The sequence below is a fragment of the Bicyclus anynana genome, chromosome 14, assembly GCF_947172395.1.
Source record: "Bicyclus anynana chromosome 14, ilBicAnyn1.1, whole genome shotgun sequence".
NCBI lineage: Eukaryota > Metazoa > Arthropoda > Insecta > Lepidoptera > Nymphalidae > Bicyclus > Bicyclus anynana.
The window spans coordinates 8,333,867-8,405,955 of NC_069096.1; the positions used below are offsets into that span (position 1 = coordinate 8,333,867).

A 72,089-nucleotide genomic window follows, 5' to 3' on the forward strand; every position below is an offset into this window, starting at 1 on the left:
CGGCGAACAAACAAAAATTTAATAGATTTATTAACCACTACCAGGTTACATACAAGTACCTATCACTACAAAGTCTTGGTCAGATAACTTTTTTTATAAAAATAATGTTATATTAAAAAAAAGCATATACTTTAGAGTTCATGCACCGACTCGCACTTGGCCGATATTAGGAAGTAGGTCTACAATCTTTTTGAAGGCTGGATCTGCGCTTGGATTAATTTTTATTACCTTACCTTATCAGTCGATAGACGCCCACTGCTGGACATAGGCCTCTTGCATGGACCTCCAAGCACAACTGTCTCAAGCCGCCAGCTTCCAGCGGCGATTATTTTTTATTAGTTTGTAGAAATTCAAAAGAAATTAGTTAGCTTTAGAATTTTTTAGTGAACTTAGAAAAGAAATTCTTACAAAGTTCTCGAGTAATTAACAAAATTCTCGACATTACTTTTCAGTTATATTCGTAATTCGTTATGTTAATTTACGAAAGTAATAACTTAGTCTCTTTTCTAATAAAAATTCTAGTAATTAGGGAAACAAGGTAGCCGTGCCTTTGGATTAATAACATTAATTAACGGTTTAGGTAAAGAAGGGATCATTAAAAATGTCGTCAGCAGTTTCAACGATCTGTACTTACGAGAGAGAATTTTCACTCTTTCTTATGTAAAATATGCAAAAGTGAATTTTGTTTCTTACGCTTTCGTGCCTAAACTGAACCACTAAACCAATACAATTTTTTTTAAATCAATGGAAAGCTACATTATCAGCGAGTAACAAAGACTATGTTTTATTCGTGTATTTTCGCGGAAACGAGAACTACGCGGGTAAAAGCGCGAGTTTTGACAAACCCAAAACTAGGCATAAATATCATTATTATTATTCCTTATGTTATCTACTAGACCCTTTTAGCCGTGATAGCCCAGCGGATATGACCTCTGCCTTCGATTCGGAGGGCGTAGGTTCGAATCCGGTCTGAGGCATGCACCTTCAACTTTTCAGTTATGTGCGTTTTAAGAAATTAAATACGATTTGCCTCCAACGGTAAATGAGAATTTTCTTAATTCTACCTGTGTGAAGTCTGCCAATCCACATTGGGCCAACGTGGTGGACTAAGGCCTAACCCCTCTCATTCTGAGAGGAGACTCGCGCTCAGTACTGAGCCGAACATGAGTTGATATTGATGAATTACTAGAACCTTCCCTATGAAGATTCTAATAATGATTACACACTTCCCGTGGATCAATCAGAATCATTTTTTTGCAAGAAACATTAAATTTAGTTATACAAAGATGTTCTTATGTATTAGGTAACAATGTTTCACCATTAATAGGTATAAAAATGTTTAATTAAATTAAATTAAAATTATATAAGATAAAATTAAGTTTAAAAGAAATATAATTACTAACAAACTATTTTTTTGAAGTATCAGCGAAGTACTCTTCTATGTAGTAATAACATTTTTGTATTAAAAACTTTTTAAGTTTTTCTTTAAGTGTAGGTGTGCCGATGCTTCTGTCTGCCAGATGTTGTGACAAGTTGTTATAAATTATAGGAGCCATGTGTACAGTGGCGTGCACTTCATACATGCATTAAAGTACTGCATACCCTAAGAGTAAGCTTCTTGGTGCTTATTAAATACAAATTTTTCCACTTTGCTTAATTATATTAATAGTACTAGTGCATACTCGATCGACAATCTTATGCACGCCACTGCATGAGTAAGATAATTTTGATAAATTGCGCTGATTAATGTTTTATTTAATAGTAATGAATTTTATTTTGTCTTCTTGACAACAAACGTCAAATTGACTATGACAAAACACAAAAAAGCTGTTATAATAACACGACGCAATAACAGGAAATAATTACGTCAACGCAATTATTTAGCGAGGGATCGATGTCGTAAAAATAAATGGACGCTTTTATGGCATCGGCGAGCCAATTTTATGATGTGGGAATTTCAGTAGCGCTATAGATGCATAACATTATCCTTATCTACGTCACTTAGAAGACGATGGACTTGTTTATTATTGTCATGTAAATCATGAGTTATTTCAATAGCTGTATCAATTCATTTCAGTGGTGTCGTCGTCGTCGTCGTCGTTATCAACCCATATACGGCTCACTGCTGAGCTCGAGTCTCCTCTCAGAGGGGCACACACGCAGAGAATTAAGAAATTCTCTGGTGTGCAGATTTCCTCACGATGTTTTCCTTCACCGATTGAGACACGTGATATTTAATTTCTTAAAATGCGCACAACTGAAAAGTTGGAGGTGCATGCCCCGGACCGTATTCGAACCTACACCCTCCGAAATCGGAGGCAGAGGTTATATCCACTGGGCTATCACGGCCAGTGGTGTAGCGTGCCCTAAAGGGTCCCCGTATCAAAATTAGTTGGTGGCCCAAATGAAGGGTAAAGATTTCTAATAAATAAAAGCAAAATTGCTCGCTTAAAATTAATATGACAGGCTTATTTGTTTTTTTTTTGTTGCCCGGGAAGCACCAGATTAAGTGAGATTGTAGGATACATTTTATTTATTTTTGCTTTCACACGTAAGGGGCCCTTGTAGTCTGCAGGCCCCGTATCATTGACTAATATTATAAAGGTGAAGAGTTTGTTTGTTTGATTGAACGCGCTAATTTCAGGAACTACTTGGATTTGAAAAATTCTTTCAGTGTTAGATAGCCCATTTATCGAAAAACGCTATAGGCTACATTTTATCCCCATATTCCTACGGGCACAGGAACCACGCGGGTGAAACCACGCGGCGTCTATTAGTCATTGATACGGCTGATACGACGGTTACTACGTTTTACTTTTGATTTAATTCTTTTGAAAGTTAGAGAATTGGTAACTCACTTTTAAGGACTAACTAGCTGGGTGACTAATAGTCCACCACGCTGGCACAATGCGGATTGATAGACACACAAGTAGAAATTTAAGAAAATTCTCAGGTGACCGTTCCCTCACGATGTTTCTCCTTCACCGTTTGAGACACGTGATATTTAATTTGATTGGATGTACATAATTTAAAAGTTAGAAGCTGGAGGAAACACCCATGATAGCCCAGCGTACATGGCCTCTGCCATCGGAGGGCGTAGGTTCGAATTCGGTCCGGGCTATGCACCTCCAAGGAGCAATTTATAATACCATAATAAACAACACTTGTAAAATGTAGCAATTCTCGCAATCAGTTATTCTACCGCAAAAAGTTGTGAGATCCATGTAATATCAAGTCGATTATTCTGTCCGTAATTAAGGAATCTTCTGTTTCAAGTTATTACGTAATTAGCTAAGCTAACAACATCTTACATTGACCATATCAATATTAAAAAACTTTTATATTTTAAATAAATAGATTGACTTGGCCATCGCATGAATACACAATGTACTCGTATGTTACAATTAATATATATTATAATCAATAACATTGCTTAGAGCGCTTGCCAAGTCGATGCCGTGCCCCCAGATTAAAATAATTTCAAGAGAAGTGAATAGTTATTTATTGAAATATAAGCGCGCTCCAGCCTCCAACCTAGACTAGGCTGAAAATATTCCACGAGCTTTACGATAAAATGGTTTCAAAAACCGGATACCACAATTCAAACTTTCATTTGGATAATCCGAAATCAGTACGGTAGAGGTGCCGAACTTTTAATTATTAATGCACAAATTAACAACACCGAAAATTTTCAGACTCAACAAATTTTAGGATTCAAAGGTGAACTCGAATAACACGAAAATGCAATTCAATAATTATAAAAGGATCCGTTGAACCGGTACGTTAGCAAAATGTTGGGGAAATAAAATACCTAGATGACTGGAATTAATTTACTGAATTATAAAATATTTAATTGGCTGAATATTATTATTTTAAATTTCGCCACCGATTAATCAATAATAGACAGATAGAGCGTATGGAACGTCGGTGTCATAGCCGCTCTAAATACGAAATCCAAAAACGAATACACTCTCGAGTCAGTAAGACACGAAGCATCACATCAGTAATTTTCAATATTATTCAAGAAAAATGACGTCTTATGTTTTTAAATATTTTAAAATCTGTTTACAAAAACTAAAGAAATAAAAAATCATGGAGTATTTTTTTAATTGTTAATAATTGATTATTATATAAATTTACGTAATTGTTGTTAGTGTTACATTTTGAAATACAAATTACGAAAAAAGTTTCTCTAAGCGAATGTCAAGGAGACGCGTGTCGTTTGTTTTTTTATAAGTTTCATCGGCTTCACCATGCTGCTTGTAAAGACTCCTTCTGTATGGTCTTTATTCTGTGAATTTCACATGTATATTTGGAACTCAATTTAGTCGTGAATGATTTTAAATTATTTTGACCCACCAACACCACCGTCCTCCAAACAAGGTGCTGGAATGGTGACCCCGCACCGGAAAGCGCAGTGTTGGTCGACCCCTCACTAGGTGGAGCGAGGACATCAAGCAGGTTGCAGAGAGCCGCTTGATGCTGGCGGCTCGTGACCGTTTTGTTTGGAAGTCCATGCAAGAGGCCTATGTCCAGAAGTGGACGTCTATCGGCTGTTAATGATGATGTTGATGACGACACCACCACCATTTGCACCATTGCAGCGTGGTGGGTATAAGTTCCATAACCCTCTTCTATAGTAAGGGAGGCCTGGGCGCAGGCCGTTAAAATGATAATTGTCGATAATGATAACAACTACATCGATTAAATAATTACGAATTTTGATTAAGTAATTGGCTAAGAAAGACAAAATCCAAAATCCATACTGCAAAGCTCCTCGGAATCAGTACTAACAAACAAGTGCTCATTATGAATTCAGAGTTCTTGCTACAGTTGCCAGCATCAGTTCTGCAAAACTCTAGGGACAGGCCGAAATTGGACGCGTGCCGAAAGCCGAACTCGACAAAATCCCTTTGATGGCTGAATCATACAAAGTAACTGTTCAAATATTTGCTAAAAATATCCACCAACGCTTCAAATTGTTTGGTTTACTACTAGACTGAGGGCATGCGATAGCCAGACCTCATTTTGGAAAGTTGACAGCTTGTCCCATACTACCATGCATACCTACCATAGATAAATACGGTAGCCAATAATGGACTTTTTAGGTTTCAAAGCTCAAGATCCTCAATTGTCTAAGTATATTACATATTTTTTTGATATTTTTCTACAGGGCACTCATAAGAAATCACGTCTCCAGTTGTTAGACCTTTTAAGTTCTCTTTAAAAATTCTTGAACGGTGTTTTTCGAAGGATTGCCGCGAAGCTATATGACTGATGACGGAGGATAACATTTCTCTTATTATGCCGAGAAAAGAAAAATATATAAAAATACGGTTTTAACCTACTTGGACGTTTGAATGTCTAAACTCTAGAAACCTGATGTTTTCCAAAGACATTTTAGACGGTCTCCGTGGCGAAGTGGATTTATAAGACATAGGTTCTGGTCCAGGTCTGGCTGGCTTCAGCTGTGGCTAGTTATTACCCTACCGGCAAAGACGTACCGCCAAGCAAGCGGTCCGGTACGATGTCATGTGAACCGAAATGTTTGTGGATTTTCATCCTACGCTCAACAAGTTGGCCCGCTTCCATTTTAGATTTCATGATGCATCATCACTTACCATCCTTCGTAAATAATAAAAAAAAAACATTAGCGTTCCTAAAACAAAGTATATCTGGCAGTTACACGTTTTGGTCCATACGATGAAAATTGCGAATGCAGAATTTCGACGGTGGAAATAAGTTTGACTGTCATTGTGCTGGTCGATTTTACAGCAAACAATGGAGCTGGCCAACTTTGCACGGTTAAATGCTATAAATAAACTTGACGATCAACTAATTTAACTCCATATTTATTTTATTTAATCCCTTGCGCCGGTCCACTTATCGCTGGCAAACATTTCACTGGAAAACTAAATGCTTTGATGGTTAAAGTTTAATAAGTACTTATTGAGACATAAATAAACTCTTGAAATTGAATATTGTAATAGAATTCTTTCGTTAGCAACGGCACAGAAAAAAACAACGACCTTTAAATATTTAAATTTCGTTTGAAGGGGCAAAAATATTGATATCATTTTTGGCCACAATCTACTTTCACAACCTGTTTAATTTTATTTCAAAAGTACTTAATCAGTTAATAAGTACATCAATTAATAGATACCGAATATAATCCGTGATAGCTTAGTGGACACGACCTCTGCCTCCGATTCCGGTCAGGGGCATGATTCTCCAACTTTTCAGTTGTGTGCATTTTAAGAAATGAAATATCACTGTCTCAAACGGTGAAGGAAAAACACCGTGAGGAAACCTGCATACCTGAGTTTTCTTAATTCTCTACGTGTGTGAAGTCTGCCAATCTCCATTGGGCCAGCATGACGGACTATTGGCCTAACCCCTTTTATTCTGAGAGGAGACTCGTGCTCAGCAGTATGCCGAATTTGGGTTGATAATGAATATAATCCCAAGAATACTTACTTAGCTTACGTACGTATCTGTATTTCTATTACTATTACGTACGTAACTGTATTTCTATTAGTTACCTACCCTCCAGGTAGCTGCAGGTGTAGAACGTAACGAACAGTTTTTAATGAGGGCCTGTTTGATACTGTGACGATCGCGTTAACGTAAACGCGAATTTCTAAAGAATTGAAATAGCGCCATCTAATGGCACTACTGCACAACTGTTTGTTTTCATCAACAACAATTCCATGTGAATTCGCGTTTACGTTAACGCGATAGTAACAGTATGAAAACATTGGAAACTCCCACTAGGCACACAGATAAGAAATACTGGTGAAATTCATATAGACATACATAAATAAAGTTAAAAATGTGTGAACTAAACTTTTAATCACGTGTAAAAGTTCGTATTTCCTATCCACCTGAACGGAATTTTCGGACCCAACTAATTGTTGGAATGATTGCAAACTCAATGCCCACTAGAAAAGTTCAAGTTATTTGGCAAATAGCAATCATTTATTCTTTATTCGTTTTTTTTTAATAACTGGTCAGAGTAATTTGAAAAACATTCGTTTATTCGTATACGTATTTTATTTACGGCCAGTTTCTTTATCGTAAGTAACAGTCAAAGTAACGTCATAAAGCAAAAGTGACGGTCTTAATAACGGAAAAATAAAGTCTTCTTTACTACTTACTACTTTTACTGTTACTTTAAGCTTTACATGAAGAAACTGGCTGTAAGATATGTAATTTCACCGTAGGCCGTAATGGTTATCGTAGAGGTCTACATACGCCACGAGTATATCATAATCTGCTACGGAGTTGTATGCACATAGTTTTTAAACAGAGTAGATGCTATACGTACATATTTTTACAAATAAAAAATTACAACCCACTTCAAAATTAAGTAAGTGATGTGTTAATCACAAGAAAGACCGCAGCGGTCAAATTGACGATTCCGTGAACAAAAATGTGTATATTTATAAAGTTATACTTTGTTTAGACCTGAGATTTTTAATGTTTTTTTAGTTTTATGAACCCCGTTAAAATATAAAGTCGATATCTTAATTAGTTATTGAAATATAACGGGTCATTCTTACTAAGACCAAAGCAGTCAAAACGACGCAATACAATAAACTCAGTTATCGAGTACTCGAGGGTGCTTAGCTCATTCAATCATCTTAGACCTCATTATTGCTTAGTTGCTTACCATAGAGAGCCGTGATAGCCCAGTGGATATGACCTCTGCCTCCGATTCCGGAAGGTGTGGGTTCGAATCCGGTCCGGGACATGCACCACCAACTTTTCAATTGTGTGCATTTTAAGAAATTAAATATCACGGGTCTCAATCGGTGAAGGAAAACATCGCGAGGAAACCTGCGTACCAGAGAATTATCTTAATTCTCTGCGTATGTGAAGTCTGTCAATCACGCATTGGGTCAGCGTGGTGGACTATTAGCCTTTACCTCTGAGAGGAGACTCGAGCTCAGCAGTGAGCCGAATATGGGTTGATGATGATGATGACGACGACGATTACTTACCATAAGGCCGAAATTCGGCAAGCTGCGGGAGTTCGCGTATCGGTGGCACCCCAGGCGGAGCGTTCTGGACAGTTGACCACCGGTCGAAGGTGATGCAGAATCGTGATGAACCGTGACCGTGATGTCGTGTGTCATCCAGCCCCAGAAGGAGGAGAGTGAGTATCAAGGGACAAGGAGCGAAAAGAGAAAATAACTTGAAGGGCGTCAAGAAGGCGTCCTGGGAACACGCAAAGATCAAGTACCGGGTTCGCCCTTCCTTGATTCGGCCCAAATTACGGAGAGGTTGAAAGGGCCATGGGGTGGTGGGTTACCATCAGGCATGATTGTAGTCAAGCGCAAGATTATACAAAATAAAAAAGGGTAACGAGCCAAAGTCAATGTCACCAGACCAGACCAGAGCCAATTTAGAAATTATCAAATCTAAAACTTAATCGAGCAGGGAATCAATCCAAAACCTCTTTGTTTAGATACTGAACAATAGCAAGTGCCGTGGGCTCCTTAATGGGCCCCCAGTGACGTCATCGGGGGGTAGATAATGCAAAGCATTACTCTGTTTTTACGGGAACGGAAACTACTAGGATGAAACCACGCGGTGTTGCAAGCTTGCAATATGATCATGAGAGATGAGCTTTTGTGATATTTTATGTTAGGTTCCCTATAAGTAGCGTGAAAGTAAAGCATGTCTATTTGTCTATTCATAATTCGGACTGCGTACGCAAAAACATTATAATGACAAGTTGTTTACTGCGTGCTATCATTTTTCATTCAGAACCGTCCTTATAATATCATGTTGCTTTGGCGTGCCTGGCTTGCATAAATCTTTTTTTTTATGGCGGTGATGGTTAGTATTTTGAATGTGGAATATGTGTCAGTTTATGTCATAGATTTTCCCAAACGTTGGACTAGTTTGGAGGCGATTGTAGTACTATGTAGTAGTATTTTGCCGCGGGACTTCTTTCGTGGCGCGGAGTCAAGAAGATATCTATTCACCTTTCACTTGATGATACCCATATTACAAAACAAAAACAAAAGTGGTAAAAAAAGCTGGCAGGGCATTCCATATCTTTGTATAGGGATAAGGAAAGACGAGCAAAACCGCTTAGTACGTGTTCAAGGGACATCTACGTACGTTACCACGTGGATTTGTACAATGATATCTGTACCTGGTATTTAAAAACTACTTCTCAAGTCCTTAGAAGCTGCATACGTCCAGCAGCGGGCGTTCTGCTGATGAATGATGATGCAGACGGTTCTTACATTATATACATACATAATACGTAGTCGTGCTTTGTAAACACAATATTGATTGGTATTGAGTACCTAAGCAGTACTCACTCAACGCTGATAAGATATATGATAAGACTATGAAAGCGCTTTAGCGACTTATGGCACTTATATTATAAACGCATTTCACGTGTGTTAGTGTGTATGTTTGTCCCTCCTTTGCACTGCGGCTACTAAAGCGATTTGGCTGAAATTTGTAATGAAAATAGATTTTATTCTGGATTAACATAGGCTACTTTTCAATCAGTGTATCATGTGTCTCAATCAGTGAAGGAAAACATCGTGAGGGAACCTGCATACCAGAGAATTATCTTAATTCTCTGCGTGTGTGAAGTCTGTCAATCCGCATTGGGCCAGCGTGGTGGACTATTCCATCAGGAAAACATCGTGAGGAAACCTGCATACCAGAGAATTATCTTAATTCTCTGCGTGTGTGAAGTCTGCCAATCCGCATTGGGCCAGCGTGGCTTTACTCTCATTCTGAGAGGAGACTCGAGCTCAGCAGTGAGCCGAATATGGGTTGATGACGACGACTTTTCAATCCGGAAAAGTCTATGGTTCCCGCGGGTATGGTGAAAAACTGGATTCCACGCAAACGAAGTCGCGGGCGTCCGCTAGAATAATATATTTACTTATTATATCTATGGCAGATAATCTATAGATACCAGCGCTATTCAGAATACATTTTTCGTTTCTACATTGGCGATCGAATGGAGTCTTTGTGAGCACATTTTATGTGGGCTTTTCATTTTATGAGTGGACACTGGACAGACTAAATGAAAGAAGAAATACGTATGGACCCTTTTGTCATTTTTACTGCGGGTAGTCAAAAGCTTTTACGATTCGATTTATACAGAAAACATCATCTACTGTTGAAGTTTACGTGTATGTGTATAAAATGACCGACTTCCGTTTTTCCGATCTAGATTTTACGGTCATTCACAAAGAGAGATAAAAGCAGAGAAAAAAATACTCTTTAATAAAGATGTGTTATCGCCGCGTTGGCCGCTTTTAAATTTACATGTTTTTAATAAATAGTGTAGGAAATAGTAGTCTGTGACGGATATGACGTCGCTCGATCTCGTGTTGGCTTCAGTGTGCTCGTGGCGTTCGAGCCGTCCACATCTCTTGTTGTGTAATTCTTTATGGGTAACTTGGGATAGGTGGGGAGAGTGATTTGAGTGGAAAAGGGGAGTGTTTGATATCAGTCAAAGGATCCTTTAACCCTACACACATCGTTCACAAGTGCGTGACTCTACAAAAGGTCATTCTCTGCCATTCTAAGGTCTTATTTTAGTTACAGTTTGATTTGTTAATTAAGTTGTCCTGACAAGTGTTTGTGAATACCTTTGTTCGACATTAGTTTTCTTATATTTGTAATCACTTTCGAGTTCTATAATAGATGATATACCTACTTTTTGAAATCATCATAACTTGATTAAACGTAAATTAGACTAGCTAGATAGCTAGTCTAATTTACGTTTGTTCAAGTTCAAACACTACAAATCAAGCTTATACAGTAGTGCATTAAAACCTTATGCTTGGATAAGGTTTTAATGCACTAGTGTAAAAACACGGGTGTATCTGTTACCGTTGAAGAGTATAATACGTTAGTTTATAATCTACCGTCATATTGTGAACTACTAATTACAATTTAACGTGTTATTTTTCGGTATATTATAATCTATCGGAAGTGAAACCGTTAAATGGCCAGTGCGTTTCCTAATTTTTTTATACACTTAATTTTAAAGACTGTTCATCCATTAGTAAAATGTTGTTTAACACGTTAAATTGTAATCAGTATTTTCAGTTCACAATATGACGGTAAATTATGATATCACGAGTGAGATTATATACTAACGTATTTTACAATCTAACGCTGTCGTTTCTACTTTCTATTCCATCACTGTAAACTCACACATATCAAAAATATTTAAGACCAATAAATTTATTCCTCTGTCAAATAGTTTTGACAGATAGGTCTGAATGTAATAAATTTGGATAGTTGGTATTATCAAGTGGTCGTTAATGAACTATATCACTCTAAGCCCGCCAACCCGTATTGGAACAGCGTGGTGGGTCGAAGCTGCAAATCCCGTCTCCTATAACGGGCCGTGAACCATTGAAATATATATGACTGATAATGATGATAAAAAAAACCCTGATAACTTATTATACACGGGACTTTTCTAACCGTAGCTAAAATAGGCAGGTGATTTATGGAACAGCTAAATTAGCTTACAGTAAACATTATCTATTAATTATAAACCTTTTAATATTCATAATAATTAATAAGCCACGACACTGTGACAGAGGTTGTAAAGATAATGGAATTATTTTTTCATCATTCATCCGACAACCAACAGGGGTCGTTATTTAATTATACGAGAAAATTCTAGACGATGTTTATTTACACAGTCAGGACTTTGCATTGAAATTTTAAGAATAATTATTTTGTAATTTCGACTGAGTGAAATATAATTTAGGTTAAGTTTTAAAATAATCATCCTTTTCATATAGCTATACTAAGTGCGTTGTAGCATGGTGCGGGTATATGCCGTTTATAACATTTAATATTATAGTGAATCGCGACAAACTTTCAAGAGTGAAGCGAACTGTCACCCGCACCATGTTGCGCACGAAGTGAAGTGGGTGATATTTTGTCGGATAGGTTTGGATTTATATTTTAAGACCATTGTTAAATATTTATTTAATATATCAGCCGATGGTCGTCCACTGCTGGACATGGGCCTTTTGTAGGGACTTCCAAACATCACGATCCTGAGCCGCCTGCATCCAGCGAATCCCTGCGACTCACATGATGTCGTCAGTCCACCTGGTGGACTGAAAAAAAAATTATAGCTTTATAAAAACAAGACTTTAATAATGGTCAGATTACTTCAGGAAATTAAAATAAGGCGGGAGCTATTCATAAGTTTTATTAAAAACTAGCGAACATCCCCGATTTCGTCCGCAAATAAGACATCTTTCTGGCCTTTGGCAAAATCCATCTTTCCGTCCTTTCCTCTGTCCAAAAAGCGGAAGTCTTTCTGTACAAACTACTTTTCTACCGAATTTAAACTTTGCACGTCAAATATTTTTTCGAAATTTCGGGAAGCTTTCGCTTTTTTATTACACTAGCTGACGCCGCGCGGTTTTCTGCGTGGTTCCCGTTTCTGTATAAATACGGGGATATTTAGCCTATAGCTTTCATCTACAAATTGGCTATGTAACACTGAAAGAATTTTCAAAATCGGACCAGTTCCTAGATTAGCGCGTTCAAACAAAAAACTCTTCAGCCTCATAATCTCAATGTAGAAAAAAAAATGTTCAAAGTCAGGGGTGGGTAAGTAAGTTGTTTGTAATTTTTTAATAAATTTAAAACGGTATAAACAGACGGTCGCAGAGTACACTAATAGTTATGAAGAGATTTCCGGGATATCCAATTTGCTTAAAAGTAAATGTTTGTACGAATTTGCTACGTCCAGGGATTTTGGTAACAATGTTTGTCATTTATTCCTCAGTATACCCGCTGTAATCTAATTTAGAAGCGTGTGATTGGGCTGGATAATGATTTAAGACCAATGAGTGTGATTTGTTATCTATCTATCTATATCTATACTTATAATAAAACTGGTCGAATTCTATACATTTATTGGCAATTTGAGATTTTACCACCAAACGTTACCGTGGACTATTACGGACGCCAGCGCCATCTAGAATCTATACTTATAATACGAATTCTGTGCATTTTATACATTATGTACATGTGACAAAGTCACCCACGTCCGACAAAATACTCTCTACGTACGTTTCACTCCGAATCCGGAGCATCCTCAGGAGATGTTGACTCTACAATGTGCAATTGCACGAATCGCAGAATCTCCTGAGTAATTGGGTGACGTTGTCGCATGGGTTCGTCGGCTTTTATTCATGATGAACTTCCGCAAACTAACGCCTGCTTCTACCCAATACTTTTTCAATTTTATCTGATTATACAGCAGACTTCCCGCAGTTTAACTTACCCGTGAGAATCCGCCCATAAAACATAGCATTTACTGCTCACTGATAACGTAGATCTATAGTGGAGAAAGATTTTTATAATCGAATGAGTAGTTTTTGAGTTACATTGTGACATTCAATCAAAATATCAAATCTTATCTCTTTGTAATTTTACGAGTAGGTAACTTAACAACAAAAAAAATTACATATTGTTATTTTTTTGTTTTTGTGTTTTTAGAACATTTACAAAAAAAATGAGAGATTGAATATTGTATAAGGTAACTTGTTATGCTACATACAGATGGTGATAGTTGTTTCATACAAAATCATATTTTATGTTAGGTGTGGACGCTCCCTAAAATCGCACGTGTGTACAAGCCTAATATAAAGTCATTACAGATCCTGAGTTTGTATCTCATTAACACATATCCACATATCGTTAATGACGACCGCATTATTATTATGACTGTAACATTCAACGGTTTCAACAGTCGAGCCGATGTAATTATGTAGATATAAAATATATGAACAACATCGATTAAAATCAGTTTCCTATGGAAATTATTGATACATATAATTAAAAGTTTGACGGCATCAGTGGCGCAGTGGTATTCGCGGTGGATTTACATGACGGAGGTCCTGGGTTCGATCCCCGGTTGGGCAGATTGAGATTTTCTTAATTAGTCCAGATCTGGCTGGTGGGAGGCTTCGGCTGTGGTTAGTTACCACCCTACCTACAAAGACGAAGACAAAGGCGATTTAGCGTTCCGGTACGATGTCGTGTAGAAACCGTAAAGGGGTATGGATTTTCATCCTCCTCCTAACAAGTTAGTCCGCTTCCAACTTAGATAGCATCATCACTTACCATCTGGTGAGATTGTTGTCAAGGGCTAATTTGTATAGAATAAAAAAAAATGGGGATTATCGTAACAATTAAAAACTTGTTTTAAAAACATTTATTATTGCACAAAGTAAAGGGGATTGCCCATCCCCGGTCCTGACGTACCCTAACCACCGGTCAATTTACTTAGATCTAAAAAAAGTTTGATAATACTACTTTAATAATGAAATCATTAAGTACTTTACCAAAACAGTTTAATACAACGTTTTACTACATTTTTCATTCATCTTTAATTTGGCACAGATCGCTACCCATACAGCCTGAAGTTTTTTGTTTGTTAAGCTTGTTGGTAATAGAAAAAATAATTCAAATTCAAATTTGATTTATTTCAATTATGCTTAGTTTACAAGCACTTTTGAAAGGTCAAGATTATGTCATAATTTAATTTAATCTAATGATGGTAATAATAGTCGAAAACTTAAAATTAAAGTTACGAGGGTCCCAAAGCGCCTTGGTCCGAGAAGAACAACATAGCTTCAAATGTTACTTCGCTTTGGTACACCGGCGAAATTTTTAAGCAAAAAAAATGTCTTTTAAAAAAAAAAACACACTTTTATTAAGTCAATTATTTATCCTTATTAATACATAATATTATCATCTCCAAATACTATTCTACGGTGTATACATGGGTTCCATTGGATGGGTAACATTGGAGCCGAACATAGGCTACTTTATATCCCGGAAAAAATTACGTTTCCCGCGGAAATCGTAAAAAACTGAACATCACGCGAACGGAGTCGCGGACGTCCGCTAGTAAATATTAAATACAAAATAAAAATATTTTTTCGAGAGTCAACGCAATTGTCGAGGGTTGTTATTCAATTACAAGAAGTGATATTGCGAGGCGACGATGTGGTGTCGCCGGGGGCGCTTTCAACCCCTTTATAAAGAGTTTATTAAAACATTCTCAGATGAGGATAAATGAAAAATGCCTTATCCCTATAAAATTATAAATGCAAAAGTATGTCCTTGTTTTGTTGCAGAAATGCTACAATATTTTTTGAGCTGATTTTAATCAGTCAGTTATCTTTTTTCTACTACTACTAGTGGACGCCCCGCGGTTTTTCCCGCGTAGTTCCCATTCCCGTTTGAATATGTTGAATCAAACTAATTCGTACACTATAATTTCTTTATTTCTTTACATTATACAATATACTCTAAATTATTTTGATTATTTAATTGATATTTTAATAATATTGCAATACATACCCACAATAACTTGATAGGTGTTCTCGCGAAGACAGTTGAACAAAGAATGAAGACCACCATGACAGCCAGCAACATCTTAAATAGCCAGACGAGCCAGAGATTTTGCCGCCATATTGGCGGAAGTCATCGTTCAACTGTGTTCATTACATTCAGTAGCCATCTTGGCGGAAGTCATTGGTCCACCATGCTCATTATATTCATTTAATAAAAATAGGTAAACATGAATGATATTGATATTGAATCTATTATTAACAATTGCTAGCCAATAGCTAACAGATATAAGTATACAATATAAACCATTTTACTCTTTGATAATGTAGCTTTCCATTGGTGGAAGAGTTTTTCAAATCGATGTAGTAGTTTCAGAGCCCATTCAATGCAAACAAACAGTCAAATATTTCCTCTTTATAACATTAGTAGGAAGGATAGTAATAATTCTATACAAAAATAAGTCTTTTACTCGTAAATAGTTTTAATCTAAAATAAAAAATAACGGTCTCCGTGGTGCAGAGGTATGTGCGGTGGAATTGGGTTCGATACCTACCCAGCTGAGCCGATTGAGGTTTTCTTAATTGGCTTAGGTCTGGTTGGTGGGAGGCTTCGTCCGTGGCTAGTTACCACCCTACCGACAAAGACGTACCGCCAAGCGATTTAGCGTTCCGGTAAGATGTCGTGTAGAAACCGAAAGGGGTGTGGATTTTCATCCTCCTCCGAACAAGTTAGCCCACTTCTATCTTAGATTGCATCATCACTTACCATTAGATGAGATTATAGTCGAGGGCTAACTTGTAAAGAATAAAAATAAAAAGAAACATTAAAAAGATAATAATTAACATTGCATACCTAACTAGCGAACGCGACTTTGTCCGTCCTTAAACCTCTTTAATCCGGCCCTATCGCAAAATCCGTTCTTAGTACCTATTAACTATAAACTAAGTACCTCCCTGCCAAATTTCAGCTTTGTACATCAAGCGCTTTTCGAGCTTCCGTGATGAATGACCTTTCGCATTTATATATTAAGGTTCCGTAAACAGTATAGAAATCCGATTAGAGGACAGTTTCCATCCAGTGGCTTAAATCCATAAGCAAATAGGGCACATCAAATTATCCTTTTCAGTCTTCAGTATAAAGCTTTGAGTGTTATATCATTATAGAGATAACTCGATTCTACGTATTTGATCCAGTGGCTGTCAAGGTTCTGGGAGTTAGTCCAGTTATTAAAATAATTGGGATATACTTTCTTTCAGGCACTGGGTTCGATTCCAGCACTTTATATTTTCTCAAAAAAAGTTTGGTGGTAGTCATCGGCCGGTGCCACGAGCAGACTCCGCACCACGAAAGAAATCCCGCGGCTAAAACCTGAACTAAAATTGACAGCGCCTTTCACAAATGACAATAACAGTGGAATTCATAGACGTTGCAGGGGCACCTCCAAGGGGGATCATTCAGCCGCTGAGTGTCGAATTTAACCTCTATTTTTTTGAGAATTTGACACTCAGCGGGTGAATGATCCCCTGGAGGTGCCCCTACAACGTCTATGAATACCACTGTAAGACATTAGCGCTGCATCTACGGGACTTGTTTCGTGGCGGAGTATAGTTACTATCCTACCAACAAACACCGATCGTAGATAACAGTAAAATGATTTTTTAACTCCACGTCCACTCACAGCATGCGCTTGTTGCGTACTAAGATAAGATGTGCGCCTGCACCTCTTTGTGCAAAACCAGATTACGTGGACGAGATCGCGAGCATCCGCTAGTACCTACTATAATAATATAATGTATAAATAATCTATATATAAGGTATAATCTATTCAGTCCTTAAGCCGTGATTGGGTAACAAAAATCCATTCACCCGAAATTTCGCATTTATAATGATTGTACTTCGTTCAGAATCTGCAGTAGATGCTGCATTTGTATCTCCCAGCGAGATTCGTAATTTTAATCGTGGAATACCTATTTTACCTGCCCCAGTTTGTGCATAGAACAACAGCTGCTTTAACATCTCGATTTTAGTCGCACTGTGAATCCTGTGGTGCAATGTAAAAAGTTGCAACAATGCTTTTGTTTTTCACATTTTTTTTTATTTTCAAAAATGGAACACCATGTGAACACCAATTAAATAGAATCCCTAATGAGTTGTTTCCACCGGTTCGGTTTCATTATCAAAGGAGTATTCATAAAAGCTTTTAATGCTTGTTTGCTGAATAACTTTTCCAGTACTCGTTGAGTTTGCGTTTCATCTAGCTGGACGTGAAAATTATTTTTTTTTGTTAGCTTGTAATTAAAAATGTAGGTTACTTCGCACTGTTTTTTATAATCTAGTGAACAAACTTAATTGAAACTGTCACGTTGTCATTATACTCGATATATTGTTTGGTTATTCTCTACCTCGGTGTTTATGTAGGTACAAACCAAGTATATTTAACGTTAGTGCGTTATACATTGCATTGATATTAAGTTATTTGTGGCACATTAAAGAGTTTATACGTATGGTGGATTTACAAGACGGAGATTCTGGATTCGATCCCCGGCTGGGCAGATTGAGGTTTTCTTAATTGGTCCAGGTTTGGCTGGTAGGAGGCTTCGGCTGAAACTAGTTTTGAACTTTAGTATGAAATACTTTTTTTATTAAATTAATAATTTTATACACAGCATTGTGTTTAGAAGATCATAATATATCCAGAGTACGTTTCGGGATGTTATACCATTTACCTAACACGTTGTATAATTAGTAGGAAAAATAGTGAATTAATTCTATACAAAAATAAGTCTTTTACTCGTAAGATCTAAAATAAAAATAACGGCCTCCGTGGCGCAGAGGTGCTGAATTCGATACCCAGTTGGGCCGATTGAGGTTTTCTTAATTGGTCCAGATCTGGTTGGTGGGAGGCTTCGGCTGAAGCTAGTTATTACCCCACCGACAAAGAACTACCGCCAAGCGATTTAGCGTTCCGGTACGATGTCGTGTAGAAAACGAAAGGGGTGTGGATTTTCATCCTCCTCCTAACAAGTCAGCAAATCAGGTGAATTGTAGTCAAGGGCTAACTTGTAAGGAAATAAAAAAACTCTTTGTAACTTTACCTTTGTAACCTTGTAACCTTTTTGTAACCTGTTTGTAACCTTTGTAACCTAACTTATCTTTGTAACCTCAGCTTCTATAACGACTTGGCAGGCTTTATTTCCGAAAGCGAACTTATAGTTAGCGAAAACATGGACAGGGTGACCGAGCATCTTTATATAGGATAAACCTGGCTGAGTTTGTTGTGGGCTCTTCTCGGACCAAGGCGCGTTTTCATCATCATCATCATCATCATATCAGCCGATGGACGTCCACTGCAGGACATAGGCCTTTTGTAGGGACTTCCAAATATCACGATACTGAGCCATCTGCATCCAGCGAATCCCTGCGACTCGCTTGATGTCGTCAGTCCACCTGGTGGGGGGTCGGCCAACACTGCGCTTACTAGTGCGGGGTCGCCATTCCAGCACTTTGGGACCCCAACGTCCATCGGCTCTTCGAACTATGTGCCCCGCCCATTGCCACTTCAGCTTCGCAACTCGTTGAGCTATGTCTGTGACTTTGGTTCTTCTGCGGATCTCCTCATTTCTGATTCGATCACGCAGAGATACTCCTAACATAGGTCGTTCCATCGCCCGCTGTGTGACTCTGAGCCTTCTTATCAGGCCCATAGTTAGCGACCAAGTCTCGGAACCATAGGTCATCACTGGCAACACGCACTGTTCGAAGACTTTTGTCTTCAGGCACTGAGGAATTTTGGACGAAAAGATGTCGCGAAGTTTCCCGAATGCAGCCCAGCCGAGTTGGATTCGACGGTTCACCTCTTTCTCGAAATTGGACCTACCTAACTGGATCATATGTCCTAGGTATATGTATTCGTCTACAATTTCGAGTGCAGCGTTCTCAACTATAACTGGGTGGAGCGATACATGAGCATTACACATTATTTTTGTTTTGCCCATGTTCATTTTCAGGCCCACCTGTTGAGAAACGCTGCTTTGTTGAGAAAGGCGCGTTTTGAACCCTCGTAACTTTAATTTTAAGTTTTCGAATAATTATTATTACCATTATCTTAAGTTTAATATTATTACTTGACGTTTTGAAAGAGCTTGTAAACTAAGCCTATTTTAAATAAATGAATTTTGACTATTGACTATTGACTATTGACTATAAAATCTTAATAAGTTGCACTACTTATCTATACAATTTATATATCTCCACATCTATCTATTCGCACTTGGACATTTTACAAATCTCCACGAAGAACAGATAAAATAGACAAAGTTCTTTCTCTGTAAGCGCGAATATTTTATAGTCACAATATTTGAATCCATAAAATTTAAACGCAAGGTTGTGGCTTCGAGCACTACAATGACAACGCAACTTATTTCGAGCGACAAATTTCTGCATTTACAATTTTCACAGCAGCAAGGCAAACAATTTGGAGCTTCGCTTGGATATTTTTAGCAAACATTTGCACTGTTACGTAGTATGATTCGTGCATCACATGAGAATTGTGTTGGACCCGCTTTTCAGCACATGCCCAATTTCAGTCTCCCTAGAGTTTTGGTAACTGATTAGCGAACATCGGCTTTTTTGGGTTAATTTTATTTACAGACTTACTCAGTACTGCAGTTTCACTCGGCAGATTCAGTTTCGGTTTCAATTTATATATTTGACTAGCTGACGCCGTGCGGTTTCACCCGCGTTCCCGTTCCCGTTCCCGTTGGAATATAGGGATAATATTAACCTATAGCCTTCTTCGATAAATCGGCTACCTAACACTGGAAGGATTTTTCAAATCGGACCAGTAGTTCCTGAGATTAGCGCGTTCAATCAAACAAACAAACTCTTCCGCTTTATAAGATGATGAATAGAGCCTGTGATAGTTAGATATACCTCATTTTAGGAAGATTTAATGTTTGATCACTAATAGGTAAATAAGTACAGTAGCAAAATAAAAAAGTCGCACACCACCACACTATTACAAAAAATTTGTAGTTCTTTTAAGGTCAATTGCATAAATTTTTAAATTGTCACATGAAACCACGGGCATGTCTCTCAATAAGTTCAAAGTTTTTATTAAAAGCTAATAGAAAAGTCGTATTATAGTGTTAATATAGAGTTTAGACCGTGGTAGCTTTATAAGAAAAGGTTTGAATTTTCAGAACCGCAATATCCAATAGGAATAAGTAATTAAATAAGTTACCATGTTTCCGCAGATGACAGATCAATACCTTCGTGGCAACCCCTCGCAGACTCTCATCATAATCAACCCATATTCGGCTCACTGCTGAGCTCGAGCCAGAGTTAATGTTAATGATGACTCTCCCAAAACTGACTCGTTGGACCAGTGGTTAGCTTATGAGACTCCGCATCGCGAAGTCGTTGGTTCGAGTCCTAAGTCGGATCGAGACAGAAACATTCTTTCTTCTAAGAAATTTTCTATAACATTTCTGAGCTTGGAGTTGTAAGGCAACATATAAATTGTACCAGTGTGTGAGATACCCTGGGTCATGCTCGCCGAGTAGGTATACCATATAAGGACTACAAATTAATCACAGAACTATTTGTTTGTTTAGAAAATAACAACAAGACAACAAAAAAAGCACGTTACAACCTGCCATTATTAAAAGGGCTCGTATATAACGGGTATGCATTACAATGCGTACGAACTTCAAGCGCAAACCCAATGAAATGACTGAACCAATTAGGCAGATTCATGGAGGCTTTTGCAATTTTCGTTCGAAATTTTCGAATTTTCCATTGAAAGCTGCTGTTTATTACTTTTTTTAAAGTCACTTTTCTATTTCAGGGGATGCATGTCTATATTTCTTCTTTTAATACTCAGGTTAAGCATTAGCCCCTTTATACCTGACTGCATGAAGGGTTTTGTTTTTCGCGCGTATCTTGTATGTACGTAAGTATGTACTACTTTGACGGCCGCGTGGCGCAGTGGGTAGTGACCCTGCTTTCTGCATCCACGGTCGTGGGTTCGATTCCCACCACTGGAAAATATTTGTGTGATGAGCATGGGTGTTTTCCAGTGTCTGTGTGTATTTATACATTATATAAGTATTTATATGTAGTATATAAGTATATATGAATATTATAGTATGCTTACTTTGGGGCTAAGTGATGTGTATTATTTAAGTATATTTATTTATTTATTTACTATGTATGTAGTATTCTTTATCACCTCATATCTTCCAAACCGCTGAACGGATTCACGTAATTAAGATATCGTTAGATTTTTCTTTATAACCCATGTGTTCTTAAATAGGTGAATTAAAACAAAACAAAGCGACGCCTGTGAGCCGCTATAGACTAAAGGTAAAAATATTGCGATATGGGTATCAAATTTAAGGGCTCATTAGGAACATTTCAAAATTGTATATCGAAGCCATATTAAAAATAAACTTACAATTAAAAAAACGTTATTTATTAATCGCTTTACAAAATATAGGTGCGAGCAGGTTAGGCAGTCGGGTTTTTAATTTTTTTAATTATTAACTTGTTTCCATTATTTATTGAATCTCTTAATCTACTTCACTGAGATATTATCTGACGTCTGCATTCTAAGATGCTGTTCTTTAACAGTATCATGGTATTAATGCATGGGTAAAGCCTACAAAAATACTACATCAAAGACAATTAATTAGAAAACGTAAATTCTGAAATTGATAGGACAGAGACTTAAATTTGCGACCTCAGTTGAAAAGCAAGGAATAAACAAAGGTCTTTATGCCAACGTCGAACATGGTTGTGTTTACCTACTGTGAAACGTCCATTTCAAGGTTTCCTCTATTTTTTTAGTATAAAGGTGACCTCGGCAAAGTATTACGGATAAAAATATTTTTTTCATGAAAATACTGTCTATGTTTGATGTTCGATAAAGAAAATACGGAATTTATCTTTTCACAATAGCTTATTTTGTAAATAACACATTCTGGTAAAACTACATATTCTTTTTAATATGTAAGTACCTCTTTTAATAAAAACTATGGGTTTTTTTCTACTTTAAAGCATATGTTTAACACGTTTACATAAAGATACCCAATTTAATTAAGGTATATTACTCTGGGGCTATAATTATTATTATTAGAAGATCGATTTGTGACAAACTTACTTAATAAAAAATACACTAACAACTTACCTATACATCGATGGCACTAAGCATTGATTCTCACAGTACTGTCCTTCACCTTTTTAACGTCCTTAACACCAGTGGCTATACGCTGTTAATAGAACCGCTCATACGAGACGTTAAAACTGCATAATTCATTATCATCAGCCAATGGACGTTCACTGCTGGAAATATGCCTCTTGCATGGACACAACGGTCGCCAGCCAGCATCCAGCGGCTCCTAATCATACTAATATTAACAACGCGAAAGTTTGTATGGATGTTCGTTTGGATGTTTGGTACTCTTTAACCCCGCTACTACTGAAGCGATTTGGCTGAAATTTAGGATGGAAATCGATTTTACTCTGGATTATACATGGGCTACTTTTTATCTCGGAAAATTCTTCCGTGTGAACGGGGCCTTACATACCTATATTCATTGGTCGTGATTGCCAGTATATACGATATCTGTAACCGCTCTTGTCATCTATTCGCAATTTTTCGAGATGAAAAGTAGCCCATGTATTTTTCACCTCGGAAAATTCCATGATTCCCGCAGTTTTTGTGAAAAACTGAATTCCACACGGACGAAGTCGCGGGCGTTGCGCTGCGCTTTCCGGTGCGGGGTCGCCATTCCACCACCTTGGGACCCTAACGTCCATCGGCTCTTCGAACTATGTGGCCTGCCCACTGCCACTTCAGCTTCGCGACTCGTTGAGCTATGTCAGTGACTTTAGTTCGTCTGCGGATTTCCTCATTTCTGATTCGATCACGCAGAGAAACCCCAAGCATAGCACGCTTCATCGCCCGTTGAGTGACTTTGAGCCTTCTTATAAGGCCCATAGTTAGCGACCAAGTCTCGGATCCGTAAGTCATCACTGGCAACACGCACTGTTCGAAGACTCCATATACCTACGTTAAAAAAACGACGCCGTGTGAACGGGGGCTTACATACCTATATTCATTGGTCGTGATTGCCAGTATATACGATATCTGTAACCGCTCTTGTCATCTTTTCGCAATAATCTAATATGGAGGCTGCGCGTGATCTCATTGACACTAAGCTGGGCCGCGGGAGGCGATCCATTATTCATGGTGTCCGACGAGGATAATGCTTGATTTGCTTTTGAAATTTCGAAATATAAAGAGGAATTTCAGACAATCGTATAAGCTCGGTTCGAATAGCGGTGCGTATAATTTTTTACCACAATTTCATTTTTCTTGATAGAGAACATTTTGTGTTTACTAGTTCAAGTATTAGATATTTATGTCATGTGTATATTGTGAATTATTTTTATATTTTATGATTATAAAGCTGAAGGTTTTGTTTGTTTGTTTGTTTGATTGAACGCGCTAATCTCTGGAACTACTGGTCCGATTTGAAAAATTCTTTCAGTGTTAGATAGCCCATTAATTGAGGGTATTTTATCCCCGTATTCCTACGGGAATGGGAACCACGTGGGTAAAACCGCGCGGCGTCAGCTAGTATTTTACAATTTGGTAAATGTTGTGAAACAACAAATAAATTTCAGAGGATAAAATACTCGACAACAATAACCTTATTAATAACATTTTATCCTCTGAGTAAAGGTACAATGACGTAAAACGTCATTTCATAACATGTCAAAATAAATAGACAAGAAAACAAGGTGACAGACGTCAATTCATATAAAACGTCACACACACATTAGGAACAGACCTCATCAACGACGGACTCATAAACCTACATATCAAATTCTGCAACATCATCCATATATTCAAGAATAGAATCAAGAAGAAGCAAGAAAACCGAAGAAAGAAACCTGCACCTATAAAATATTATAGTCAGTATTCAACAAGTGGTCCTTCGAGTAAAGAAAAATCTTCGATTTTCAAGCAAATTCAAGATTCGAAAATTGGAAAACCAACGGTCTTCTATGCCGGCCTTTCTTCAGAACAGTGAGTCCGTTCCGATTTTATCTTATCCTGTCCTACTATCCTCCTAATCTTCTATTTAAGATTGCCTTATTTGCGATAGATAGGTCGCTTATTTCGGCGTAATACAAAATACTCGAACAAAATTTAAAAAAAAAAAACGGTCATATTTTTGAATATTCATCACTTCGTTCATTTATTTATAGTCGTACTTCAATACACGTAGTAAACTTATTTTCAATAATAATTAAGTTTCTTAGGTCGTAAATTGACCTTAAGGGACAACAGTGTGTTTTTGCCCTTAGTCGCCCGCGGTCACGGTCAAGGTCATCGCCACCGGTGTCGCGTCTTTATTTACTAAGATTTATACATTTAAAATCAGTGAATTGACTACTATTAGTGCATATTTAACGTTTTAAATCCATATAAATAAAAATGTGTGATGCAAAAATCAAAGATTTAGTCAAAAAGCGTGGTTCGATTAAGTCAAGACTTACACAATTTTCAACATTTTTATCATTATTAAATAGTGGTGAACACCTAAGTGATATACAAATAAAGGAGTTAGAGTGTCGTTTTCGTAAGATCGAACAGTTATATGGTGATTTCGAAAGCCTGCAGTCAGAAATCGAAGCACTAACAGACCCTCCAGAGACGGCCTACCAAGATCGTGAAGCCTTCGATGGAATATACTTCAGGCTTGTATCCGAAGCTCAAGTGATGCTTAATTCACACCTGAGCACTCAGCGTCGCCGCTCTTCTTATGGTAGCGATCTGAGTGTTCAAAAGAGCGACAGATGCGAGCATGATTTTGTGAGGCTGCCCAAAATAGACCTGCCTCACTTTGATGGGGATTATCAGCACTGGCTCGAGTTCCGGGACACGTATTTATCGTTAATACATAACAATAAATCAATCAGTGATATAAATAAATTTCATTACCTACGTGCAGCTCTAAAAGGTACAGCTGCCTTAACAATCCAAGCGTTAGACTTTTCAGCAGGCAACTACCAGCTGGGATGGCAGTTGCTCACTGAAAGGTATGACAATGAACGACTCTTAGTGAACAATCACATACAAAATCTATTTAATATTGAACCTATACAAAAGGAATCAAGCAATATGCTACGGAACATGGTTGATATTACAAACAAAAACCTACGAGCCCTTGCAACATTAGGGCAACCTACTGATCACTGGGATACTTTGATTATATTCATTATGACTAAGAAGTTAGATTCTATTACTAATAGAGAGTGGGAAGAATATCGCAATGGACTTGGGGGCAGCCCAGTCTTACAACAATTTATAAAATTCATTACTAGTAGGGCTGATTTACTTGAAACATTACAAGACAAATACAAGCATAAAGGTATCATTTCAACATTTTCTGACACAAACAAAAATAAGGCACAAGTTTCTTACACAGATAACAACCAAAAAGCTTACAAGTGTCCTATGTGTTCTCAACCTCATTTCATTTTTAGTTGTGAAAATTTCAAAAAACTAGATGTAGCTTCTCGAATAAGAAAGGTATCTGAACTTAATTTGTGCCGAAATTGTTTGAAGCCCGGCCATGGGTTTCAGTTCTGTAAGCTTACCCACTGCAAATACTGTCGAATGAAACACAATACATTATTACATGACAGTACTAAAGAACCTACTGGAACCACAATAGCGTTGTCCACAGGTGTAACCCCAACATCACATATTCAAACATTTACATTATTATGTACAGCTGTGGTGCGAGTCCGAGATGTCAATAATAAACTACATACAGCACGGCTTCTACTTGATAATGGGAGCACAGCAAACTTTGTGACACATAGTCTTAGCAGAAAACTTAATCTATTAGTAAAGCCTGTTAGCTCCACAGTCAACGGTATCAATAGTCAGTCTTCATTAATATCAGAGTCTTGTGAGTTAGTGATTGAATCTTATTATGGTGGATACAAAGAAACTATTAGTTGTTACATGGTTGCAGAAATAACAAAATATTTACCTTCTTCTTACATTGATGTGTCGCACATCCCTATTCCTAAAAATATTCAATTAGCTGATCCGTCTTTCAATGTACCATCAGAAATTGATATTTTAGTTGGAGCCGAGGTCTTCTGGAATGTTCTTGGTCTAAGCGTCATAGACTTAGGCAAACACCAGCCAAAGCTCCGTGATTCAAAATTAGGATGGCTATTATCAGGCTGTCTTAGCAATAACAATGTACATCATAAAGAGGTATCAAACAATTTTTGTCACTTTGTTGGACAAAATGATGAAGCCTCTCTTACTCGCTTTTGGCAATTAGATTCAGTGTCATCTCAACATAGCATGTCTCTAGAAGAAAGGGCTTGTGAAAAAATTTTCAAAGACACCACTCGACGTGACAAAGATGGTAGATTCATAGTTACAATACCCTTAAAAGAAACACCAGAAGTGCTTGGAGATTCTTATAATCTTGCTAAGGTTCGTTTTCTTTCTTTGGAGAGACGATTAGACAGGGACTTGAATCTAAAAAACTTATACATGCAATTCATCAAAGAATACATTGATTTAGGTCACATGACTCTTACAAAAAACATAAAACATACTTCTAACACACCAAACATATACTTTCCTCATCATGGGGTACTTCGAGATTCTACTACTACAAAGCTCAGAGTAGTATTTGATGCTTCAGCGGCCACTTCTAACAAAAAATCATTCAATTCAATTCAAATGGTTGGGCCGACTATACAAGATGACATTTTTTCAATTTTAATTAGATTCAGGTCACATAAACTAGTTGTATCTGCAGATATTGAAAAAATGTACCGTACTATATACATAGAACCAAATCAAAGGTCACTTCAGCAAATAATCTATAGATTTCATTCACATGAACCGTTACAAACCTACACACTCAATACAGTAACATATGGCACGGCATCAGCCCCTTATTTAGCTACAAAATGTTTAGTTTCTCTTGCGGATGAGTGTAAAAATGTGAAAATTCAGCATGCAATCAAACATGATTTTTATGTTGATGATTTTTTGACTGGAAGTGACTCCATAGAATCTCTCATTACTGTATGCAAGGGTGTAAAAGACACTTTATCCTCTGCAAAAATGAATTTGCGGAAATGGCAATCTAATAGTCTTGATGTCTTACATGCAATCACTGACATAGAGAGTGATTCAGAGAAATGCCTTGATTTGAATATGAGTGACAACTCACCTTCAAAAACATTAGGTCTATATTGGGATTCAACATCAGACAACTTAAACTTCCTAATTGAAATCAATACAAACAAAAAATTAACAAAACGCAATATTATTTCTATTATCAGCCAAATTTTTGATCCCCTAGGACTTGTAGGTCCTTGTGTAGTAATGGCCAAACTTATTATACAAGCATTATGGATTAGCAAGTGTGATTGGGATAGTGAAGCTCCTGATGTCATTAAGAAAGACTTTTTAGATATTGCAAATTCCTTACATTTCTTAAATTCAATTAAAATTCCAAGATTTGTGTCATGTAGTAGCCCAACTCTTGTTGAGTTACACACATTTTCAGATGCATCAGAACGAGCCTATGGTGGATGCATCTATGTTAGAACCATAGATCATGAAGGATTAGTGAATGTTAGGCTCTTAACTTCAAAAAATAAGGTTGCTCCAATTAAACCTAAATGTACAATACCACGTTTAGAATTATCTGCCGCTTTACTTGCTACCAGACTCTGGAAAAAGGTAGTCAATGCTCTTACAATTAATATTCATCAGCACTGGTTTTGGTCAGATTCGACAATAGTATTAGGATGGTTATCTAGTTCCTCTTCACAAACAGTTCAGTTTGTCAGAAACAGGGTTGGTGAAATTCAAGAGACTACTAACGGTCACAAGTGGAATTATGTACCTTCAAAGTCTAATCCAGCAGATCTTGTCTCTCGTGGGGTGAAGGCTGATTCCATCAGCACAGCCGCTCTATGGTGGACGGGGCCAGAGTATTTACATGAGGCTATCATTAGAATTCCGGAAATACATAAAGCCCTGGACATTTCTACTTCTGACACATCACTGCATACATTCATACCAAAAAAGGCAGAAGACCATACTAATAATAGGATTCTTCATATTATACATAAACATAGCAGTTTCAATAAAATAATTAGAATCTTAGCTTATGTAAAAAGATTCATACATAATTGTAGAACTAAAACTCAACACAATCATCTTACACTCAATGAAATCAATTCATCTCGCAAAATCGTATTACATCATGCTCAAAGGGAAATGTTCCTTGAAGAGTACAATTTATTAAAAAACAATAAACAATTGCCGAAACGTAGTAAACTAAATTCATTGTCACCTTTCTTAGATTCTGACGATCTCATTAGAGTAGGTGGGCGCTTAAGGAACTCATATTATTCATATGACGTCAAACATCCAATTGTGCTTTGCGCTAAACATCACATCACAAAAACTTTATTTCTATTACATCACAAAGTTCTTATGCATGCAGGACCTCAGCTTCTTTTAAGTAATATTAGACAAAATTACTGGACTATTGACGGTAGGAATCTAGCAAGAAAAACTGTACACGCTTGTGTTCGTTGCTTTCGCTTCAAGGCCACTTCAGTCCAACCAATCATGGGTGACTTACCCAATGAGCGTACACATTTAGTATCGCCCTTTCTAACCACAGGTGTCGACTATGCCGGGCCAGTGCTGATACTAAACAGAAAGGGCAAAGGAAGCAGGCTCACAAAATCATATATCTGCGTATTTATTTGCTTCGCAGTAAAGGCAGTACACCTCGAGCTGGTAACCGATCTTACAAAAGAGGCCTATCTAGCTTGTCTGAATCGATTTATATCGAGGCGTGGAAAGCCGGAAACCATTTACTCTGACAACGCGTCCACGTTCATAGGTGCCTCAAATGAGCTCGCGCAGTTCCTCAAAGGCAGCGTAGACTACGTGCAAGCACAACTAGCTGAACAAGGTATTAACTTTAAATATATTCCAGCGTATAGTCCTCATTTTGGCGGTATCTGGGAAGCCGCTGTTAAATCAGTTAAACACCATTTGCGCAGAGTGCTTTCTTTGACTCACTTTGATTATGAAGAAATGGCGACCTGCTTGGCGCAGATAGAGGCAGTTTTAAATTCGCGTCCCCTCACACCTCTATCCACAGACCCCTCCGACCTTTCCTATTTATCTCCATCTCACTTCCTCATCGGACGACCACTGTTAGCAACAGCACAGGCAAACCTCTTAGACAAAGAAGTCAATCGTCTCCAGCGATATCAACGAGTGGAGAAACTTCGTCAACACTTTTGGCAGAGATATTCGTTGGAATACGTTTCGTTGCTTCAAACTAAAGGCAAATGGAGGCAGTCAATGGACAAACTGAAGATCGGAGCCCTCGTCTTAGTAAAGGATCGCACACAGCCACCTCTTCTTTGGCTCATGGGTCGAGTCACAAACATCATTTACGGCGGCGACTCCATCGGCAGGGTGGCTCAACTGAACACTAAGAAAGGCATTATCACGCGAGCCTTCAACAACATATGCCCGCTTCCCTTGGACGACATCAGCCCGGGGGGGAGCATGTTGTGAAACAACAAATAAATTTCAGAGGATAAAATACTCGACAACAATAACCTTATTAATAACATTTTATCCTCTGAGTAAAGGTACAATGACGTAAAACGTCATTTCATAACATGTCAAAATAAATAGACAAGAAAACAAGGTGACAGACGTCAATTCATATAAAACGTCACACACACATTAGGAACAGACCTCATCAACGACGGACTCATAAACCTACATATCAAATTCTGCAACATCATCCATATATTCAAGAATAGAATCAAGAAGAAGCAAGAAAACCGAAGAAAGAAACCTGCACCTATAAAATATTATAGTCAGTATTCAACAGTAAATTCTGCTCTCTTTTTACGGGTAATGTCAACAAGGGTTGACTGTAGGAAATAGCCGGCAGCAATAAGACTGCCTTTGTATAGGTACCAATTTTTGTTATGTTTATAAGAAACTAGCAGATGCCACGCGGTTTCATCCGCGTAGTACCCGTTCCCGTGGAAATAAGGGGATTGTACTCCATTAGGAATACTGTAGAATTGTAATGGAGAAATAATTTTTCATAACGGTCTAGTAGTTTCGGAGCCTATGAAAGCAAAAACAAAGAAACAATAAAATCTTGCATCTTTATAATATTAGTTTAATTAAAAAAAAATACCGACCGAATTGAGAACCTCCTCCTTTTTGAAGTCGGTTAAAAACAAAAAAAATTATACAAAGGCATTTTCATGTCATGATAAATTCTGTAATAGTGTTTCTTCTACTTTCTACCGACTTGTAGTTCCATCATCATTATCATTATTGGCAGATGGACGTCCACTTCTGGACATCGGCTTCTTCTAGGGCGCTGGAATGGCAACGTCGACGATACCTATAATAAAACTGCTTGCATGGATGCAGGCGGCTAAAGGGTGTTTGAAAGACCTTACGTAAAAGAACTGGTAACGAGAACATGATATCCGGAGACCTTCGTTAAAAATACATAATTAAAAAAAAAAACACCCAGATGCGAAACAAAGCTCCGCTCCTCAGATATGATTAGAATAGTCAAGCGTAAACACAAGACTGTTGTCGATACAACAAACAACAAAAGAAAATTAGTAATAAAATTGTTGTGTATACCGACGTCGGCGAATAAAAGTAAACGTAGATTTATTTTATTTGTTTTTGTAATCTCGATGTCGACGCAGTACAAGTATCCAGAGGCAACTCATTTCAGATAAGGAAAAAGTCTACATGCCGCATGAATTTCACTCGCAAATTGTGATGTCTTTACAAATACGCAGCGTCTTTGTAAAACATATTTGAATGTGCTTAATTTAAAAAAATACAAGAAATGTGCTTAAAAATATCATCATCATCATCATCATCATCATCATGTCCTTTTGTAGGGACTTCCAAACATCACGATACTGAGCCACCTGCATCCAGCGAATACCTGCGACTCGCTTGATGTCGTCAGTCCACCTGGTGGGGAGTCGACCAACACTGCGCTTTCTAGTGCCGGGTCGTCTTTCCAGCACCTTTGGATCCCAACGGCAATCGGCTCTTCGAACTATGTGCCCCGCCCATTGCCACTTCAGCTTCGCGACACGTTGAGCTATGTCGGTGACTTTAGTTCTTCTGCGGTGCGGAATACTTGGTCGCTAACTATGGGCCTCATAAGAAAACTCAAACAGCGGGCGATGGAACGAGCTATGCTAGGAGTATCTCTGCGTGATCGGATCAGAAATGAGGAGATCCGCAGAAGAACTAAAAATATATTATTTGTATAAAATCTTCTTTGCGCCTCATAATATTTATGCTCATAACGTCGCGTCGGTCGCAATTTTAAAAAATATTATAGGTACTAAAATCGCGACAACAGCGATACTCTCACCGAACCAGGTAAGTTTATGGTATTAAACTATATTTACCGCCATCCATGTTGATACCACACCACACCGTAAGAGTCCGCCTAATGGGCGAAAACTACCTCGCGAGCTTCTCCTAGTGGCCGAACCTGCGACGAAGATGGCGACGCGATGATCGATGCACTTACAGATTTGACACCGCCCTAGCAGGACAGCGATGATGTCGCAGTCCACGCGGGGCACAACACTGGATATGACACCGCCCCAGCGCAGGATAGCAAGCAATCGCAGTCCGCGTGGGGCACCCAAGACGACCCGTAGGCCACAAGGCGTCAGCCTCGAGCTGGAAGACAACTACCGAGGGAACAAGATCCCTCACTTCTTACCCGGGCAAGGAGGCTGTCCACCTGTAAGGATTTACCTATCATCTGGGAGGAGATGACCTGTAACATGAAATATATTATGCTTTTTAACGCTTCTGTCTGATCTATTTCCTTAAGGGTTTTAGGAGGAATCACGTTCTCAGTTGCCAGACTTATAGCTTTTTTTTATTCAATGATTAGTCCTTAACTGCGATGTTAAGTGTCTCACCCGAAGTCAAGTGACAATCTAATATGAAAGCGGGCTTAACTTGAATGAGGTACAAGTTAATTATATCCGTATCTCTGACGGTTTCTACGCTGCATCGTACCGGAACGCTTATTGGCTTGCCGGTACGTCGAACAGCTTAAAGCAACCCTTCCGTTAATAATACCTATCGTACCGGAACGCCAATTGGCTTGACGATTCGTCTTATAGCTTAAAGTTACCTTTCTGTTTATAATAACCATCGTCAATACCTGAAATATTTAGTAATAAGTAATAAAGTTATAACATTCGGAAAATTCACCTAAATTTTCTAAATTACGTACCGCCGATATTTTTGTATTGCGTGCCGCATAATCCACAAAACATCGGATAACACTACCTTTACCGAACAGTTTTACGATTATGTCGTCCAAGGGACCCTTATTTATATGTGTTAATCCAAGTTAAAACTATAATTTATGGTGAAGCCCATTGCGTGTTGCCCTGCATTGTAATTAATCACTACCCAAGATTACCTTTGGTCATTTTCTAATGTGTAGTTTGCTAAACTGCTGTTTTTCCTTTTATAATTATGAAACCAGTCATTAGAATTTTGGCATAGTAAATAATTAGGGCTTCGCTCATTTTATGTTATCGAGTTTATGTCACACCGTTAAGTATGGAATTATAAGAAATGTAAAAGAAAATATGCAGTTGTAGTCTAAAAGTATACCTACAAGAATTATTATGATGGAAAAACAACACTTGTAAAATATAGCAAATCTCGCAACTCTGTTGTTCTACCGTAAAAAGTTGTGAGATCCATGTAATACCAAGTCTGTTACTTTTTTCAGTCCGTAATTAAGGGAATTACTTAATGACTTGAGACAGAAAGTCTCAAGTTATTACCAAACAACTTCAGTAACCATATAAATATAAAAAACAAAATATATTTTTGTACCCATTACCTAGCAGTGAAAAATAGTAACACCTAATGTTTATTTAACTAGTTTTGGAAACCTCTCCAACGAAACTTCACCCTCAGTTGTTCTACCGTAAAAAGTTGTGAGATCCATGTAATACCAAGTCGGTTACTTTATTCAGTCCGTAATTAAGGGAATTACTTAATGACTTGAGATAGAAGGTATCAAGTCATTACGTAATTAGCTAACCAAACAACTTCAGTAACCACAAAAATATAAAAAAAAACAAAATATATTTTGTACCCATTACCTAGCAGTAAAAAAATAGCAATACCTAATGTTTATTTAACTAGTTTTGGAAACTTCTCCAACGAAACTTCACCCTCATTACCTACGTGTACCTACTCTTATAATTGTTAAGTAAGTTAAACTTTAAATCGAGATATACTTTTAGTTTCTGGATTTTTCAAACTTTTTTGACACGTTGTAAATCTTTTGACAGCATGCTCAAAGAGCATATTGCATCCCAGAGCATGTACTCAAATATAAAAGATTTGAATTTTACATGACACAGCCGAGGAACGAGGTCAAGATTCGATAAAAAACACGTGACTTTTTTGGCACTTTCGTATGTAAGGTAGTCTTGTTATGAATACTTGAACTGTCACGAATGTATACGCTATAATTTTTGTAAAATTTATTAAATATTATAATGGAAAGGAAATTTAGATTTTGCTGTGAGTTTTTCTATGACCAAGGAGAGTTTTGAACCCCCTAAGTAATAAAGTTTGCGACTTTACTTACTACCTTAAAAACGAAGTTAATAGTATTGGTGATACAATTTAACGCAGAACTCTTTGTATTGATTAAGTAAACGTTAAATCCATATTATTTGGAGTTGTAAGAAGAGTTCAAAATTCAGATAATGGGCTTAGAATGTAGGTAGGTAGGTAACTGCAGGCAAATTTTTGGTTTTGTGGTATCTGTTCTGTAAAAACTAATAATACAATATTTACATCAAAAGGTACTGATAACCTTTTGTTGTAAAAATCGTTTAGGTTATTAGTTAGTACAGAACACATTCCACAAAACGAACGTAATAGTTCGTCTACACGGCCCCTTAACCTCTTAGGCCGGGTCCCTACTACGCCGGACCGGCAGTTTTGCCGTAACACAAACACCAGACATATGTTCACACTTGCTGACGCCGCGCGGTTTCACTCGCGTGGTTCCCGTTCCCGTGGGAATACGGGGATAATATATAGCCTATAATATATATAGCCGTCCTCGATAAATGGGTTATACACTGAAAGAATTTCAGAATCAAATCGGACCAATAGTTCCTGAGATTAGCGCGTTCAATCAAACAAACAAACAAACTCTTCAGCTTTACAATATTAGTATAGATTACACCGATCCTACACGAGAATCGTATAGTCAAGTTCCAAGTTACCTTCATATAAAGTGTATAGCCTCTAATGGCTTATACACTTTATAGACCTTTAGGCAGTTTTACCGGTCCGGTGTGGTGCGAACCCGGCCTTAGATCTCTTATGTTGAAGCAGAAATTCTAAAATGTCGACTTTAAATTCCTCTATAGGCATCCTTTCAAAGCAACCAAAATGCTGATTGTGATGTCAAAGACATAGGAATGACGTTTTCCATTATCCACACGAACATTTTCAGAAACATTGAGTTATTTGAAAATGCAATGAGCACAAATTCCTTGTGGTCCAACTTTGATGTAATTTTTCCTTTACGAGATTCCAACATTTTTAATTTACGCCAATTAGTGAAAACACGTGGCTTATTATCGTAAGATTAACATTAATTAAGATCCTAGCGGAGGCTCGGGAACCTCAAAGCGAGTGCTCGCCTTTTAAAACATTGCTAAAGCTGTTAAGCGCTAAAATATTTATAAAATGTTGAAATTCATGTCTGCCGTTTCCTGGTTTACAAAGTCCCTTAATCTTTCTTTGCTAGACTTTAAACATACCTTTGCTACGTGCAGTTAATTTGCATAATATGTCTGCTACGTGGCTGCAGTTTTGTGACATAAACTACGCGTTTGGTGCTTGCACTTTCATGAATATATCAGGCTCACCACGAATATTTTCTCTAATTTAAATGCAGCAAAATGTTTGTGATTGTTTTCAGTAATATCTTCGTGAACAACACAGCTTTATTGCAAAAAAAAATTAATAAAAAAAATATAACTGACTTCAAAACCTAAAAACGTACCCACTAAACTAAAAAGCGAAAAATAACATCATAATATCATTATAATATGTTCTACCACCTGATCAGTATGAAGGCGGTGATAAGCCGGTGATGTATTAATTGAAGCCATGTGAGAATATCTTATAGATTTAGATTTTACAGACAGTGTTGTTTTATGTGGTCCCGTCTGAAATGGCTTAAATTAAGACAACACCGGCTAAGCACCGTAAACCGTTAAGGGGTTCCCTTAACTGACCTTGGTCTTCATCACCAGACCCCTAATAACAGACACAACTCATCTAGGTAGAAAATTCTCAGCAATACGAATTAATCAAGGCTAAACACAAGGTAGTTACTGTAAACTGTTAAGGAGTTCCCTCAATTGTCCTTGGTCTTCATCACCAAACCCCTAAGTCACAGTCACAACCTACCTATGTGGAAAGTTCTCATTAATACAAATTAATCAAGCCCAAACACAAGGTAACTGCTGTAAATCGCCAAGGAGTTCCCTCGTCTGTTTTATAGCTCCATCATCAAATCGATTTTAAACCTTCATGGAATTGTAGTGCTTAAAAGTACTAAATGGAAAAGAACACACTAGACACCCATATAATTTTCAAAAGTTCTCCTCAATTCCTCCAGGATTGCATCATCAGATCTTGACATGATGGTAATGGGACGAAATAGGGACTATACCGTTTCAAACAAAAAAAGAACGAAAGACGCTTTATATGATATTAGTGTGTCTATTACATACATAAAACAAAAGGCTTATGGTGTGGGTTCGAACCCGGTCAGGGGCATGCACCTCCAACTTATCAGTTGTGTGTATTTTAAGAAATTAAATATCACGTGTGATCAATCGAACTGTGAAGGAAAACATCGTGAGGAAACCTGCATACCAGAGAACGACCGGATTCGAACCCACACCCTCCGGTATCGGAGGCAGAGGTCGTATCCACTGGGCTAGTAAGTACTTCCATAAAATACATTTTATACTAAAGTAGATAATATAAAAAATGTGTAAAAATCTAGTTCAACGGGGCTTAGCTTAATTCGAAAAGTATTAAGGCCAACGCTAGTAGTTAGCTTTGTAGCTCACCGCATCAGCCGCGCAGTCAGTCAGTCACTCGGAATAAGCTGCTTATAGATGTAATTTTCAGTCACTGACAATTTATCAGCTGTCGCCTCAGACCAATTATTGTATAGGACCTGCCTCGCTAGACATTACTTTTCTGTCAAAGTACCTATATGATCAACGATCTAATGCGATTATAAAAACTGTCTCTATAGAATCGATCTTTAATAGTTGTAATCGTGTTCGTCGGTTAAAGAGCTCCGTAAAAATACCTTTTTGTGCAATTGAGTTGTGTAAAAAACGGGCAAAAATCGTACTTTAGTATAAAATATATGCCAAATCTAAGCTCATTTTCTTCAGAAAATGACAGACAATTTTGTTCGTGACTATGAGTGCGATACAGGTCCTTCTATAATTGGTCTGAGGCTGTCGCGTTTGAACTAAGTTACCAAGTGCCTTGTTGGTAGTAGATCTCTTTGTGACTAGTAGAGACGGTGGTTATAGTACAGTAGGCTTTTATTGGAATACAGCAAGTGTAAGGGACTTCCATAATTTTTAGATATTGAATTAAAGCCCAACTTCTCTTGTATACATTTTATTTCCATCTTCACAATAGGTACAGTAAATCTCGACGTTGAAAATATCATCATGAAATCTCGTAAACATTAAGTATCGTACATTTTCATTGACATTTCATTTACATTCAATGATTAGTAATTTATTAATTTAATCGGTAATCTAATTTCACCGTCCACCATTTCATAACCCCCTCCCGCGTCACCATTTCTCCTTTTTTTCGTATGCAAAAAGGCAAAGGCATTACACCGTACAGCCATAGAATACTTTATTTATTAAAATTAAATACTCGGCCATACTGCCAGACGTGTCAATTGTCCATATGAATTCCTTTTTGTATAACAATATAATATTCCATATAAATTTAACTAGAAAAATCACATTTTATACCTATTGCTAAGCTATACCATTTGTTTTATGTATGTAATAGACACACTAATATACGAGTATATAAAATATCAAAATATGTGTAAACCGAAATTTTACGGTTTTTAATTAATAATGACTAGCAGACTTTTTGCGATTTCACCCGCGCGCTTCCAAACCCCGTGGTAACACCATGATTAAATATAGCATATGTTACTCGCTGATAATGTTGCTATCCTTTTCCTACATTATTTGTTTTTTTTATAAGTTGTTCAGAAGAGAACTTGTTGTTTCTACACTACATCGTACCGGAACGCTGAATCGCTTGGCGGTACGTCTTTGTTGGCAGGGTGATAAATAGTCACGGCCAAAGCTTCCCACCAGCCAGACCTAGACCAATTAAGAAAACCTTAATCGGCCCAGCTGAGGTTCGAAGCAGGACCTAAGTCTTGTACATACCACTGCGTCACGGAGGCCGTCAAAAAATTCATTTCTCAGATTTTGTGAAAGAATTTTCAAAATCGATGCAGTAGTTTTGAAGCTTAACAAATAAAAACTTACCTCTAGATTTCAAATTAGGAGAATTATACGAATGTCGTTTGTAGGTATTGTCTGAGTAACATGTTTAGTTTTCTCAAGAGCACCACATTAAGTTAGTAAATCGATAGCTATCCGCAGAGAATGAGTCAATTAACTAAGTTTACGCTACGTTTAGCTAAGACTCGCTTTAGAGTATCATACTTACTTGTGCGTAATGTAGTAATTACTTTGTCTACGTTGTGTTTTGCAAAAGTCAGATACCTAAGATTAAATCATTATCAACCGATAGATGTCCACTGCTGGACATAGGCCTCTTGCATGGACCTCCAAGCACAACGGTCTCGAATCGCCAGCATCCAGCGGCTCCCTGCAACCCCTGGGGTGTAAGAGGCTAGTACCAGTCAGCCTCCCCAACTGCCAACCTCACCTGCTCGTGGTGCACCCTGCAGATTGCCCGACGAGGCTCTGGCATCCGACTGATGGCGGTATAACCTTTCTAAACTGGCTGGATTTTTTATAAATGGCACAGGCCGGTGTCGGGTAGCAGCGACATCGGTGCGGAAAAATCCAGCTCTGCGAATGACCAACCCACATGCCCAGCGTGGTCATTCTATGGGCATTAACCTTAGTATGGATAAAGGACAATCAAAGGTTGTTGTGATGAAAATATTATGTGAAAATTCTTATTGAATGCCATATGATTGTAACAGAATATGGCTAAGATCATGCGTATTAGATGTGTCAAGTTAGTGTCAAATCCTTATTAAAACTGTCGCAGTTAGACACAGTTAATAATTACCACCCACCTGTAACACGTGATTTGACTGATTTAGCAAATGCAGATTTTATTGAAAATTGCCATCATGAGTTCTCCTTAATCGTCCTAATTTATGGCCAATTTTCAGCTCTGTATCATTCTTATAATTTGGGTCCGAGTTTGTATGGAGATTGAGTTTCTTCTTTGATGGCAAAAAACAACTATTTTGTAAAGCTTTTTCCAAATAGTTGTTACATCCCCATCACAGAATAAAGATGATCCAGATTGCCTATTAAAAATACTCCATCTTATTTTTTAGTTTTTGTGAACATGTTTTAAAAACGCCATTTTCTTGAATGATATTGAAAATTATTGATGCGACGCTTCATGTTGTACTACTTCGAGAATGTATTCGTTTTTGAATTCTGTATTTGGAACGGCTATGACACTGTCGTGATCCGTTCGCTTTATCTGCGTATTATTCTTTAATCTGTGGTCCCCTTAAACAAATATATTTTATTCAACGTAGTTCCTACAGTTTATCATTACATTAGCATAGTATGTTACCGTAATCCAGAACAAGTCGCAGAAGGCAGAAGTAAATGCATGGTACAAAGATTTATCTCAAATCCCATACTTACTGCATTAGGATTTGCATCTACTCGTTCGAAATAAACAGGCGACGGAAGTAATTTCCTCTTCTAGACGAAGAAACCAAGCTGTCGCATGCAATTTAACACAACGACATCTGAATCAAGATTACCTACTTTACCTACCGGTATGTTTTAAAGTAGTTAGTTAATCTTTTTTTTTTTTAAATATTTTTTTAAAAATTATAAAAAGAAATACAACCAACTTCAAAACCTGAAAACGTACCCACTAAATCTAAAAGTAAACTAATTCAAGTTAAGCAAGAATATCATAAATATTTAGGTTTTTCAGACAGTGTTGTCAGAAACGGCTTAAATTAAGACAACACCGGACCGCCTTCATACTGATCAGCAGGTAGGTCAAATCACTAGGTATCTACTGTAAGCCGTTGAGGAGTTCCATTAACTACCCCTTGTCTTCATCATCAGACTCTTAATGACAGTCGCAACCCATATTGGTGGCTATATCAATTTATGTTTGATTATGATGACATTTTTCGCTTTTTAGTTTAGTGGGTACGTTTTCAGGTTCTGAAATCGGTTGTATTTTTAATTTTTTTTTTAATTTTAAGTGCTTTGTCTTCATCACTAGACTCCTAATGACAGTCACAACCCATTTCAGTGGAAACTTTAAGTCAATATAAATTTATCAAGCCCAAACACAAGGTATTTATTGTAAACTGTTAAGGAGCTCCCTCGTCTGTGTTTTGCTCCTATCATCAGATCGATTTCTGATATTTCAGATTCCTTAATTTAATTGTAGTGTTTTAAAATACTTAATTAAAAAGTTAACAAACATAAATTTTTCTCCTATAATTTTTGAAAGTTTCTCTCGATTTCTCCAAGATCCCATCATTAGATCCTAACATCAATAGTGGACAGAGACCACATGGGGACCAATCAAATCAAAAACCTCTTCCTTTTTGAAGTCGAATAAAAATGAATTTGAACGTTTTTAATTTTTTATAACACATTTGCTCGTAAAGTGTCTCTTATTTCATCAATTTCAATATTGTTATGTATTATTTTCATTCTAGACCCCATAAACCCCAGACCTTCTTCATTTTATAAAAGCTGAAAGTTTGTCAGCTCATGCTCTTACCATAAGTAAGTACGGTAACCAAATGTGGAGTTTGGACCGTGGTGGCTTTTGGAGGTAGCAGGTTTCAAGGATAAAGACCCTCATTTTTTTATTCTTTCACAAGTTAGCCTTGACTACAATCTCACGTGGTGGTAAGTGATAATTTAGTCTAAGATGGAAGCTGAGCTATGTCAGTGACTTTGGTCCGTCTGCGGATCTCCTCATTTCTGATTCGATAACGCATAGAAACTCTAAGCATAGCTCGCTCACTAGGGAGGGAGTCACTTAATCCCTCAATCAATTATTAATTAGTATTTCATAATCAGAATAACCTCTTTCTATATTCTGTTTATGCAGAATTTACTTAATAAGCAGGGCAGCTAATTTGCAATTCGCATTAATTAACATGGACGTTTGCTGCTAACTTCATACCTATTCTACGTTGCTTTTCCAGACTAAAACAGGCTTATAGGCTAGGACACAACCTTCTTGGTTTTAAATTACTTTATTTAATTAAGCCATAGATAAAATATAAAGTCCAGATTTGTTTTTCTCTACAGGTTAGCCCTTGACTATACAATGCTCAAACCTGATGGTAAGTGATAATGCAACCTAAGATGGAAGCGGGGTAACTTGTTAGGAGGATGATGAAAATCCACACCCCTTTCGGTTTCTTCACGACATCATACCGGAACGCTAAATCTATTGACGGTACGTCTTTGACGGTGGGTGGAAACTAGTTACGGCCGAAGCCTCCCACCAGCCAGACATAGTGACCTTAAACGCTACAGCCTGGGCAATTTCGTTCACTTATTTTAGTTATCATGGTTTTAACACTGAACCAATTTCGCGTGACAATTAAATGAGACGAATCTGTAAGTATACCCATAACAAAAAAAAAAATTTCAAAATTGGTTAATAAACGACGAAATTATAAGGTAACAAATATTAAAAACTCCCCCTTTTGAAATCGCTATTTAAAGTCGGTTAAAAATAAGTTGCGTAATCACGAATATAATGCGTAATCTATACTATCTATACTAATATTTTAAAGCTGAAGAGTTTGTCTCAGGAACTACTGGACCGAATTGAAAACTTCTTTCAGTGATAGATAGCCCATTTATCGAGAAAGGCTATAGGCTATATATTATCCCCATATTCCTATGGGAACGGGAACTACGCGAAGCCGCGCGGCATCATCACGAATAAAATGCGTTTTCACGAATAATAGCCCAAGAGCCCACGACAGCCAGACCTTCGTTATTTTATAAAAGTTCAAAGTTTCTCTGTAGATGTCTCCTATACAGGTAAGAACGACCAGCGACTATAAAGTTTGGGTTGTGGTTACTTGGGCAGGTAACAGGTAGTAAGGTGTATAAAATAGTACTTGAAATTCGTTAAAGTATAAAGCTCAATTTTTTAATATTTCCTTCGGGATAACTTTAAAAATCTCGTCATCCATTGCCGGACACTTATGACAGTTGCTACCCCCTGCCAGACACCCCTAAACTTTAATAAATTATAATTATACTTTCGTTATAGTATAAAAGCTAAATTTTATATATGTTACTTGGGGACTTATAAAAAGATGTTACCTCAATAGCCGGACAGTTTTCGTGGTTTTTACATCTTGCCAGACACATCGAAAGTCCACTATAGGTGCGAGCGCGAATGCTTACTTGATTACTATTTTTTAAGATATCTAATAAAAAATTATTTTATTACGTTCATAGCCATGTTATATAAAGTAAAAAATGTTTGTTTAATAACATAAAAATATAAAAAAAAAGTATAATTACAAGTAAAAAAAGATAATTAAACTTATTTATTAATTTAAACATTGTCGTCGATGTTTTCATTTTCTTCATCAGTACTACTCCAGTCGATGGCAGAATCGTCCTCAACATCACCTTCTTCTTCAGTGTCTGAAAAAAAAATAAGCAAGTTCAAAAATTAAGCAAGTTTATACAATTATAAATAATTCAAAAATTATGTATCATAATTTGTCATAATAATTATATACCTGATTGAGTTTTGAGTGAATCACTAACATAACTCGGCAGTTGATCCACTTCAAACCATTTGAACTGGTATTTGTCATCTTTTAATACCCAGCCATTATTTTCTGGTTGATATGTGGTTGGATTTTTTAAATGAGCATTATTCCAAATTGTACATATATAATTTGCTCGCAGAAATTGCTGCAGTAGTTCGCAAGGTGGTAGGTTGCTAGCGTCAAAATTTCGCAACTTCTTTCGGTCAAAAGCTTCGTTTACATCGGAGACTGTGTACGAGTCGATGAATATTTGAAGTCTAGCGGCATCAACATCAATTACATTAGGGACATTATAGACATTGCATATAAATCTCTGAATAATATAAAAGATATTTTGTTGATGATTTAAATTTTTAATTAATTCGTTGTTGCCGAAGTTCTTGAAAGCTTCCTGGTACTCTGGATCTTTTTTTAATATCTTATACGGTTTTAATTTTCCTTTTCTGAAGAGCGCAGGATTAAAATCACAACCTGTGATGGCATGAAATCCAGGTAAGCTCTGACAAGTTAACAGTCCCAACTCTGCATGTATTTTGGTTAGGTCCACATACCTTAAATTATTTCCAGTGCCTGTAAGCATCCAAACAACCGAATCACTTTTAAGGTGATGCATGTTACCAAGCATTATAGCCGCAATATCGGTATCAGCACTTCTTATTACTATTTCTGCTGGATAGTTGATGTTACATGCATGATATACTATCTTTGTATCTGCTTCGTGTGCTGGGCATGACAACTCTTCATCAATCCTTGAGACAACTTTGTTGCAATTATCAACAGTAAAAGAATGACACTTTCTGAAATTGATGTATATTGTTTTGTTGCCAATAAATGGCACCACTTCATCAGTAGCCCAATGTGAAATAAAAAAATCAACTAAAGCTTCTTTGAAATTTAAATTTTTCAACTCATCTATGGATGGTGCGCAGTAAAAGAACGCACTCGACTAAGCGCTCTATCTCACTCGCACCTACTTGAAGTTGTTACCCCGCGCTCGCACCTATAGTGGACTTTCGATGTGTCTGGCAAGATGTAAAAACCACGAAAACTGTCCGGCTATTGAGGTAACATCTTTTTATAAGTCCCCAAGTAACATATATAAAATTTAGCTTTTATACTATAACGAAAGTATAATTATAATTTATTAAAGTTTAGGGGTGTCTGGCAGGGGGTAGCAACTGGCATAAGTGTCCGGCAATGGATGACGAGATTTTTAAAGTTATCCCGAAGGAAATATTAAAAAATTGAGCTTTATACTTTAACGAATTTCAAGTACTATTTTATACACCTTTACTACCTGTTACCTGCCCAAGTAACCACAACCCAAACTTTATAGTCGCTGGTCGTTCTTACCTGTATAGGAGACATCTACAGAGAAACTTTCAACTTTTATAAAATAACGAAGGTCTGGCTGTCGTGGGCTCTTGCTCTATAAAATTAGTAAGTCTCCTTTTAAATGTTTTCTGCTACCTGTTGTTATATTGATTTATTGCGTTTATTTTTAGAAACCACTCTTCGTTTAATTGAATCTTATTTACAATAGGAAATTCGTTACCCTTTTTGTATCTTAACTGATCGTAGTGTAAACAATGGCCAAATTCAATAGAATTGCTTTTAAACTCAAGTACTAGTGCTCTAAGCCACTCTAACTCGATTTCGCTAATCCTAGCCAATAAATCGAGTAAAGACCATTCTCAATCTTCAGTGACTGACCTTATAACTAATCGGATCCGCTCTTTTAGAAAATAGAAAGAAAAAGATATAAACATTAAGTAGTTTACAAATAACAGAATAGAGATATTGTAAAAAAATTCAACCGACTTTTTACAAATACTACAAAAATAATTCCACTAAACTAAAAAGCGTTAAATACCATCGTATCTTCTGATCAATTTGAAGGCGGTGCCAAGACAGTGATGCATTAACTCAAGCTGTTTTAATCATAACTATTTAGGACCAGTAGACGCCGCGCGGTGTCACCCGCGTGGGTCCCGTTGCCGTAGGAATGCGGGGATAATAATTATATAGCCTTCCTCGATAAATGGGCCATCTAACACTGAAAGATTTTTTTAAATCGGACCAGTAATTCCTGAGATTAGCGCGTTCAAACATACAAACTCTTCAGCTTTATACTCGTAATCTTAGTATAGATTTACAGACAGTTTTTTCCCGTGGTTCTTTCAGAAACGGCTTTAATAATACGTCACTGGCTTGATACCGCCTTCAAACTGATCAGAAGGTGGAACATACGATGTTGTTCTTTATCGCTTTTTTAGTTTAGTGGAAATATTTTTGTGATTTAGAAGTCGGTTGAATTAATTTTACTACCTTACTATATTGTTTAATCAAAATATTTTTATTAATTAAATAATATTTTTTCTACTATACATAAAAAAGGTAACCGCTTAACATAACAAGTTAAAATTCAAAACTTTGAATACCTTATATAAATATTAACTAGAATAACGGACTTTTATGCCAGGATTTCAGATTCAGAATCAAAGTTTTAGTTAAATTATTTTGTGTTGTTATATTGTTGTTGTTGTTGTTGTTCTTACACAAATGAATTATTATTGTTACATGAATGCGATCAGGTATTGTCAGCGAGCGGAAATTACGTCTCTAATCAGCTTATTCCGACCGAGTGCTACGGGGGAGTGACACAATCCTGACAGCGGGCAGACTTGTACGAAGCGCTGCTGCATACCTATTATTTTTTTTAATTTTAACAATCTTTCTCCCATTTGTTGTTGAAAATTATAAAGCTACTGCTTAGAAAAAACGAAATTACGTCCATTGGTCTCTGTCGACAATTATATAAAACTGGCAAAAGAAGTACCTACTTACGTTTCTTAAATTTCGGTGTCATAATTTAGTGTTAATTAGTTTTATGAGCCGTGATAGCCCAGTGGATATGACCTCTGCCTCCGATTCCGGAGGGTGTGGGTTCGAATCCAGTCCGGGGCATGCACCTCCAACTTTTCAGTTGTGTGCATTTTAAGAAATTAAATATCACGTGTCTCAATCGGTGAAGGAAAACATCGTGAGGAAACCTGCATACCAGAGAATTATCTTAATTCTGTGCGTGTGTGAAGTCTGCCAATCCGCATTGGGCCAGCGTGGACTATTGGCCTAACCCCTCTCATTCTGAGAGGAAACTCGAGCTCAGCAGTGAGCCGAATATGGGTTGATGACTAGTAGTTTTATAAGTGTACTTTTACTTTGTTTATAAGTTACTATGTTTCCTTACCTGTTCGTAGAAAGAAATACAAAGCAATTTGACTACTAGTCAAAGTGCCATTATATTGAAGGGGACTTTACGGTTTTTTTTTAACCGACTTCCAAATCATCATTCATCAATCATCATTTTATAAGTTGGGCTATGCAACTTGAATTTGTGATAGTAAAAAACATAATGTTTTGATATTTCCGTCATTGACAGCCAAAATGTTTATTTATACTTCATCATCATCATCATGTCAGCCGATGGACGTCCACTGCAGGACATAGGCCTTTTGTAGGGACTTTGTTTAAACGATAATTAAAGCCGTTTCTGAAAGAACCACAGAAATTTCGTAATTTAAACGGCTTGAATTAAAACATCACTGGCTTGGCACCGCCTTCAAACTGATCAGAAGGTCGTCGTCATCAACCCATATTCGGCTCACTGCTGAGCTCGAGTCTCCTTTCAGAATGATAGGGGTAAGGCCAATAGTCCACCACGCTGGCCCAATGCGGATTGGCAGACTTCACACACGCAGAGAATTAAGATAATTCTCTGGTACGCAGGTTTCCTCACGATGTTTTCCTTCACCGATTGAGACACGTGATATTTAATTTCTTAAAATGCACACATCTGAAAAGTTGGAGGTGCATGCCCTGGACCGGATTCGAACCCACACCCTCCGGAATCGGAGGCAGAGGTCATATCCACTGGGCTATCACGGCTCTGAAGGTAGCACATAGGTAAGATGTTATTTTTTGCTTTTCAGTTTAGGTTAATTTTTTAGTTGGAAGTCGGTTAGTTTTTTTTTATTAAATTTTTTTTAGAAATATAACTCTGTGTCTAATAGCCAAGATTCAAACCCAGGACCTCGAGATCCGAAAACACCACTTACATTTCTGGTAAGTTTTTTAAAAGGGATTTAAACTAGCTAGGTATATACCTACTATGATTACATTCCCTAATTGGTGACATTAAGATAATAAGCCACGTGATCTTACTAATTGGCGCAAATTGGTTAACATGGAATCTTACATCAAAATTATTATAATTGTGTAGACGCTTAATTGAAATTTCTAAGCCTTGCCTGAAGTAATTAAAATAATTATTTCTGCATAAAGGCATACTAATATTATAAACTAATGGAAATGGGAAAAACGCGGATGAAACCGCGGGATGTGTGCGATTTATAAATATGAATATATTATGTTGTTTATATTAATGTGTTGTGTTGTAAAGGAGCAGTGATAGTCTAGTGGATATGACCTCTGCCTCCGATTCCGGAGGGTGTGGGTTCGAATCCGGTCCGGGGCATGCACCTCCAACTTTTCAGTTGTGTGCATTTTAAGAAATTAAATATCATGTGTCTCAATCGGTGAAGGAAAACATCGTGAGGAAACCTGCATACACAGAATTATCTGCATATCTTAATTCTCTGCGTGTGTGAAGTCTGCCAATCCGCATTGGGCCAGCGGGGTGGACTATTGGCCTTATTTCTCTCATTCTGAGAGGAGACTCGAGCTCAGCAGTGAGCCGAATATGGGTTGATGACGACAAATATGTTAATGTACGACTCTTTATGATAATGCTAGCTTCACACATTAATAATCCTGATTTTTCAACCGATGAAAATATGCAAAGAAGGTTCAAGGCTTATATTTTTTTAAATGTATAATCACTCGTAACTTTTTACTGAGTGGTCCGATTTTGATATTTTATTATTTGAAAGGGTTCACCTACAAACTGATCAGTAGAGATTTTTCGCTTTATAGTTTCATGGGTATTTTTTAGAAAAATATATTTATAACTAAGTGTTAGGGAGTCAAAAAATCAGTTTTACGACTTTCATGTTGTGGGCGTCTGCTAATATAACTTTACTAGCGGATGCCCGCGACTTTGTCCTCCCATAAACCTCTTTAATCCGGCCCTCTTGCAATTTTTCCTGGCCCTTTACTCATATTTTTTACGTTCAACTAGTTTTCATACATATTATGGAAGCATTTTCTCGGAAGGCAAGAAAGACCGTTAAATTGCCTTAAACAATATGTAAATAAACCATAGGATATGAAAAAAGGGCACAAAATGTTTCGTCAGGATCGAAAACAAAGCGTTATAGACAGGGTCGATGTAGCGGAAACTGATAGAATGGGCCCCTTCGTACGGAATAAAGCCCCCCCCCCATCCCTCTAAGACAACGGAGTGTGCAATTTGTTGACACATTTATCGTGATCGTTCAAGCGATTATTGTAATAAATGTGGCGCCAATTAAGGTAACAGTTGTGACTGTTCACAGAAATCTTTTGTTTTCAAACAACTTCCATTGTAATGCTTGCCTTTCGTTGTAGAGCGTAATTGAGAGGGAAGATTAATAAGGCGCTCCTTCATTGCAATGGTTGTTCATATTTACTAAGTACGAGTATACACGCCTTGATTTGTGATCATTTGTGTCTGTCTTATATCATCATCATCATCATCATATCAGCTGATGGACGTCCACTGCAGAACATAGGCCTTTTGTATGGACTTCCAAACATCACGATACCGAGCCACCTGCATCCAGCGAATCCCTGCGACTCGCTTGATGTCAGTCCACCTAGTGGGGGGTCGACCAACACCGCGCTTACTAGTGCGGAGTCGCCATTCCAGCACTTTGGGACCCCATCGTCCATCGGCTCTTCGAATTATGTGCTCCGCCCATTACCACTTCAGCTTCGCATTCCTCATTTCTGATTCGATCTCGCAGAGATACTCCTAACATAGCTCGTTCCATCGCCCGCTGTGTGACTCTAAGCCTTCTTATGAGGCCCATAGTTAGCGACCATGTCTCGAAACCATGTCATCATGTCTGTTTTATATATTAGCCCTACCCTATCCTAATCCTAATGTGTTATCCTATCCTAATGTGTATCTTGTGCTCAGCAACCTAAGGGCTAAGGCATAGGTTTATGGGCCAAGAGCTTGTGATCTCCAGACCTTCGTCTTAAACAAGAGTTGAAAGTAAGTCTGCCTATACTCCTACTATATGTAAGTATGGTAGGCAACTATAATATGGATTTCGGATCGTAGTGTAGCGTAGCAGGTCAAGTTAATGTTCTCAATTTGTCTAAGTATAAAACCCTAGAAACCATTATTATTTGATCTTAAATAGTATTTTCCGAATATTAATTTCAAGAAGAATATTTCTAATTCAAGGAAAAGTTTTAAATTCCATGCGAAATCTGCAAAACTCACAACAGAACATTTCTAGTTACTGTGGCCAGAGTTTGAAGTTGGAGCAATTCGGGAACGGTTTACTAACCCGCCGGTGCAGAAACTTTCGATATGCAACTTACCTAACCCAACTGGGGTTAGGTAACTTGCATATCAAGTGAGAGAGAAGCGAGTCTAACTACAATGAAGCCTTATATTTATTGTAGAAGGGTTAGTCTTGTTAGATGTGCTAAAGGTTTTTAACTAGGGTAGGCATCATGTGGTTCTAAATTGTTCAAAATAGAAAATTCCTTCTCCAATACAGATTCGTAATGAGTCCAAGATGTGGGTGTACTAACGAATGCTGCAAATGTCGTGGAAGGATCGCAGTTGCTATACATCTTGCAAGTAGGAAACCAACAGATGTTCTAACGTATATTTAAAGAAGGTCGCTCTAAACGTGACCTATTCCAGCTTATTATCCAGGGAAAGATAAAGGGCAAACGTAGGCTTGGACGAAGACGTACATCTTGCCTGTACTAATGTGTAAGATTGTAGAGATGAGTGATATTAGGTGATAATAGCTGCAACACAGTGTTCCACTAACGCAGTATTAACGAATTTTTAGGTTATATAGTTTGTCCAATTGTCATAGGTTACATAGATTTTTCTTTTGTTTTATGTATGTACTTCTTGTGATAAAATTATTTAATCAAATGAACTTATATTTTTTCTATTAATAATATATTAACTCGTGAATTTACGCCAATGGTTCAAGATTAGTACTTTTTTCACTGTTTCGGACAGCAAACAAAGATAAATCAGCCTTAATGATTGCTAATCTCCGATAGGATCTAATAGAAGATAATGTCATCAGTGTAGACAGTGCATTTTTGAATCTACGTTCACGGCATTGATTATAGACCGCACACAATAAATCGTGGTTACTTAACTAATGATTAAATTAAAAAACCGGCCAAGTGCGTGTCGGGCCGCAGTGTGGGGTTCCGTAGATTAAGTTAGCACTTTAATTCTTTATGTAATGCCGATACCGATATCCCACACCCTGGAATAGATATATGACAAAAAAATTCATTTGCATGTAGCGAAGGAACCACAAAATTGTTTTTTTTTTTACCACTTTATAGACGTAATATACATACCCAAACCAAAAATCAGCATTCTAGTTTTTAACAGACTCTGAGTTATCTTACTGACAACTTTATCTTTCTAACTAACAACTAAAAAATGCATGCGAATTATGCAATTTTCAAGTTCCAACTACGTTTTTTAAGTTATTAATTCTTTAAATAATACCTGTATGTAAAGTTTATTTTACATACTAATGCTAATTAACAGCTTTCTTGTAGTAATAGGCTCTGCGTTAAATCACGGACGGACGGACGGACAGACAGACGGACATGGCGAAACTATAAGGGTTCCTTGTGGACTATAGAACCCTAAAAACGATAAAGATTATACCTACGCAAATAAAACACTATGAAAACGTTAGTAATTCATTGATAACAGCGCTCGTTAAAAGCCTAATCCGAATATAGAAGTAGATGATATCGTGTGTGGCAACACGAAAGTCCCATTTAACACCTTGGCCGGTGCAAAAGGCTCACTAAACTCAAATAGGAGTCACGAAATGGTGTCATTAGCCGAATTACATACGTGACCGCATAATTGAAAGGGACTTGAAATTACTTACTGACGGATCAACGTAGCTGAATGCGTAATTTGTAAAATGATGAGTGCGTATTTTCATAAAATGGTTTGCTTTCCACTGATAATCTGGGTTAAGCCGAAAAGTATCAAAATACTTGGACCTTGCTCACGAGATTACCGCCATGTGGAATGTTGAGTCAACTACTATTGTTCCAATAGTTTTTAAAGTTAATGGTCTTATAGCGAAAAGCTTCGACCACAACTTAAGAAGCTTTCACTTAACTGTTGGATCAAGAGTCGGATACAGAAGGAGTGATTCTTGAGATTATTGTGCCCCGCTAATAATACGCGCCATCTCAAAAGAATCACTGCCTTTTGATTTTGAGATTTTGGGTTGATTTTTTTTATAAATTTTTAATAGTAAAATAAAAGAAAGTGCATAAATAAATAAATAAGAAAAAAAAATAGTGTATAATATTTCACAAAAATAGTTTAAAATTCGATTTTTTTTGTTTTATGGGGTTTGAAATTATTAATTTGCGGATGAAGGTAACTAAATGCGTAATTATTAAAATAATGAGTGCGTATTTTTACCGAAATAGATTAAAAGAATAATACGCTAACTTGAAAAATGGTTTTTTTCAAGTAACTTAGCATCATCACAGAGAACATAAATGTACAAGTACGTCATTCCAGTTGGCCTATTCAATATTTTGGTCTTAATTATCAATCTATTAAAATAACCATAAAATCATACAGTGTAAATGAGTATTTAAGTTGATATTATTGTTATTTTCATACATATTTTAATTGTAAAGATGTCAATTTTAAATGGTGAAATTGTCATTTGAATCATTAAATACTTAATAAATAATTTGCATGCCTAATTGGCAAGATACATCTACCATCTACATCTACCGACCACCTGTATAAATAATGCATGTATCTGCAAAGAAATAAATTGATTGATTAATTGATTGATTGATTGATCAACTGAGAAATATCACACTGTATAGGTATCTACCAGCAGCACGTGATGACATTTATTACAAAGAATCTCAATTATTTCGTATTAGCATAGTTACGAGTACGCTAAAGATCGTGAATTAGCCTGCAGGGATAAAATTGAATAACCTTAAGATATTTTCAAGAGTATACTGACTCTTTACACCAAATGGGATGCTTTTAAATGTTAGCCCGTTGACTGTCGTTGAATAAAAATTTCACTATTAATTAAAAAAAGCAACTGTTCATTGTAATTGAACAAGGAAATGCCGTTTTGCAAAGCCCTTTTATTCGAAAGGCTTTAGCTTAATTATAATGAGCAAAGTTCATTAGTAGGCGCGCTCTTTCTATCCAATTTTACTTTATTTACCTTACGTGCATTCATTCCGAGTTGTAAACGAGTAAACGAAGTAAATATTGGAACTGAACATGTGTTCACAGTAACTCCGAACAAAACTGAAGTATGTGCGATTCTGTTCTGTGGTGTTGAACGTGGAGGGACTCATTAAGGAGTTTGTTTACTTAATTTATACTAATATTATAAAGAGGAAAGATTTGATTGTTTGTTTGTTTGCATTGAAGAAGCTCCGAAAATACAGAACCGATTTGGAAAAATCTTTCACTCTTGGGATTAATTTATACTAATATTGTAAAGAGGAAAGATTTGATTGTTTGTTTGTTTGCATTGAAGAGGCTCCGAAAATACAGAACCGATTTGGAAAAATCTTTCGGCTATATTTTATCCTCCACGGGAACTTTGAAGGTGAGTTTGCAATGAAATCTTTGTATTTGTATACATACGAATATACAGGGTGAGTTTTTGAGATGGGCACCGTATGACGCACTTTTTGTTGAAGCTAGCACGGAATGTGCGTTGTATGCGTAGACTGCAGTCAAATACGCAAACTTTGAAGTCAAAGGTGACGACGTAACCCTACTCATCACGCCTTAAAGGGGTGGAACAGGAGGGTCTTTCCCTTTGCATTCAAATTTTAGATGTTTGTATCTGTACGGTGTTGCGTAGCCCAAAATGAGAGAGCTATTATGTTCTTTACAAAGTAGCTCGAGAGGCTTTATATATAAAAATGTGTGATCGCGGAGGCTTTTATCCGACTTCAATGTGATGGGTTTTTAGTTTTTTTTTTATACATATACCTAGGTATAAGCCCAATGATATTGTCACATTTTTTAATTAATGTCAAGTTCGCCCTTAACTGATCTCATCTCATCAGCTCATTTGATGTTTTTACTTGATTCGTTTTTGATCTTAAGGGTCATCGCCTACTGGGAGTTGGCCGTGGTCGCAAGAGCTACGGTTGGCCACAACCACGACCGGGCGTGAAGCGCCCAATTGTCGGGCTACTGCAGTTGTTATTCTACCCACGTAACACTGGCTGGCTGGATCGTATTAGAGGTCACAGAACTAGTGCTCGTACGTAGCTTGGTCGCTACAATCAGTCGTGGCCTGACATGCGACCAATCGCGCGATGTTCATACGGTTAGTCTTGTCATGGTTTTATTGTAATATGCACGTTAAAAAGACAAAATATGTTGTATAGTTGGAAGCAAACTTTCTGAAGTTTCGGAACATCGTGTATTAAGCTGCGCAATACAATATTTTTAGGTATGTCCGATTATGTAGGGGCGCGGCGGCAGGGAATCACACCGTGCGCACCTACTACCCTCCCGAAGTTGTTTCACACGTCTTTATTTTAGCGTACTTTATGCATGGCCTGCGTGTACAAGCACTCGTAAGTCATTTCGGATACGACATAAAGATTGCAGCCGACTATAACTATTACTTATTAGGATGAATACTATTCAATTTTTAGGTAGAGTCTCAATATTTTAACGGTAAGAACGGTCGGACTTGTCACCGAGGGGTGGTGGTTCGATCCCCGCCCCGTTGGTCTATTGTCATACCCACTCCTAATACACTCTTTCCCGACTAGTTGGAGGCGAATGGGAATATTGGCCATATTGAAAAGATATGGCAAATATTCTTAAAAAAAATTGTAATTAAGATATAAAATTGTCCTTGAATGTCTAATTGTATAGGTACGTAAAATTGTCCTGGAATGTCCAATTGTATAGGTTGAGCCGTGATAGTCCAGTGGATATGCCTCCGATTCCGGAGGGCGTGGGTTCGAATCCGGTCCGGGGCATGCATTTTCAGTTGTGTGCATTTTAAGAAATTAAATATCACGTGTCTCAAACAGTGAAGGAAAAACATCGTGAAGAAACCTGCACACCGGAGAATTTTCTTAATTCTCTGCGTGTGTGAAGTCTGCCAATCCGCATTGGGCTAGCGTGGTGGACTAATGGCCTAACCCCCCTTTCATTCTGAGAGGAGACTAGAGCACAGCAGTGAGCCGAATATGGGTTGATAGTGATGAGTAATTCAATAATTTTGATCAAAACATGTTCAAATAAATATTGATTTATTTGATTTGTCGTTGCGGCCTCTGGCCATCTAGTGTGTGGTAACCCTAAAGTGATAGTAAAACACTTTGTTTCATAAATTAATTTGAGGAAAGAGCATTTTATAAAAAAATATCTCAATATAATCCCGCATATCTTGCTAATTCTAAAACGACAAAATCATTTTACTACCACTCAAGAAAATGAAGTTTATTTCTTAGTGGCGACTGGCCCGAGCCCTATTCAGATCCGATTCTATAAATGTAAGTGCTAAGAGGTGATTCCGTTTACAGCTCAAACGGAATGGCCTATAAATGTATTGTAATATAAATTGCGCCGGCTCTCTACAATACGACGTATTCAATATTCAACTATGAGTGCCACTTTTAGTTGGCAAGGATAGGGTTTTGGACGAAAATAGGCTCCATTATTTTTAACCAAGGATGACATTAATATGCTTTATATTGATTTTATTTTATTACTAGCCGATGCCCAGAGGTTTCATCTGCGTAGTTCTTGGTTATCTTGTGGTAAAATAATTTTCAAAGTCGGTTCCGTAGATCCAGAGATTACCCTACAACGTCACAAACTTTACCAATATTATAGGGGAGCCCGAGATTCTAAATTTGCAGTTACTAAAGCATCATGGGGACCGATTAGATTTAGTAGATTAGATGATAGGAAATATAAATGTTTAAATAATTTTTTCGATTTCAGCGATGTGAAAAAACTGCAGAGTTTCAAAGCAATTTTCATTACTTCGTCTTACTGGAATTATCAAATATTAGCGATTGTTTTTGAGATTGTTTCCTTCAAAATTAGTAAATTAACAGCGCTTGTGGCTCGGCTACTGAAATATAAGGGTTTTATTTTGTAACTTTGGAACCCTCTCATTCCATTACGTTACTGTCAAATCGTTAGATTTTCGAAATGAAAACCTTTTAGCTATGAACTTTATCCTTATCTGACGTGCTGGATGAATATTTTTGAAGTTACTGTATTTTTTTGTTTGCCTAAACGTACCCACCAATATAAGGACTCATACTTAGTTGAGGTACTCAACAACGTTCAAGGTATAGTCTCTTAAGATCAACTGCCGCGCTCGAGTAACTTCAAACATCCCCTCTTCGACTCCCCTACTATTAGTATAGACTAGCTGAACTGACAGGCATTGTTCTGCCAATGATAGAAAATATATGAAGTCATGCGTAGTTCCATATTTAAAAGAATCTGGCTATACCCATATAAAATAACCTGCATCGAGTTCAGGATCATTAGTGTAACAGCCGGTGGAAGTCCACCGCTGGGCATATTGTAGGGACTAGTCACAACGATCCTAGGTCAGGTCTACAACCAGAGGCAAAACACAATTCAAAAGTTTTTCTTTTTTTAAATGACAATAGACAAATAGTGCCAGGAAAACCATTCCTTATTTCATAATACCTACCTGTACTTGCGACGTTATGTGAAAGGTATTTTAACTCCACAGATCAGGAATCCAAGCCGGTTCAATCGGATCGCGCTTCACAAAAGGCTTTGTGAAGTGAAACCCGACCGTTCAGTATTGTTCGCATCGCAACAGCACTGGATTACATACCGAAAAGTTCCCTGAAAACTCCACCTACTAAAATATTTTTCATTCAAATTGCCAGCCCGAAGCGATTCTGAATTATAGTATGTATGGTAACTATATATTTTACGATCAATCAGGGATACTTTACCAATATGTTTTGCTGTCTGTTTACTCTCATTTATTTGTTTGTCCTTTTTTAATTTTTAACAATGCTAATATAAAAATATAACACAAAACACTATTAAAAATTTTTAAAAAAGAAAATCAACCCTCCTGCTGTTACACTTGAGTGCCCAAGCAACCGACGGTCAGGGCTCCAGAGTAAGGAACCTCCTCACAATACGCGCCGTCTCAAGAATCACTGCCTTATTTTTCACGTGTGTAATGATGTATGTGCTGTCTATATCAGTATCAGCATATACTACAAAGGCCCACTACAAAGCCAGGTTTCTCTTTTTATAGTAGAGGGGATATGAACCAATTTTTTTGGCGCTGGGAAATGGTTTTATGCATCCTGACCGCCAGAGTTCACAGACAGAACTGCGCATTTTATTACAGGGTATGTGGGACTCACTGACTGGCTAGAATACCCACTAAAACGCAGTGGAGTCACCTGTGTCCTATTGTGATTCAAAAGGGTCGCGAAAAAAGGCACCTTCATGTTCCGACGAGACAAGGGTGGTAGGAGGTGAGCATATGGGCGCCTTATACCATTCGTACTTCTGCGGAGCGGGTCAACGTCAGGCGCCCGCCCTCAATACCGTTCTGATGCCTCCTTTATGCCGATAACGGTCTCAAAAGAAGGCGTTCGACCATCTTACGCTGTCGAGCACGTGATTGACAACGCTCGACAGCGAGAACTCTCCCTGAAGAATAGACACCAGTGAGTGCCTTTGCGGCACCCATGTCACAGATATTACACACAGGATATGAATAAAAAACAACTGATTATATATCCAGAATGGAGTAGGTATACATATCATAGTACTAGACCTGATCACTGAAAACAAGAAAAAAGCGATACAGTAAGTACATATCTACAATAAACGCTTAGAAAGTATTCCGATGGGGCACTAAATGGAATCACCTCTCAGCAATTACATTAGCCAAATCGCATCTGAATGGAGCTCCAGTCGCCGCAATAAAATGAACTTCATTTCCCTGAGTAATCCCTGTGATATTATATCTGTTTTAAAATCATTTATTTGCGGTTGAATTGAATTATACATATTTTGTGGTACATTTGGAATACGTATTGCATTTATAAATAGTTTGGTGGCTTTTTTGGTGTAAATGCCAGCTTTTAATTTTAATTTTACAGCGTTTAATGAGGGTATGTATAATATTATTCTATCGATGTATCGATGTCACTTGGATGCGTACTCGTTACTGATTTCCTTTCATAACGACTATAACCAATTAAAGTGTGAGTGTGATGTAATCAAACGTAAGTGTTACAAGTTCCTCGATTACAGGTGGTACATTCATTATTTATGTTATTGTAGAGGGAAGGTATAAGGTATAAGGGTATTTGATCATTTGTGCTCAATTATTTGTTAGGCAGCGTAGACACCGTTACGCTGATGGTCGCGTTAGTGATTTTGTGCAATAATGTTTTGTGTTGTAATTATTGTGTATCATAAATCATTTAGTGTGGGCATGGAAATCATGTTGGGCAGGGAAGGTGTGTGTTGATGCATTCTAAAGGGATACCTTAAACCTACTCCCAAGTCCTAGGACCGAGGTGTTTCCTCTACCACAAATAATGTTACAAACACAGTCGCTGCTACCCGACACGTCATATAAGCGATTGAACAGTTCGTCGTATTTAAAACTATATGCTTTAAAGATGTTATAAAATCTACTATCAGCTCTCGACATGCTTTGTAATGGCATTTTTGTAAATCGACTAGATAAATGGTTTTTAAACTTAATGGTTTTTACTAGTAACTTATAAAATGTAACTGTAAACGTTAAATCATAATAATTACAATAGAAAAAAATTCGAATAAGTAATAAAAGACATTAAGTATTCTAATAAGGTATATTGTGCTATATAATATAAATATATTTTGAAGTCGTAGACTTTCATATCTACAAACAAAGAGAACAGAATTTACATACAAACAAATATTTTTCTCTGTAGCCTTAATTTCGGAAGGCCTGAAATACCAAAGTTGATTGAATAAAAATGTCAACGTAACGGATTTGTTGGATCTTAATCTAATCCAATTTAAAATTAATCTGTGAAATGAAAAGCGGAGGGTTGGACTGGGTTTCGGGTATAAAGTTGTTTCAGACGTATTTCTAAATTTCATTATATACTATTTAACCGCTAGTATTTAAAAGGTAGTATCTTTAACTAGTTTAATTAATTTGTTATGAAAATTTAACTAAGACTCCCGAGAATCGGTTGAAAGTTCTGTTTGATTAATTATTATTATAGTACCTCTAGAATTAACTTTCAGACATACTTGACTATTCAAAACCTCTTTCAAAAGTTCTTACTTGAAATTAAAAATACATCTATATAAAAAACACGTTTATAACACTTTCGTATGTTATAATTTACTGATAAAACTAATCATATCATTTGGTTAATCAATAATGTTAAATCAAACTACACTAATAATAAAAAGATGAACGATTTGTATTTGGCATGTAGGTAACGAATAAACATTTTGCCGATATTATGAAAAATATAAACTATACGTGATAGTATACAAAAAAAAAGCGGTGAATAACAATAAGACAATAAGACAATAGCTTTATTACTAAAAGTTACATGCTTATTTAATATACTTAATCCAAAAAATTAAATGCGTAAATCCAAATAATTAATGTGATGGAAGTTGCACTAGTATAAACCGTGTCGCAACTTCCATCGCTCTTCCCTCATTATAGATGATTACAACATTCAAAATTAACAATCTAAAATTAGAGAAAATAAAAATCTTAATAATAAAAAACTAGCTAAATATTAGTAAAAGGAAAAAACTAAATAAACAAATAAATAAATAACATAATACTTATGTCTTATTTACAGATTAGTTTTAAGGAGAGGCTTTAAAAATATTAAAAAATAATCAAAATTAGTTAATTTAATAAATTATGAGGTAACAAACAAAAAAAAACAAAAGCGTTCAATTTTAAACGTATAACATGTCAGTTAAAGCCTTGTACTCAGGTACATTTTACAAAGTAACGAGAAAGACGTAAACTATTCACCGATCAAGGGCACTATTTCACCCCTATATGCAGTAGGTATTATATCCCTAAGATTTTCGTAGCTCGTAATACGATGCTCGTAAAAGGGCACGATAAGATATTATGATCGCGATTATTTAACTTTTCTCTATAAGCCAATAGAAAAGTTACCTAAATATTCACATATTCGGTCGTTGCGGCGTCGTTGTGAGTGGCGATAAAGATTTATAGCTCAATAATACTTTGATTATTCCTAAGATTCAGGGAACTCGACTTTTATGCGCGTTCAGGTCTTTACTTAGGTAATAATGTTCGATATTACCATTCTATATTTTGTTCTTTACGCCCTATTCTCATCTTATATACATTAGAAGTATACTTATATTAAATTCGTCTACGTGGACTTGTGATAAGTTCTACGCATGGTTATGTAGAATAACAAATTGCAAAGGTATAAGAAGAATTTCTTCATTTTTATTTTTTCTTTTCAAAGTCTTTCACTTCAAAAAGGCCGGTTTAGTCTTTGTATTTTCAGTAAACAATTTGGTTTTAGATGTAGTAATAATGGTGTATAGACATGCGTGTTGGTGCGTAAAACCACAGTAAAACTGAATTGGCATCAGAAATGCAACAAGTTAAAATTAAAAACGTTGAAAAACTCCCGAAGGTCATTAAATAGAATAACGACTTATATGGCAGAAATAGGGATGATGACAGTTTTTTAAATTGTATATAAATTAAGAGTATGCTAATAGTAAAGCAATTTTGTAAAAGGAAATAGGGTATCTGCGATCATTACTTTAGGAGCTACAGGGATTTAAAGGGTTAGATTTGCGGCGCTGCCGCGGATCCCTGAAAAACGTCCCATACAAAATGGCACGAACTAATGACGTCGTAGGTAATGTAATTATTATCGTTAAATTTGTATGTGCGTTCAAACAAAATCACTAATATCTTTGTTATTTGTGCGTTTATGTTTATAGTTCATATATTTAAAAATGTCACATTTAATGTAAGGAAGCTAAAACTGTATGTATTTTCATCTAATTACGATAAAAGATTTTTAATATATTTTGAAATTTTATAATCTCATTTATTTTGAAAATATCCAGATAATCTTTGCTTTTTATGTATAAATTAGTTAACATTGACTTATTTACCCGAATGTATCTTATAAATCAATATATTCAAACCTAGTCATCATCCCCATTCTTTCCATCATAACATAAAAGATTAATTGCATCGCACGCATCAAAAAAAAAAAAATACCGACCGAATTGAGAACCTCCTCCTTTTTGAAGTCGGTTAAAAATAGGTTCATTGGAGAGCTACGACGCCAGATACTGGCAATCAGCGACGTAAAACAGTCACAAATTCCAATCAGTAGAAAGATAACTTGGATGGTTATAATTATTCACAAGAATAGAGACAAATAAAACCCGGTAGACCGTAAATTTATCATTAGGTAACCGATTTAGCCTTTTGGCCGGACGAGCGGTTACTGTCCCCGCGAAATACGTCGGCAATTCAAAGGACTGAGTTATTGTGGTGATACGTTTCTCCGAATATATTACCGGACGCCGCTAAAAATATCGCAGCTTGTCAACCTTTGTTGTGTATTTCATATGATAGTAAGTGATATTTATATATGTGCAGACAGGTTACCGTATGAGGTAATATTAAGCAACAACAGTTTTATGAATATTATTTAAACGGGTACATACCACGATAAAACGACGAGATTTTTAATGTCGATATTTCGACGCAGTTGCATGGATCGTGGTCATGACGGGACTGAAGTTGCGAGATGCGAATTTGACATTTATTTATTTATTTATTTATTTATACACATGAAATATGCCCAGAGAAACATTACAGTTTCCCAATTCGTTTCTCGAGCAAACAGAAATAATAATTACAACAATAAATCTAAAATTACAAAATGAATATTAAACAATCAAAATAATTTAAAAATAATAAATTCAATTCAAATTAAAAATTATGAATAAATTAACATTAACCAAATCAAATAAATTAAAATAAACAAATCAAATAAATTAATAACAATAATCAAGAATTAGAATACACAAAAAAAAATAAAAATAAAAATTAACTAGTCAAAAAACAAAATTAAAAATATCCTAAACATAAAATCTATTCTAGTAACAATTTAATTTTATTTACAAGCTGATACACAGGAGTGTGAAAAATGTCTAATTCTAAATTTCTACTAGTGAGATCATTGAGCAGGCGCAGCGCTTGAGCCAGCGGCGCATGCTGGCTCACTTTAGTTCTGCCACACGGCACCGCAAACAACTGGCGACGTCGGCAACTTACATACTTGTCGGGAACATGTAAATCTATTGACCCTAATATAACAGAGTTACTTTTTTCACCTCTCATTAAATTTATTATGTACTGTAGCAGTGCTACTTTACGTCTTATCTCAAGTTTATTGTACCCTGTCATACCCAGAAGAAAGACGCTTGGATAAATAGTAGGATAACCCACTGAGTACCCATATTGTTTCCTATAAAGCCAACGGACGAACTTTTTTTGAATCTTCTCTATCATATCTATGTATTTGTACTCAAACGGACTCCAAATGATGGCATTACATTCGAGTTTACTTCGCACATACGCATTATACAGCGTCTTTATTATAGCAATTGAGTTAAAATGCTGTGATTGTCGGAGTACAAACCCAAGAGTTTTATAGGCTTTACCACAAATATCCTGTATGTGACTGCGAAATGATAAGTCTTCAGACATACTTGTCCCTAGATCCCTAATTGCAGTCACACGCAAAATATTTGTGTCACCTAACTTGTAATTTCCAACAATCGGTGCTACCTTTCGACTAAACGTAATTACTGCGCATTTATCAATATTAAAATATAATTTATTTTGATTACACCATTGCAACACATTGTCTATGTCGTCCTGGAGAAATTGAACATCTGAAGCGCGTTCCACCTTAAGAAAGACTTTTAAATCATCTGCAAACAGTAGACACCTAGCGCGGGTTATAACATTCGGCAGATCGTTGATCAAAATTAAAAATTCCAACGGGCCTAGGTTACTTCCTTGACTCACACCAGAATGAGTGAAATATGGTTCCGAACAATGTCCCTCATACTGTACGTACTGTCTCCGATTTCTCAAGTAGCTGTTAGGGGCAGAATCGATCTACCCTCTTTCTCGTGCTTTTTATTTTTTCATTAACCTCGCCTAGCCTAACACCGTCCGATAGGAGAACCGTTTTGAATATGGTTACTAATGATAAGTACCTAGTTCTCCAGGACACGGGAGTGTCATCTTCAACTGAGATTTTCTTGGAAAAAACAAAAGTTCAATATTTCATAATCAGGACTCGAACCCAGGTCCTCATGTTTCACAGTTAACCATCATGTACCATGTTATACAATCACAAGATAAACAATCCCCAATTGTATGACCGAAGTTCTGATTACTGCACCACCAAACAATCGCTCATTCAGCACTAAACACCACTAAATACTGCTAAAGGTGTTTGCACATCTTATTAATCACGTCAACAGCATCGTTGTTCGGCTGCTATGAGCGGACGGACAGCGAGCATTGTTAGCGCCGAGCGGTTCAGTGAAAGCGGGATGATGTAAACAACACCTTACAATACTATCATGGCCCTAGAGATGCTAAATATGAACAAATAACGATAACTTTTAAGGACTTGAGCTTTCACTTGTAACAGAGTTTTGGCGTTTTTATATTTGTCGAACTGCACGAGCCAAGCATATAGCCAAATATTGCTACGAACATCTTGATAATTCTGGCGAAAGCTCTATTTGATGTTTCCATTCTAACCAAATCTGCTCGCTAGAATGTTCGCCAGAACGCTCGATAGAATGCTTGCTATTGCTCTAATTGCTATGCTCATTACAAGTGAATGATCAAGTCTATTAACCTTAAGACTATGGTTTCTTTACATACCTTTGTTTTATTTGCCTTTTTAGTATGTGTCGGTCAAATGAAACATACAAGATTAGAAGGAATGGAGAGTTCTGGCGCGAGATACGGAATAAGATAGTGAGAAAATGTATATTTTTTCTTCTATTCTGTCTTAGATTGCCAGAATTCTCCGACATTCATGAATTTAGCTAAAACAACTACTTTTATGTCGTATTATCATAAAAAAAAAGTTTATATCATGTTGCAAAATGTGACCTAGGTGAAAGAAAATTATTCAGTTGTCCATGACAAATTAAAGGAATTGAAAAAATACGAAATAAGGTTAACTAAATAGTTATTTGAGAATGTACTAAGTAGTACGTCATTCAGTTTTTTTTAGTGCTACGAAATCTAAAGCTATAGCAACACCAAACCCCCAATCGGACCAGTACAACCTTTCGCATTTTAGATGAAGCTACAGCTGAACGAACAAGACATATTGCCCTTATCACTTCGACGTCATCATTATCATTATCAGCCAATTTTAACAGCGCACTACAGGACTCCATTCTTATAGGAGAAGGGGTATAGAGCTGAGACCTGGCTGGCCCTTCGACGTATACCCATAAAACAACTGAAAATCTGTCGGTAACTGGCCTGTTAAAACTTAACATTACTTTAGCTTGGCATGTTCGTTGGTAACATTCTCATGATATGCGGGCGACGGGGACGGGGGCTGGAAGTGGGGTGCATCAGTTGTGGATTTATCTGTCATCGCTACCAGCCTCCCGGCCCTCGCGGACCATCGGGAGTGTTACGAATGAATTTGCCAAGCTGTATATGAATGGATTGTGGATACTCATCTGCTTGTCCTTTCCAGTGGCTAGTTATAGAGCAGTGTTAACCGTCGTACAGATAATTGATGACAAGCAATAATTCATCGTTTGTGTCGGGTCTCACGCTCCCGATATACGGACGAGCTGACCACGACTTGTACATATATTGAAGCATAATATATGAGCGAGATAAATTTATTCACTTTCGTGTACTATTAAAATGCAAGCTAGCATGATATGACCTATAACTTAAACTTTGACGGCCTCCATGGCGCAGTGGTATGCGCGGTGGATTTACAAAACGGAGGTCCTGGGTTCGATCCCCGGCTGGGCAGATTGAGATTTTCTTAATTAGTCCAGGTCTGGCTGGTGGGAGGCTTCGGCCGTGGCTAGTTACCACCCTACCGGCAAAGACGTACCGCCAAGCGATTTAGCGTTCCGGTACGATGCCGTGTAGAAACCAAAAGGGGTGTGGATTTTCATCCTCCTCCTAACAAGTTAGCCCGCTTCTATCTTAGACTGCATCATCACTTACCATCAGGTGAGATTGTAGTCAAGGGCTAACTTGTAAAGAATAAAAATAAAAAAAAATATATAACTTAAACAATATAATATATATAATATAAAATATATAAAAATAATCGTCATCATCTAAGTTATGTTTGTTTCTTCTTAATGATTGAGATTTGAAGCTTACACCCACCATGCCGAACTGGTTAGGGTTAGTGGGGTAAAGTGTTAATGTTTCACTGTATACTACTACACTTAATTTACGTGCTCTTCAAGACACGGGAATGTAGAACGTCTTATTATATTGCATTATAATATTTCACAGTTGTCAAAAATTTGGTATTGGTTTGTAAAATATAAGAAAAAATGTGCATTTTTAATGAATATTAAGAGTTAGTTTTATTGCAACTTCGCTCATTAAAATATAACATTTTAATGAATATCAGTAATACATAAGTATATTACAATATTACTCGATCTTCTACGAATTGAATTTACTGAAAATTTATGTTTGACGTTATGTATGTACAACATATGAAAACATATTACGTAACGTACCCACACAAAAGGTTACATAAACGTACGTAGCGAATTATGTAACAGATACACTGTAAAGTATTAATCCGAGAGCTTATAAAATGGAACTCCTTGATAATACGTTTCCAGCAAAAACTAGTTTCGAAAACCAAAAAGGACGAGCTCACTGCGAGCTATTGATACAACGCTTGGACGGGCGCAGGCGGTGTTGCCCATAAATAAATCGACTCCCGTTTTTGCGCACTGTACCATAAAAAACAATTCCTTACTAAAAATAGCTAATTTAAATTGCCCTGCCTCCCCGTGACATGTTCGCAATCCATAAATGGTAGCCAGCTTATCAACCTCGTTGCACTTAGCACCGCGGTCGCCTTGGGATTCTTGACATGAATTAAAAATGCATGTTACATTAGGGTTCCGTCGGCATGCCGCCCTACCGGTGTTGTAGGCTAAAGGTCGTAGCTCATTAGAGTCACCTACGACATGACCGCACCGCCGCGCATTAAGTGGATTTGTATGGGCATGCGCTCATTACATCAACTCCGTACCATCACCGGATCGCCTCGCTCATGAGGTGTCCACGCACGGACTGCGAGTGGACCATTCGATGATAGCTCCAAACGCTGGTAGACTACTTGGAAATTCATTGAGCACGCGAGGTTCAGTGGTGACAACGCGGCGTCCACTACAACGACTCGACTATAAGTGTACGCCTAGCGTCGAAGCAATGCGGGTCGGGTCCCGGATGGCTCTAATAAGCTACGACCTTTACACAGATGGGAGCCAGCTCATTCGCTATCTAGGTAATAGGTTAGGTATTTAGCTTTGCGAATTGGTGCGGGGTGTATTGCGCGACTCGAAAATGCCTATAGAATTGCAATGTGCTATTCAGTTCTAAAAGATCTCTGCCTATTGGGGGATGTTTTGAAATATCTTAGATATCAACAAACTTCGTACACCATATAAATTCACATAGACGTCGAGATGTACAAATATTTTGTCAATGTTAAGGTTGTCTCTGGTTACTAAGCATCGATGTCTAAGTACTAAACGATAAAGCCGCCTTTTGGGTTCCATGTACATTTCTTTTTTTTTTTTATAAATATACTTAAACAATACACATCACTTTCTAGCCCCAAAGTAAGCATACAGAGCAGCTTGTGTTATGGGTACTAAGATATTTAGAAGTTGATATTGTAATATTCATATACATTTATATACTACATATAAATACTTATATAATGTATATACACACCGACACTGAAAATAACCCATGTTCATCACACGAATATTTTCCAGTTGTGGGAATCGAATTCTTTGTGTGAGTAATGTTATTCATCCGTTTGCTTTTGAGAGTACATACTTACAGTTTTTTTTTATGTGGAGGTTATTGCACAAAAAATATTGTTTATTCAAGGTGAAACGTAGGAATAAGATGTAAAAGCGATTTGTATTTTAACTATACAAAACATCCATTTTCATAAATTATTATTAGCCTTGGTTTAATTTATAAATGAGCTTGAGATATAATGTAATTACAAGAACGAAATAATGAGTTAGCTAAGATTTAACTAAAGGGTTAATTAAGAAATAACATAGCATTAAATATTCATTCATTATCATCATCAATCCACATTCGGCTCACTGCTGAGCTCCAGTCTCCCCTTAACTATTAATTATATATTATTAATTAATTAATTAAACATTTATATTAATGTTGATTTCTCAATTATGCATCAACTGCAAGATAGACTTCTAACCTCAGTTTATAATGGTATTGAAAAGGTAAGAAAATTGGGCGAAATATTAAAAATTCTGTGAAGATTTTAAAACGCTTTGAAAACAGTTGAAATATTTATAAATGTAAACCCAGTTTCAAAGTATTATATTGTCGTGAAATTAAAACAAAACATAACATACTTTAACCTTTTTTTTCCTGTAGGGGGGGGGGGGGGGATCCTCATGGACACACGTTTGGGTAGTGCCGGACTCCTACCGGCTAAAAATCCCTCCTACCTTCAGAACGCTGGTGTACCTGCCATTCGGTATATACGACACTTTCCGATATATACGACTACTAACTAATTCTTTGTCGTTACACTCTTGACAGAGTGGTCGTTGTCGTCATTTGGGTGTGGTGGCAAGCCTCACTATCCGTCGCCATTCCTCCCGTAGTGTGGCTCTCCTAGCACATTCATGGAGCGACCCATGGAGAGCGATTTTTATTTGGTCAGCCCAGCGCATTGGTGACCTGCCACGTGCTCTTGTGCCTTCCACCTTTCCTTGCATCACAAGTGTCATCTCTTCGTGTAACATGACCAAAGAAAGTCAGTATGCGACATTGGACTATGGAAGAAAGACGCTGTTTGATGCTCAGTTCTTGGAGGATTTAAATGTTGGATCGGAACTGTGTCCAGGATATCCAAAGCATTCTTCTCTAATACTTTAGTTCTACTAACTACAAACATACTTTAATCTTGGTTACAGTATTTTTAATTGCATTTCTTTCTCTTTATACTCGTATTCCGTATATCTTTAGATACAGTTGGTCGGTGGTTGACTTTAAAGTGTCTCACGGGAACTTTCCGAGGTCCCAAAAAGCTTTGCTAATGTTCACGTGGCACCACAAAGTTTTCTTTGATGTTTCGTATTACGTTGGTATAGAGTCCAAAGTCGTTCAACATTCTCAGTTAAATGTTCTTTTGTAAGTGATTAGTAAAGTAAACTTGATCAAGGAAATGTTTGTGAACATTGTTTATTCAATTAAAAGTAATTTATTCAATGAATATAACATTTTTTTTTCTGATTTCTGATAATAATTTAGTGTTGAGTGAAACACAAGTTTTTAAAAAACAATTCAAATGTAAATTAACAATAAGGATACTTAGTTTACAAGCACTTTTGACAAATACATGATTGACTATTTGTGTACAAAAAATACACAAACCTGTATGTGTGTATCTCTTTTATGTGTGTATGTCTTTTTGGTTTAAAAAGCAGGTTCTGCGGAGAAGAGCCGGCGAGAAACTCAATTGACGGTAGATTGATATAATAGCAAATCCACAAAAATATTTATAGAGTTTATATTGGACCAAAAATACTTTATCATAGTCTTGTTAAGTCAAAAAGTGATCATAAAAATAATAAAATCTTTTTAACAAAAAAAATTAAGCGACTTTAAAATCACAAAAATTAACTAAAAACCGAGAAATACCATTGTATGTGCTACCGTCTGATCACTATGAAGCCAGTGACGTATTAATTAAAACCGTTTCTGAAAGAATCACGGGAAAGAACTGTATTTTAATCCTAAAAGTTTATTATTTAATCTGCTTTAATGCATCACATACGAGGTTATTTTTGCTTTTTAGGTTATTTTTGTGATTTTGAAGTCAATTCATTTTTTTTTTAAAGATTTTATTTTTCTGTTTTAAGTGAGTCCTAGCATTTAATTTTAATAAAAATTACTGAACAGATTTTCATAAAAATTATATATACAATCTGAAAGTATACTCTTACAAACAAAAAAATAATTTTTAATATTGGTTAACATATATATATATATAACTTCGTCCTACCGCATAACTTCGTCATTTCTTGACGAAGTTATGCGGTAACAAACATTAAAAAAAAGCCAACATACGCGTCGAATTGAGAACCTTCTCCTTTTTTTGAAGTCGTTTAAAAAAATCACACATATTCCCTATTTTAAGTTGATAAACTCAAGAGTATAAATCGGCAAAAAATTATGTTGGAAAAACAAGCTTAGTTCAGTTAGAGACGCATGGGTCAACAAAGATAACTCGTAATAAATTGGAGCTAAAGCGAAACGACAGCGACTGTAGCTGTCGACGGCAGATAGAAGCAACAAGCTAACTGAGACATGCACACTCCGCAAAATAAACTCCCAGTTGGAGTTAAGCTGTTCAAGCTTAACAAATCTGCCTTTACAATGTGTATACATGCAGAACAAATGCATACATGTTTCATTGCATGCATATCGTTCAAAAGACAATGTATTTATTTAATAACTACTAATTAATTAAGTTAAATTGATGAAATGTAGAGTAACAAAACAACCTACGATAATTTAAACTATCGTGAGTGTTATTTATATTTATTGATTATGAAACACGACTAGAAATCGTTTGGATCTTTAACGGTTTGGATCGTGCCGCGTTGCAAGAACCAGCTCATGACTAAGGGCCCTGTATGGGTTCGAAACTAGTCGGGCATTGGACCTTCACCCGTTTCACTATCAATCACTCCGTTTTAGCCGTGTTTCATAATCAATTAACCTACGATAAGCGTTCAAATATAACAAATGCATTCCCAAGTAATGTTCACACGACAGCGTTTTTAAACAGCGTTTCGTTAAGTTGCATTTTCAATTGTGGACGTTGGAAATAGTATTAGTTGGAAATAATATATTTAAACGTTTGAGCATGGGTGTTTTCCAGTGTCTGTGTGTATTTATACATTATATAAGTATTTATATGTAGTATATAAAGGTATATGAATATTATAATATCAACTATCTTAGTACCCATAACACAAGCTACTCTGTATGATTACTTTGTGATGTGTATTGTTTAAGTATATTTATTTTTTTATAAAAGAAAAAAAACCGTTTTTTTAAAGTCCGTTAATAAATTTCTCGTACGAATAAGGGCTTACTTAATTCTACTTTTTGCATTCTTCGCAAATAATATAACGGTGTGAAAGTCGTAACTTGTTATACGCGCTGGTTTTTCCACCTAACACCAGATGGTCTCTCTGATTGGTCCGTCGTTAACTACTTCAAAAAAACTACCAATACCAATGCTGTGTTATCCTTGTATAAACTGAGAAATCATTTTATTTGTTTATGTATAATATATTATAGATCGCCATCTATATTATATCACTAGCTGACCCCGCGCGGTTTCACCCGCATGGTTCCCGTTCCCGTAAGAATACGGACATGATATAGCCTATAGCCTTCCTCGATAAGTGGGCTGTCTAACACTGAAAGAATTTTTCAAATCGGACCAGTAGTTCCTAAGATTAGCGCGTTCAATCAAACAAACAAAACTCTTCAGCTTTATAATAGTATAGATACACAAATAAAGTTGGTTTCTCATCTCGTTGATAAGTTAAAAAATAGCATTTGTAATAATTTTGATTCCAATATTAAACCAAAACTATGGGTTTGACAATTCGTTGGCTATAATTCTATTTTAAACAGGATATAGAACAGAAAAATATGTAATTCATAAGCATTTTAATTCTTTGTCAAATGATCATCATTAAGTATCAGTCTATTTAAAAGGTCCAATACAGGGCAAGATCTCCCTCCATAAAGGAGAGGGAATATGGAGCTCACACATACCACGTAGCTTCAATGTGGGTTGGCGGGTAAAATTTGTCATTTAAAAAATAAATGTGACAGAAATTTCATTTTAAATCTCAAATTATTTTCGTAATAAATTAGTGACTTACCAGGACTTCAGAAGTTATGAGGGTGTAAACAGGGACGTGCTAGTATCGCATAAAGTGGGAATTGAAAGGCATAATGGATGTCAAACGTGAGCGATGGTGCAAGGTGATCGAACGGGGCATCATTGAAAGCAAGCGATGCATCATAGTCGACATAGCGGGGTTGCGATAAAATACATATTTCACCGCTTTTTACATTTATTTAAAATACGAGCGTGCAAGTTATATGCAGAGATGTGCAAGATACCCTTTAAAAAGTATCTGCAACATTTTAATATTATCTTGTATTTTGTATTTTTCATTAAGAAAACTGTATTTGGTAAGGTAAGAAGTATTTGGCATTTCAAATACTTATTATAATAGGTACTATGTATAGTTGCTGACCCGGCAAATGCTGTTTTGCCCTATTATTTCTGGAGATTAAAAATGTTGGGCTGGACCACCCTTATCACTAAGGGGTATAAAAATAGATGTTGGCCGATTCAGACTTAACCGGTCATCATGACGTCCACTACCGGACATAGACCTTTTGTAGGTACATCCAAACACCACGATCATGAGCCGCTTGCATCCGTCGATCTCCTGCGACTCGATGGATTCCGTCAGTCCAACTGGTAGGGGTCGAACAACACTGCTTTTTCTAGTGCTAGCCTAACAGGGGTCCTAACCTAACCGATATACTCGTACACTTCATTCACACTATATTCCTTTAAAATCGGTCATGCCGTTTTGGAGATAGTTGGTAACAAACATCGCAACATGATGATTTTAAGAGTACTTTTATTTTTAATATAATTAGTACCTACAGTAGTATATGAAACAACCTACGATATTTTTTGCCTCTGAACGTTGAAAATGTCAATATCTCCTGAAGATGCTCCGGTTTCGGGGTGGAACGTGCGAGGATGGTTTTTGTCGGGTCTGGGTGACGTTGTCACGGTTCGTTAGTTTTCCGCGGATAATAGCAAATTAAATTAAAGGTACTGTAACACATGCTCTAAAATAGCATGCTAAAAACGTGTTATTAAGTATGCTCCAAACGAGCATGCTTATCATTATTTACATTTACTAGCAATAAGCATGCTATTTTTAAGTATGCTCCTGAATAAGCATGCTCAAGGCAAACATTCCAATTACACGTGCTAATTTGTATCTATCGCTCTCTGTCTATAGTATCGTGTTACACAGGGAGAGATGAAGGTGAAGAGAATACAGAATAGCAATGCTGATCGACTAGCATACTCAATAAGCAAACCTGTTCAGACGCGCTAAATGCACGCCCCCTTCCACCCGCGCAGCAAGTAGCATGCTCATAAATCGCACGACTGTTGTTTCTTAAGCAAACTCGAAGTAAGCATGCTCATTATTAGCAATGTTGCGATAATACACATGCTAATAAGTAGTAACTGCTCAATAGTAGGATGCTTTCATGCTTGAAATGAGCATGTGTAACAGTAGCTTCATACTAATCATAATAATTATGTCAGTGTTTCACCTGGTCATTGGCAAATGTTCATATTCATCCCCAATCAGAAGAAAAGTAACAGCAACAAAGTAACAATTAAAACAAAAGTAATAGCCAATTGAAAAGACCATTTCGGTTTCCAATTTTCTTTCCAAATGTTCATAATCTGTGCATAGTCCTTCATTACAACGCAGTTACAATTGCTTTCGATCGAGTTAGAGACTGCATTGGTCACCAATTTAAATTTATTTCGTGCCTCGCCGCATCGTTAAGTTCGTTAAACTCAAGGGCATGCTTAGTGCTAGAGCCCATTAGCTTAATATATGGGCAC

General features: G+C 36.8%; 1 protein-coding gene across 2 annotated transcripts; it reads left to right on the forward strand.

Moving 5' to 3' along the window:
- Positions 1-24,108: 24,108 nt before the first annotated feature.
- On the forward strand, positions 24,109-30,381 carry LOC128198729 (uncharacterized). 2 transcript variants are annotated; one of them, XM_052885443.1, is made up of 2 exons: positions 24,109-25,161; positions 29,244-30,381. In XM_052885443.1, the coding sequence occupies exons 1-2, from the start codon at positions 25,146-25,148 to the stop codon at positions 30,059-30,061; spliced, it is 834 nt and encodes a 277-aa protein (XP_052741403.1). In that variant the 5' UTR covers positions 24,109-25,145; the 3' UTR covers positions 30,062-30,381. The 2 variants fall into 2 exon arrangements, with proteins under 2 accessions (XP_052741403.1, XP_052741402.1); XM_052885442.1 differs by having other exon boundaries at positions 24,109-25,043.
- Positions 30,382-72,089: the final 41,708 nt, after the last annotated feature.

What these genes read in the sequence shown, in the direction of transcription:
- LOC128198729 (XM_052885442.1), top strand. Translation starts at nt 24,899, where the DNA reads ATGTGTGATGCAAAAATCAAAGATTTAGTCAAAAAGCGTGGTTCGATT. An exon ending in GGAGTTAGAGTGTCGTTTTC is followed by an intron (nt 25,044 to 29,243) that starts GTAAGATCGAAC and finishes TTTGCTTCGCAG; the next exon opens with TAAAGGCAGTACACCTCGAG.